This window comes from Gossypium hirsutum, chromosome A05 (genome assembly GCF_007990345.1).
Source record: "Gossypium hirsutum isolate 1008001.06 chromosome A05, Gossypium_hirsutum_v2.1, whole genome shotgun sequence".
NCBI lineage: Eukaryota > Viridiplantae > Streptophyta > Magnoliopsida > Malvales > Malvaceae > Gossypium > Gossypium hirsutum.
Window position 1 is genome coordinate 36,754,831 of NC_053428.1, and position 72,089 is coordinate 36,826,919.

General features: G+C 32.3%; 1 protein-coding gene and 2 long non-coding RNA genes across 7 annotated transcripts; 1 reads left to right on the forward strand and 2 right to left on the reverse strand.

Annotated features, from left to right (window-relative positions):
* Nucleotides 1–21,659: 21,659 nt before the first annotated feature.
* On the reverse strand, nucleotides 21,660–26,051 carry LOC107904332 (phytol kinase 1, chloroplastic). The gene is made up of 6 exons (XM_016830671.2): nucleotides 25,371–26,051; nucleotides 25,210–25,277; nucleotides 24,985–25,116; nucleotides 23,751–23,866; nucleotides 22,396–22,510; nucleotides 21,660–21,884 (listed from the first exon to the last, which is right to left on the reverse strand). Exons 1-6 carry the CDS (start codon nucleotides 25,755–25,757, stop codon nucleotides 21,698–21,700), a joined length of 1,005 nt encoding a protein of 334 aa, XP_016686160.1. The 5' UTR covers nucleotides 25,758–26,051; the 3' UTR covers nucleotides 21,660–21,697.
* A 3,638-nt stretch (nucleotides 26,052–29,689) lies between these two features.
* On the forward strand, nucleotides 29,690–31,667 carry LOC121229095 (uncharacterized). The gene is made up of 3 exons (XR_005926592.1): nucleotides 29,690–29,737; nucleotides 30,199–30,256; nucleotides 31,472–31,667. It is a non-coding gene; the product is annotated as an uncharacterized lncRNA (long non-coding RNA).
* Nucleotides 31,668–37,907: 6,240 nt separating this feature from the next.
* LOC107904331 (uncharacterized) lies at nucleotides 37,908–43,887 on the reverse strand. 5 transcript variants are annotated; one of them, XR_001686189.2, is made up of 5 exons: nucleotides 43,645–43,887; nucleotides 42,078–42,217; nucleotides 40,642–40,725; nucleotides 38,520–38,887; nucleotides 37,908–38,442 (listed from the first exon to the last, which is right to left on the reverse strand). It is a non-coding gene; the product is annotated as an uncharacterized lncRNA (long non-coding RNA). The 5 variants fall into 5 exon arrangements; XR_001686190.2 differs by having other exon boundaries at nucleotides 42,078–42,166; nucleotides 43,645–43,885; XR_001686188.2 differs by lacking the exon at nucleotides 42,078–42,217 and having other exon boundaries at nucleotides 43,645–43,885.
* Nucleotides 43,888–72,089: the final 28,202 nt, after the last annotated feature.

Below are 72,089 nucleotides of genomic sequence, written 5' to 3' on the forward strand. Positions count from 1 at the left end.
GTGCACTGAGTCGCTTTCATCCTCGTCGAAGATATCCACCTTCTACTCCCGAGCTTGAACTTGCAATCGTCAAAAAGAATGCAGAGGATAATGAATACTCTTATACAGGCCTAAATTCGCCCGGCCCACTAAGTCAAATAAAACCCAAAATAAAATAAAATTAAAAAGTCCAAATTACAACAAAACACTCAACCCAAGTGGCCCAAAATCTAAAAAAAATTTCAGCCAAAAAAAAGGAAGAAAAAACCCTAGCCCCCATGTGCGCCGCTCCTCCTCCGGTACACCACCCGCGCCTCGTCCCGAGGTCCATCTGCAAGCTTGCACCAAAACAGCAAAGAAACCCTTCAGGCCTCCATTGACCTCGCTAAACCTGCAAAGGAGGACCAAAGAATAGAGAAACGAAGCAGAGAAATAACAATAGCAAAATCAAGTCATGAACAGTAACAAAATCAAGTCAAGTGTAACATTTGGCTATAAGAGCCATGAAAAAATCTTGTAATGGGGATCTTTTTGAATGAAGAAATAATATACAAAAAAAAAAAGAGGAGATTGATTCGAATATTAGAAGGTTATCATCTTTTTTTCTTTTTTTTTTACTTTTCTTCTTCGAAACTACATATATATACCTATATTTTTTACAATTTTCCTTTTTAAAACTGTTATATATATATCAGTAATATAAAAAAAAAGAGTTTACCTGGGGCATCCAACCACCGCCCACGGCGAATATGAGGCGGCCAGCACGACAGCGCCACGATGGTCCCTTCACCGGATGCTAGGTTTCGGCCAGAGAAAAAATGAGAGGGAGAGAGCCTTTTTTTTTCAAAATCAAGGATAAATGATTTTTTTTGTCAAAAGGGTGGCTTATATACTATTGCAACACGGCGTCGTTTCAAGGTGTCTTGAAAAACCCCAAAACAACGTCGTTTTGGAGACAACCCACGCACGACCCAACCCGTTCCAAGGGATCCGCGTGTTTTTGATGTTTGGGCTATTTATGCAAGTAATCCTTCCGACTTTTAAGTGTTTTCCAATTAGATTTTTTTTATATTTTTAATTTCTATCTTATGTTTTCCTGTGATTATAGTTTAGTCCTTTTCTTAAACGACGCTGTTTTGGAGGAGGGAAAATATGTCATTTAGTCCCTCCTTGTTATTCGCGTGTTCAAATTAGCCCTTCCTTTTTATTTTATTCCCGATTTTTGCCCAAAATCCCATTTTGATTTCAATTTAGCTTTTCCTTATTAATATTATCATATTATTAAATTAAATAATGTAATGTTTAGCATTTATTTTTATTTTTTATTATTTTATTTTTCTTTCTTCTTTTCATTCCTTCACTTATTATTATTATTGCTTTCACCATTGTTTACTTTATTGTTTATTTAATTATTTCTTTATACATACATTTTATATGTTTCGAGGGTTAGATTATTACTATTACTATTATTTTTATTACTATTATTATTACTATTTCCGTTATTATTATTATATTAAATAATTTAATATTATTATTTTTAACACATATTTTTTTATTTTTTTATATATCATTATTCTTGTTATTTTTTTGTTTTATCATTTATTTTATTTATATCCTTTTAAACAATTTCAAACTTCAAATTATTTATTATTTGTATTTTATTAGTATTATGTTTAAAACTACTTTACCTAATATTTCTTTCTTTACTCATTAGAAATTACTATCAATTTTTTTAATTAAATTTTAGTTTTTATTTGTTCATTTACTTTTCTTTTTATTTTATTTTATATAATTGGTTGGTTTTATTATTTTATTTATTATTTACCTTTTTTAATTTTGCTCTTATATTGTTATTCATGTTATCGCATCCATTATTATTCTATTATGCAAATTAGTACCGTGATTACTATCATTTACATTTTATCAAACATTTTATGCCGTTATCTCTATAAATTCATGTCGCATTATTTTTTACCTGATACATAAAATTTTGTTTTTTCTAATAAGCAATCTTTCGTATTTTGGAATTCGAAAGGTCGTTCCCTAACTTACGGGGTTTTGAATTTCTCGATGAATCTAAATTAACGAATGTTTTTGAAGCACAAATTTTAAACATTCTCGGGTATTAAGAAAAGATCGTATTCGAACTTACAGAATACGATTTCTTTCTAAAACCGAGATAATCAAATATCTTTCAAAAAATAAATAATTTTCCGTGTCTATTCTCATTTCGGGGATTTTAAATATTATGTCCTAACTTAAGGGATATTTTTTTCCTCAATTAATGTGAAATACGCCCTTTTTCTCAAAAAAAATTCAATTAAGCAATGATTTAATGATGAATCGTATTTTTCTTTAAATTTCTCAATCTTCGACATTAAGACACCAAGTAATTGACTAAGGTACCAATTTTGGGCGTATCGAGGGTGCTAACCTTTCCTCGTGCGTAACCGACTCCAGAACCCGTTTTCTGGATTTTGTAGACCAAAAATCATTGTTTTAATAAATTTAATTTTTTGTTAAAACGATTGAATTATTGGTGATCCGATCATACCTAAATAAAAAGGATTGGTGGCGACTCTCACATTTTAGTTTTCAAAATAAAGTCGATCTATTTCTTTTTCAAAAAAAAAAGGTTTCGACAGCTTGGCGACTCCGTTGGGGATTAAAAAAATAGAGTCAAGCCACAAAATTGATTACTTTTTGTCTTTTTGTCGAAAACTGATAATTTTATTTAAATTTACGATCATTTTTGTTGCATTTCATTTTTGTGGTTCATTTTGATATGTCTGCTTTATTTGTTCGAGTTTTTAAATATTTTTTGCATATTGCATTGCATGACCGCTTGATCTTACCCTTTAAGTGGGAGAGAAAAACTAGCCCTTCCTGAGGTTTTCACCTCCGTATAGGGTAGTGGATCGCTTCTGGGGTACATCCATACCTATGTCTTCGTGAAATTTTCATTTCCGTTTAACCATAGAGAAATGTATTCCCCTGAATCGAACTCGGTCTATATGAACCTATAATGGGTGAAGATCAAGGAATCTGATGGTTCAGGTATCCTGTCTTTAGAACCAAACCACATGTAGTGACCTATAAAGGCCTACCCTAGGTAGAGCCACACCAAACCATTAACGGTCGTCCGAATAGGTGTTCTACTTGTTATTTCTTGCTTGCTTTAATTTTATATTAATTGTACTGACTTGTGTTGCTTTGATTGTGATTGCATAGCATTTCATCATAAAAAGGGTGTCGGTTCAAGTTCGATTACTAAATAGAGAACTTGTCATGGAGAACAGATTTCTTGATAAAGTGGAGGATAATGCGGCTGTCTGTAAATGGTCAGAGAAAAAGCAATTGGAAAAGGGAGATAGCTTGACAGCGGGGTATACGTAAGAGTTATAGGACTTCACTCGTATTAGCGTGACACAGAATGATTTTCAGGAATTGAAAGAAATGTGGGTCCAATGGGGTGATGAAGTCAAGCAGCTATTTTATGATAGTTACGATTATCTACCCTACTTACTCGACATCAAGATAGATAAGCATCTGTTTCGGGCTTTGGCCAAATTTTAAAATCTGACCTACAGTTGTTTCACCTTCGAGAACATAGATTTGGTGCCCACAGTGGAAGAATATACTGCCCTACTTCGATGCCCAAGGATTCAGGTTGACAAGGCCTATTTTAGAGCCACTAATGTTCCGACCTTTGTGAAGAAATTAATGAATATCACCGGAATGAGTGAGCAGTGGGTTACGGCTCGAATGAAACAGAAAGGAGAAAGGAAATGTATCCCCTAGAAAAGTTTGCGAGACTTGATTTTGGCACATGAAGAAGAGAGTGGATGTTTTTGTTTTAAGTATCTACAGGTTAGTGGTTTTCTTTAAGACACTAGGGCATGTAGACGAGGTAGGTTTTGATATGTTTGACCGACTGGATAAGAGAGTTACGCCAATTCCCTCGATTTTAGCCGAAACATTCTGGTCCTTGAATGTGTGTCGAAGAGCTGGTGAGGGTCGATTCATAGTATGTGCGCAACTGCTACTAGCTTGGTTCCATAGCCATTTCTAGAAGGTAGACAAGGTGTCATATTGGGTGTTCTCTGAGAATTACTCACCATTAAAGGAAATAGTGACTACACCAAGATGGGATGACATATCAGAGGAAAAGTGGATGGCAATCCTCCAAACTCTCCAAGAAGAGGATGTTGAGTGGAGAGCCCATTGGTTTGTTCCCGACGAGATTTTATACCGATTTGGGAATTTTGACTGGGTTCCCCTACTTGGGATTTGGGGAGCTATACGATATGTCCCTTTGCTCGTGTTGACGCAGTACCTATCGAGATAGTTCATACCAGTGATCCATAGGCTAGCACAGTACGAGTTTCTGTATAAGGGGGATAATTATAAAAAGAAGGTATAAGAGATGTCCAACACTTGGAATTAGACTCGTCGGGTGAACAGATTGGTAGTAGGTCCGATAAAGACCCCTGTGTATGATGGGTGGCAGAGTAAGAGAATAACGATAATATTCCCGAGCCAAATTAAGAGGGCGTGCAGTCGGTGGAAGAATATCTACAAGTAGTACCATCCAAGTTAGAAATTATAAAGCAGGACTTTGAGAGAAGGAACGCAGAACTCAGAAAAAAGATAGAGCAACTGGAAGAAGAAAAGATACATTTGAGACTAGATGCCGATGTTTAGAAATTGAAGACTGAGAAATGGAGAAAAGGAAAGAATAAAGCTGAGGAAGATTTGGATAGCTTAAAAATGGATTACAAGAAGTTACACCTATCGATGAGAATCGTAGGGTTAGGAAAAACATCTGAACAATGGCGACACAAGATCCAATAAGAGAATGCCAAAGCTGATCGGTGGGAGAGAAAATACCAAGACGTCCAGGGTCGAACAGAAGTATTAGAAAAGAGTCTGTTGGAAGCCCAAAATGAAAAGATCGGGTTAAAGGCCAGAATAGCCGAACTAGAAAAATTGTTTCATCAACATCGTAACTGCAACTCTATAATAGAGATGAAGGCGAGCTTGGATAAGATTGAAGAACTAAAAAGAAAGGTCGAAGAACTTAAGATTGCGTTCCAAAATAGTGAGCTCCGGGTTGAGCTCCTTGAAGCAAGTAATGAGCTGTGTAATGAGCAACTCCATCGATCTCAAGATCAGGTTAGGAGCAGAGATTACATTATGAGAGAAGCTGTGGCCTAGATTCAAGAGGTGGCCAACCATTTACAGATCTTGGCAGTTCAAGCGGATGTATGAAGTGTGAAATATGAATTAGAATCAGACCAGAGCCGGGAATTGGCTTGGTTGCTTAGGAAAGTTAAAACTTTAAGCATTAGGGTTAGGCCGTATCTGTAATCCATTTCTATGCAAAGAATTTTGTTTTCTAGTAAACTTGTTCTAAATGGAATTGAATCAGAGTCAACGTCTTTCTTTTTCTACATTCATGCATTTGCATTTGCATCACATCATATGTATTAATTTTCATAAAAGGACCCTAATTAATTAAAAATTATTTCAGCTAATCTGGAAACTGACAAAAATCAACCAACTAAACATCACTACAGTACTCGCACCAAAGCAAAGATTATGGATCAAAGACTAGAAAGGTTAGAATAGCTCCAAAGAGAAATGCAAGAACAGTTGCAAGCACAAATGCAAGAGCAATTGGCTAAAATTCAGCAAGATATGAGGGATTAAATGTTGGAATCCCAAAGGAAATGATGAACCAGCTAACACAATTACTAACCGGTGAATCAGAAAAAGGAAAGAATCCCGTGGTTAATACTGGGGCTGACAATGAAGATCCTCTCTACCCTCCGGGTTTTACCCCGACAAACGCTCAGACATAAGCTGAAGTGTATACACAAAGGCTATCCGTTACAATCAAGCCCTAAAAATTTCAGGCCGGTACTTAAATGCCAATTAACTATCAAGCAAGCTGAGGCTCTAATCCAGAGGATAACCTAACTAATCCTATTGTCCCTGATCTGGATAACATGGTAGAAGCAGAAAGAGCGAAGGTAGAGCTCCCGAAACAATTGGAAGACCGATGCAAGTGGTTCGAAGAAAAGTTCAAAGCGATAGAGAGTGCTGACTATCACTGTGGAATCGATGCTAAGGATTTGAGCTTGGTTCCAAACCTGGTGCTTCCCCCCAAGTTCAAAACTCCTGAGTTCGAGAAGTATAACAAGACTAGTTGCCCCAAGGCTCATATTACTATGTTTTGTAGACGAATGACTGGGTATTCAACAATGATCAGGTATTGATTCATTGCTTCCAAGATAGTCTTGTTGGGGCAGCATCCAAATAGTACAACCAATTGAGTCGTACCGAGATCAACTCATTTAAAGACCTTGCACAAGCTTTCATGAAACAGCATAGTCACGTGACGGATATGACTCCTGATAGGATCATCTTGCAGAACATGGAAAAGAAATCGAATGAGAGTTTCTAACAATACGCCCAAAGGTAGAGGGAAGTTGTCATACAAGTTCAGCCACCTCTCTTGGAAAAAGATACCACCATGCTATTCATCAATACCTTAAAGGCTCCATTCATCACTCATACGTTGGGGAGCATCACTAAAAGCTTCTCAGATATAGTGATGACCAGCGAAATGATTAGGAACGCAGTAAGAAGCGGTAAAATAGATGCAGGGGAAAGCACCAAGAGGTCAGCCTCAAAGAAAAGGGAGAACGAGGTGAACAACATAAGCACATACAATAAATGTCATTCCAAGTCGTTTACAATGAGCCAACCAAATACGGTAACTACCAACCATCAGAGCACCCTGAGACAAGAATCTAATACGAGGACGAACACAGAAAGACTACAGTTTACCCTTATACCCATGCCGTATAGGGAGCTGTACCAGAACCTATTCGATGCATACATAGTGTCTCCTTTCTACTTAAAGCCGATGCAACCCCCATATCCCAAATGGTATGACGCTAATGCTCAGTGTAAATACCACGCTAGAATCACTAGGCATTCAATCAAAAATTACACTGCGTTCAAAAAGTTAATTAAAATATTTATTAAAATGGGAATTGTGAAGTTTAACGACCCATCAGCGCCCAATGTAGCAGGAAACCTGCTACCAAATCATGTCGACCAATGGGTAAACAAGATAAATAAATGTGGGAGCAAAAAGGTCAAACATGAGGTTGCAGATGTCAAAACCCCCATTGAAATGGGTTTGAAAGGAGATGGTAAAGAGAGGACTGATGGTATTGGATTCGGAAGAAGGATTAGAAAAAAAGAGGAACTAATGTGAGTTCCATAACGAGGTGGGGCAAGAAATCCAAGAATACAGGAAGTTCAGGCCCTAATGCAAGACATGATGAACAATAAAGAAATGGAGTTCTATGAAGAATTCAAAAGCCTTGAGGAGGGAAATATATGTGTGTCAGAAGGAGAATCGACGATGAAAATCTAAAAAGTCAACTACCTAGTGGTCATCATTTCACGACCAAGAAATAATGAAGCTGAAACGCAAATGGAACCACGAGTCATAATCCAGAAACCCGTATCATTTCCCTACAAGAATAGTAAAAGGGTTCCTTAGAACTATAACTGTAATATGACAATCTCGGGAGAGGAGGACCCGGTTAACGCTTCAAAAGAGGGTCAAAATGTGGGTTTTTATACACATAGTGGGAAACACTACGATCTAGCGAATTCAAGAACAGAGCCCGTAAAAGGAAAAGCCTTGGCGATAGAGCAAGAAAAAGAAAAGATGGATAGAGTTGAATCATCTATTAACGAGCCGGTGACTGAAAGAGAGGCTAGAGAATTCTTGAAATTCTTAAAGTACAGTGAGCATAGCATTGTAGAACAACTACATAAGCAACCGACTCGCATTTCAGTGCTAGCCTTACTTTTAAGCTCGGAGACACATCGGAGTGCGTTAATGAAAGTGCTAAACGAAACTTATGTTGCGAATGATATCTCTATCAACAAGCTGGACCATCTTGTCAATAATATAAGCGCCGACAATTTCATATTTTTTAACGACGATCAAATACCGTCAGGGGGAATGGGATCTACAAAGGCTCTACACATCACCACCCGCTGTAAGGGATATACATTGCCGGGAGTATTGATTGACAATAGATCTACACTGAACGTCCTACCCCTAACCACACTGAATAGGCTGCCAATGGATAGTTTCCATATGAAGACATGCCAAAATATAGTGAGGGCATTTGACAATACTGAAGGAAAAGTAATGGGAAGGATTGAAATACCCCTTTTGATCAATCCAAGCACGTACAAGGTGGATTTCTTAGTGATGGACATCAAACATTCCTACAATTGCTTATTGGGGAGGCCATGGATTCACTCAACAAGGGCAGTGCCATCATTGCTGCATCAAAAGCTTAAATTGGTAACGGAGGGCCAACTGGTAACCATAAACGTGAAAGAGGACATCATCGCATCTGTAACCAGCGACGCGCCATATATGGGGACAGACGATGAAGCGATAGAATGTTCTTTTGATAGCTGGAATTTGTGAATGCGGCCTTCATTGTCGAAGGGAATAAGGATGGGCTTGCAACTCATGGTTGGAAAAGAAGCTTTGCCCGGGAGAGGCTTAGAAAATGCCTACAAAGAAGGGTCGAGGCACCCATGCTCATTGACAAACAAGACCGTTTTGGCTTAGGATATAAGTCAGATGCTAGGGAAAAGAAGAGAGAGCTAGAGAAAAAGCAAAAAAGAAGAAAACCAAGACTGAATAGAGGAAAGGTCAAGTGGGAACCGATGACCTTTCCTCATATATCCAAGACTTTCTTCTCAGGAGGAACTATTGACCCTGAAAGAAAGATGACAAGAAAGGAAACAACGGAAGAAATGTTAGGAAGTTTGAGCATTAATGCCATATCTGAAGAAGGAATGGGAGAAGAAAACCTATCAGGCATTCACCTTTATGTACCAGGGAGTGTTTTGAACAATTAGATTGCGGAGGAGATCCCTATAATCTTTATAATTAATTCAGAGTAATGTTCAAAACACGTAGATTGCACTAGGCCTAAGAGTAATAAGAACCCCTTTTGTGAAATAAGCTTATGCCCAATGATCTTTATTTTAATAAAATGCATCTTTTGTCCCACTTTGAGCAAATATTCTTTTATTTTTTCATTCATAATCATACCATACAAATATTTATTCTTAGATTCTTTTGTTCTTTGGATTTTTCCCTTGTTCTTATAACAGGTCTCTAGATATCAATCATATAAGTGACGCTGCTAACGACTCAGTATATCTTTTTTAGCAGGATATGTGTCTAGAGGAACCCCAGGATTTTGAAGATGGTCAAGAATGCTGTCTATCTCCTGATTTGTTAAGGATGGTTTAACAAGATGAAAAATAGATCCTACCCTACAAAGAATCAGTGGAAGTTGTAAGCTTAAGGGAAGATAAAGAGGTGAAGATCGGAGCTTGCATCACCGTAGACACAAAACGTGACCTCACTAAATTACTCCAAGAGTTTAAAGATGTTTTCGCATGGTCATATCAAGATATGCCCAAGCTAAACACTGATATCGTGGTACACCGGCTCCCAATAAAGGAAGAGTGCAAACCAGTCCAACAAAAGCTCCGAAGAATGAGGTCTGATATCTTGCTGAAAATAAAAGAAGAGGTCAAGAAACAATTTGATGCTGGTTTCTTGCAAGTGGTTAAATACTCAGAATGGGTAGCCAATATCGTTCCCATCCCTAAAGAAAATGGAAAAGTATGAATGTGCGTAGACTACAGGGACTTGAATAAGTCCAGCCCGAAAGACAATTTCCCATTACCACATATCGACACTCTAGTAGACAACACGGTGGGTTATTCACTGTTCTCATTCATGGATGGTTTCTCGAGATACAATCAGATAAAGGTGCATCCTAAAGACATGAAAAAGACCACATTCGTAACATGGTAGGGAACATTTTGTTATAAAGTAATGTCATTTGGACTAAAAAATGCAGAAACAACGTATCAAAGAGCCATGATAACCCTGTTCCATGATATGATGCACAAAAAAAAATTGAGGTTTATGTTGATGATATGACCGTAAAATCCTGAACGAAAAAAGAGCACATATAAGTTCTGAGGAAATTATTCTTGTGATTGAGAAAATTTTATTTGAAGCTCAATGCGGCAAAATGTACTTACGGGACTAAGTCGAGAAAAATGCTAGGATTTGCAGTTAGTGAAAAGGGGATCAAGGTCGACCCAGATAAAGTAAAGGCTATATAAGAATTGCCTCCGCCATGCACTCAAAAAGAAGTTCGAGGTTTCCTAGGAAGACTAAATTACATCGCACGGTTTATTTCACAACTAACTAAGAAATGCAACCCTATATTTCGTCTCCTTAAGAAACACAATCCAAGCATTTAGGATGAAGAGTGCCAGAAGACTTTTGACAAAGTCAAACATTATCTATCCAATGCCCCAGTACTGATGCCACCTAGCCTGGATAGGCCGCTAATATTATACTTGGCAGTATTCGGGAATTTCATAGGATGCGTATTTGGTTAACATGATGAGTCAGGAAGAAAAGAAAGAGTGATATACTACCTTAGTAAGAAATTCACTAAATGCGAGACAAGATATTCACCAATCGAGAAGTTATGTTGCGCCTTGATCTGGACGACTCGAAGACTGAGACAGTACATGCTGTACCACACAACTTGGCTCATTTTAAAACTCGATCCTCTAAAATACATAATGAGTCAACTGCTTTGAATGGAAGAATGGCCCGGTGGCAAATTCTATTGTCCGAGTTTGATATAATCTATATGAATCAGAAAGCTATAAAAGGAAACGCAATAGCGGATTTTCTGGCCAGTAGAGCCCTAGAAGATTATGAGCCTTTGAACTTTGATTTCCCGAATGAAGATCTAATGTATGTAGCAACCACTGAAGAAGACTCTCAAGAAGGTCATCATTGGAAGCTAAACTTCAACGGAGCCTCAAAGGCTATAGGTAACAGAATCGGGGCAGTCCTAATATCCCCAAATGAAGATCATTATCCATTTACTAGCAAATTGGATTTTAATTGCACGAATAATATGGCAGAATACGAAGCATGTATCATGGGCATCCGTGCAGCTATAGAGTGTAAAATCAAAGTGCTAGAGCTATATGGGGATTTTGCACTAGTGACCTATCAACTCAAAGGTGAATGAGAGACGAAGAACCCCAAGTTGATTTATTATCAAAGGCTGGTTCTAGAGCTAATCGGAGAGTTTGATGACATCACCTTCTGCTATCTTCCACGAGATGAAAATCAAATGGCTAACACTTTGGCTACCTTGGCTTCAATGGTTAAAGTGAACAAACAAGAGAATGTGAAACCTATCCAGATGAGTATTTATGAAAATCTGGCTCATTGTTACAACATCGAAGAAGAAGAACAAAAGGACGATCACCCTTGGTGCCACGATATACTGCGATACATAAAGAATCGTGAATACCCTGACCAGGCAACTGATAACGATAAAAAGACGCTGAGAAGACTGGCTAGCGACTATGTCTTAGATGGAGAGATCCTATATAAAAGAAGAAAGTATCAAGTGCTACTAAGATATGTAGACGCTGTTGAGGCTAAGCAAATCCTTGAAGAGGTCCATGAGGCTGTCTGCGGAACACACGCTAATAGTTTCACAATGGCCAAACAAATCATGAGATTCGAATATTACTGGTCCACTATGGAAGAGGATTGCATCAGCTATGCCAAGGGTGCCATATATGCCAAATTTATAGTGACAAAATTCATGTACCTCCTTCACCTTTGTATGTTATGACTTCTCCATGGCCTTTCTCTATGTGGGGCATAGATGTCATTGGGCCGATCTCACCAAAAGCTTCAAATGGGCATCGATTCATCTTTGTGGTCATTGACTACTTTACCAAATGGATAAAAACTGCTTTATACGCCAATGTTACAAAGTCAGCAATCAGCAAATTCCTAAAGAAGGAAATCATATACCGGTATGGAATGCCAGAAAAGATCATCTCTAACAATGCATTAAACTTGAACAACAGTACGATAGTGGAGGTCTGTTGTCAATTCAAAATCAAACACCACAACTTGTCACCATATCACCCAAAAATGAATGGCGCAGTGGAGGCAGCCAATAAGAATATTAAGAAGATCGTGGGGAAAATGACTAAGACTTATAAAAACTGGCATGAAAAGTTACCATTTTCCCTCTATGCTTATCAATTTCAACTGGGGCAACGTCTTTCTCTCTGGTTTATGAAATGGAGAAGGTTTTACCCATTGAAGTTGAGATTCCTTCTCTCAGAGTTTTGGCAGAATTGAAATTGGATGAAGTAGAATGGATCCAATCCCGATGCGATCAACTGAACTTTATTGAAGAGAAAATGTTGAAAGCCATCGTCATGGTCAGATATACCAAAAGCGAATGATGCGAGCTTACGACAAAAAGGTTCGTCCCATAGAATTCCATGAGAGGGACCTGGTATTGAAAAAGATCCTTCCTATACAAAAGGACTTCAGAGGAAAGTTGATGCCAAATTGGGAAAGACCTTATGTGGTAAAAAAAGCTTTTTCTAGAGGAGCGTTGATCTTGACTGAGATGGATGGAAAAAGCCTGCCTAATCCTGTGAATTCAGACTCGGTCAAGAAATAATTCACCTAAAAAAAAGGGGAGAGGCTAAGGCAAAAACCCATAAAGGGTGTCTTGAAACCAAAGGGGTTTTGAATTGAAAACCCCAAAAAGGGCAATTCAAGTTTTGATCAAAGGTGGGGCCCGTAATGGTCATGTTATGCCCGAATTAACAAAGAGGAGGGATGTTACATCTTGAGGCATCAGCAAAGCCTTCTAGGTCTTCTAGACACATAGTAAATTCAAATGGTCCTTGAGAAGTTTTGGACGAATAAGCTCATGCTGCGATATCTGGGGCACCTATTTTCATCTTATTCATTTTGTATTTTGGCAAAATGTGCTATCTTGATTAATTTATTCTCATGTTGTATTTTAGCAAAATTTGCTATCGTGATTAATTCATTCCGAGCTTTGTTCTCAATAAAATTGCGTCTTGTCCGTTATGATAATCTTTTTTAAACATTTTTATTGAAATAACGATTAATGGACTAGTAATATTCAAACAAAAGGATTTTTGAGTATTACTCTAAAAAGTTTTCTAAATAGTATAGGGACCTGAAGCGGGACCATTGGTCAAAATTATCCAAAGTTAAGGATTGAGATCATTTGAGAAAAGAATAGTCTAAATTGTGACTATTTCTTCTGGTTTTCTATCAAATATACCAACTGAACAAGAAGGCGTGGTAACACATCAGTGACAAAACCTTGATGAACAATGAACAATAATAGCCTAAGCGTTAAAAAAGGGATCATTCTCGAAAAACGACATTCTGCATTCATGCAAATATCATTCATACACGCCTAGTTAGAAGCATTTGATTCATTCTAATCATAACATCCTAATCATTTAGCATGAATAGAGACCTATGAATTAGATTTTACTGGTCATGTTACCCAGAGGTGTAATAGGTCATTGAAATCACAAATCCCATACCCCTGAAGTTGTAGTATGATGAATTGAAATTACCATGGCGAATCTTATCTCCCTGAAGTTGCAGTGTAGCAGATTGATGTCACAAACCTTATCTCTCTAAAGTTGTAGTGGAACAGGTTAAAAATAACAAATCTTATCACCCTGAAGTTGCAGTGGGGTAGATTGTAGTTACAGATCCTATCTCCCTGAAGTTGCAGTGGAGTAGGTCGAAGTTAGCAAACCTTATCCCCCTGAAGTTGCAATGGAGCAGGTTGAAGTTACAAATCTTATCTCCCTAGAGTTGCAGTGGAGCAGACTGAAAGTTACAAACTTTATCTCCCTGAAGTTGCAGTGGAGCAGGTTGAAGTTACAAATCTTATCTATCTGAAGTTGCAGTAGAGTAGATTAAAGCTATAAATCTTATCTATCTGAAGTTGCAATAGAGTAGATTAAAGCTATAAATCTTATCTATCTGAAGTTGCAGTAGAGTAGATTAAAGCTATAAACCTTATCTCCCTGAAGTTGCAGTGGGGTAGATTGAAGCCACTAGTCTTGTCTCCCTGAAGTTGCAGTAGAACAGATTAAAGCTATGAGTTAAAAATCTTATCTCCCTGAAGATACAGTGGAGCAGATCGAAGATGCAAATTGAATCTCCCTAAAGTTACAGTGGAGTAGATCGAAGCACTAATTACTATACCCCTGAAGATACAGTGGGATAGAATGAGGCTACTTGAAGAAGATAAACACCAAGAAGTCAAGATTCTGTAAGACCGGGCAAATTTGGCCTTTGTTAAAGTCTTTGTTTCATTCTCGTTACACGACAATGAGCAAAGAGGGGTAGCTATACATGCCCAAATTTACCCGGCCCACTAAGTCAAATAAAACCCAAAATAAAATAAAATTAAACAGTCTAAATTACAACAAAATCCTAAGCCCAAGTAGCCCAAAATCTAAAAAAAAAATTCATCCAAAAAAGAGGAAGAAGAAACCCTAGCTACCATGTGCGCTGCTCCTCCTCGGGCGCACCGCCCGCGCCTCGTCCTAAGGTCCATCTGCAAGCTTGCACCAAAACAGCAACGAAACCCTTCAAGCCTCCGTTAACCTAGCTGAACCTGCAAACAAGGACCAAAGAACAGAGAAACGAAGCAGAGAAATAACAGTAGCAAAGTCAAGTCATGAACAGTAACAAAATCAAGTCAAGTGTAACATTTGGCTATAAAAGTCACGAAAAAATCTTGTAATGGGGATATTTTTGAACAGAGAAATAATATACGAAAAAAAAATAGAGGAGACTGATTCGAATATTAGAAGGTTATCATCTTTTTTCTTTTTTCTTTTTTTACTTTTCTTCTTCGAAACTACATATATATACCTATATTTTTTATATTTTCCTTTTTAAAACTGTTATATATATATCAGTAATATTAAAAAAAAAAGAGTTTACCTGGGTCATCCGACCACCGCCCACGGTGGAGATGCGGCGGCCGGCATGATGGCGCCACGGTGGTCCCTTCGCTGGATGCTAGGCTTTGGCCAGAGAGAAAATGAGAGGGAGAGAGCCTTTTTTTTCTGAAACAAGGATAAATGATTTTTTTTTGTCAAAAGGGTGGCTTATATACCATTGCAAAACGACGTCGTTTCAAGGTGTCTTGAAAAACCCCAAAACGACGTCGTTTTGGAGACGACCCGCGCACGACCCAACCCGTTCCAAGGGATCCGCATGTTTTTGATTTTTGGGCTATTTATGTGAGTAGTCATTCCGCTTTTTAAGTGTTCTGTAATTAGATTTTTTTATATTTTTAATTTCTACCTTATGTTTTCCTGCGATTACAGTTTAGTCCTTTTCTTAAACAACGCCGTTTTGGAGGAGGAGGGAAAATATGTCATTTAGTCCCTCCTTGTTATTCACGTGTTCAGATTTGCCCTTCTTTTTTTTATTCCCAATTTCCGCCCAAAATCCCATTTTGATTTCAATTTAGCCTTTCCTTGTTAATATTATCATATTATTAAATTAATTAATGTAATGTTTAGCATTTATTTTTATTTTTTATTAGTTTATTTTTCTTTCTTCTTTTCATTCCTTCACTTATTATTATTTTTCTAATACGCTTTTATTATTATTATTGCTTTTACCTGTATTTACTTTATTGTTTATTTAATTATTTCTTTATACATACATTTTATATGTTTCGAGGGTTAGATTATTACTATTACTATTATTTTTATTACTATTATTATTACTATTTTCGTTATTATTATATTAAATAATTTAATTTTATTATTTTTAGCACATATTTTTTTTATTTTTTTATATATCATTATTCTTGTTATTATTGTTTTATCATTTATTTTATTTATATCCTTTTAAACAATTTTAAACTTCAAATTATTTATTATTTGTATTTGTTATAATTATTATTATTAGTATTATATTTAAAACTTTGTATTTGTTATAATTATTATTATAAGTATTATATTTAAAACTACTTTACTTAATATTTCTTTCTTTACCCATTAGAAATTACTATCAATTTTTTTAATTAAATTTTAATTTTTATTTGTTCATTTACTTTTCTTTTTATTTTATTTTATATAATTAGTTGGTTTTATTATTTTATTTATTATTTACCCTTTTTTATTTTTGCTCTTATATTGTTATTCATGTTATCGCATTCATTATTATTCTATTATGCAAATTAGTACCGTGATTACTATCATTTACATTTTATCAAACATTTTATGCTGTTATCTTTACAAATTCATGTTGCATTATTTTTTACCCGATGCATAAAATTTTGTTTTTTTTAATAAGTAATCTTTCGTATTTTGGAATTCGAGAGGTCGTTCCCTAACTTATGGGGTTTCGACTTTTTCGATGAATCCAAATAAACGAATGTTTTTAAAGCACGAATTTTAAACATTCTCGGGTATTAAGAAAAGATCGTATTCTAACTTACGGAATACGATTTCTTTCTAAAGCAGAGATAATCAAATATCTTTCAAAAAATAAATAATTTTTCGTGTCTATTCTCGTTTCGGGGATTTTAAATATTGTGCCCTAACTTACGGGACATAATTTTTTTCCTCGATTAACATGAAATACGTCCTTTTTCTCAGAAAATTTTTAATTAAGCAATGATTTAACGATAGGTCGTATTTTTCTTCAAAGTTCTCAATCTTCGACACTAAGACACCAAGTAATTGTCTAAGGTACCAATTTTGGGCCTATCGAGGGTGCTAACCCTTCCTCGTGCGTAACCGACTCCCAAACTCGTTTTCTCGATTTTGTAGACCAAAAATCATCGTTTTAATAAATTTAAATTTTTGTTAAAACGATTGAATTATCAAGTGATCCGATCATACCTAAATAAAAATGATTGATAGCGACTCTCATATTTTCGTTTTCAAAATAAAGTCAACCAATTACTTTTTCAAAAAAATAGTTTCGACAACTCTATTTAGACCCAAACACAATCGCAACCTGCATATGAGTTTCCGAGTACATCAATACCCCAAGCTAAATCTTACGATTTGAAGTTGGACAGTGACAATTTTGAGCCACAGTTTCAAGGCTGTTCCTATTGTCCGGAATGCCCCGTTCCAGTTCCCATTATTAGCAACCAGGGTCATCAATCATCGATGAATTGTTTAGCTTTGCACCCCAATACTCCACACTTCCTGGTCAAACTTTTGGGAGATAATTTTTCGACTTACCTTTTTACACCCCAAGGTTTGTCTTTGGATGATAAAAATGCAGGTTTGGGGGAAGAAAATATTGAGCTCCCAATAAATCGTCGCCAAAAATTTGAACGTCAACGAAGGGCATCGCAACGTTTCACCCCACAAACAATTTCATTCAAATATCAATTATAATTAATGTAAATTGAAATTTTTATTTGAATTTGTATTTTATTAAATTTTAGGTTAGTTGTTACTATTAATTTAGATTATATTTTATCATGGGTTGGGTTTATATTAGCATATTGTAACCTTTTTATAAATGTAATTAATGATGTAGGTCCAAGAAGAATCTTTGAATATAATGTATGTAATGATGTAGGTCCAACACTAGATATAAGCTTCAATTTTCCAACTTCAACTTCTATTTTCATTATATTAAACATGAAAATGTTTTTTTTTTCTTTATTTTAGAAAAAAATGTTTTAAATTAAAAAATTTGATACATGCATATCCAGTTGAGTACAGTACTAGCTTGCAACGGCACATGGCTTTTTTCCACTATTAGTGCACATGGATTTTCTTTTAATTTTGTTGGTTAATTTGAGGCTGAATTCAAAAGGTTAACATATTTTGTAGAATATAAAGTATTTAAGTTTCGTTTGTATTTTTAATTAATTTCAATATGATTTATGGATTACTTTATTAATTTATTTATAAAATTCAAAAGGTTAGCCTATTTTAGGTAAATAGTAACACATTTTTCGTAACTTGTCAACGTTAATAAAATACAACAGATAATATTTAAAATATATTCAAATTTCAGGTACATTGATTTATGTTTACATCGACCACGACGACTATCCAAGATAAAATTCTTGATGCAAGCACTTGTTTCGATTGTAACCAACTGTTCTGCATAGATCGTAACATTTTGGTTCACTCTTCTCCCTCAAATCCATGTGATTTTGAATCCTTTTTGCTTGCGACCAACCTTTGGACACTCTACATAGCCCTGGGTTATTATACAGACTAGAAGCACTGTGTGGGTTACTACCTGATGTCAATGTTACTCCATAATCACATGCTTCTACCCACCCATTTTTCATATCAAAGTCAAACTCATGTAGAGAAGATCGTTCACCCACAGACACTCTTAGAACCTCTATACACGGGTCATGAACTCCATATTGTTGATTTAATAGAGTGATAATTTGTAATGACTCAACATCCGCTAACTCAACGAACAACTCAATTGGTTCAACGTTACCATGTGAGTAATACAATGTGGTCATAGTCTCCACGTCATCATCCTTGTCACATCTCCTTATTTTGCATGGATTTGACTGAACTGGAAATTTGTAGAATAATCCGGACACCCTCCTCCCACAACGTTGAGTGATTTTTGCACCAATCTTTTGTTTGATTTCATCAAGTTTTACACTTTTGTTAAACTTCGTTCCTATTTGATGGCGCAATTCAAATATACTACCAACTTCTGTATAGCAAATTACCCCATCTAAATGGACATAAACAAAGAATTGATTATTCATCTCTTATACTAAACCTTTAATATATATTAAAAATAAAAAATATATATTAGTTGCTATTAAAACCATTCATACCATATTAAAGCAATAAAAAAATTGTATCCAACAAAATAATTTACATGTCATACTAGAAATTACTATCAATATATGGTGACATAATTATACATAATAGTAAAATAAAATGAAATTACATGAAAAAAAACTAACTAACATTACCGACTCAAACTTGATTTTTAAAATGAAAAACAAATATTCTCGATTTCAATCTTGATTTCTAATAGCTGTCGGGACCCAAGTTTGAGACTTTTTTCCACCACTTTAAACATAAAATTTCTCTCGTTTAACTTTAATAAGTCATTTTTTTCTCTCAGTTTGTTTCAGAACTAAAAAACAATAAGAGATTTGTATTTTTTTTTGGTAGGGAAGCAAGGTTTAAAATACTAAGTTGGTGTTGCCACCCTATTAAGCAGCACCACTACTGTTGATGTGACTGATCGATATACACCCTTACACATGCCAATCCGTGCCTTTAATGTGTCAGACGACACTAGTTAAAAAATAATATTTTTTTAGTATTTCTTCAGTATTTTAAGAAAATACTAATAATACGGTTTTTAATTTGCGGTCTCACCTAACAAAGTGGCGACATCACTTAATTTTTTTTCTCATCTGAAATGATTGGCTCATAATGAAGGTATTTTTTAAGTTGGTGTCGCTTGATACATTAACCACACCTAAGAATATTGTTTAAAATAAACTATTCTCATAAATAATTTGCAACTTACCTATTTTCGTAATTACATTTTATGTTATTAATGTAAAAAAACCTTTTTATTAGAAAAAAAAAGTTTTTTTTTTAAATTTTAAACCAATTGAATATTGACTTTAATAAATGATTGTTCCAACCGCTTTAGGACAATATTGGACTGACGGAAAAATGGGTCAAACGGGCGTAACTTGCAAAATGAAAGGTGAACTATGGGGCGCCAAAATGTGTGCTATGGATACTCTTCAATGCATAAGTTAATGATGGTTTGATGATTTTTTTTTTTTTGAAGGTAAGGAAGACAACGAGAGGGTAAAAATATGGGTCTTACCTTTAGTTGGAAATCCTTTCTCAGTAGCTGCGTTCTAAGTCTTAGACCAATGATTACATTTGAGCTTATCTTAATCCTTCATTAACACCATCTATTAGGTCCAGTGCCTGTTTTATGTTAGAGTCGAATTGCTTTATTTGTATTTGTTGAGGTTTTGGGCCATATGACCCATTTGGCTATCTTGGGTTTTTTCTTTTTGGTTAGCTAGTATATCAATATATTCTCTTTTAGGCCTAAGCCAAGTTATAAATTAACGTGGTGAGAACCTTCATATGAATCCAAGAAGTATAGTGTATTGGATCTGGATCTTCTAAACGTTAATTGTAACCACTAGCTATAAAGATCCCAAAAAGGATGATGGAGTGTGGTGAAAGGTTTGCTTATATTCTTTGAAGGATTAGATTATATCTCCGGAGGGATTGCGTTATATCCTCTGAACGATTGACTTATATTTGTGATATTGAGTTATATCCATTGAAGGAATGATATGTGTCCTCATGTTAGGGGATAAATTTCAAATATATAGTTTGGGTAATTTTTTCATGAACCTATTTGTTAACCTATCATCTTGACGTATAATTTATCAATAATTTTCAACAATTTCACTACAAAATCTTCTGATTACTACTACTCTCTATTTCTGCCAAGCATTTTATGAGGGTGAAAATTTTAATTTCTCTTATCTTTTATTTAGTTTTCCTACATTCTAATTCTCATGTTCCCATTGAACAACAAAAATTTTATTTTCCCACATAGATATTAATATTTTTATGCGTTGTTCTTAATAAAAAATATATATAATATACCTCTTTACTTAGTAGAGATATGAGTAACTATCTTAATGGTTCAAATAATACTTACACTCTTAATATGCAACGTTTTAATTAAACATAATTTATCCTAAGATATATACTACTTACTAAAAATCTAATTTTATTGTATAGTATCATACTGTTTAAATTTGAGAGAATATAAGATAAGGATATATAAATAAGAACCAAACTTAATGAAAAGGTCGAATAAATTGAATTGGTAAATAATATCATTCCCAAACCTCTTAATATAAGACCCAATCCCAAAAAAAATTAAAAGTTCAAACAAATCTATTATATGTAAAATAGGAGATAGATAAATCAAAATGATTTTCATGATCTTATTGACACAACTAGGAATTTTTTTTTTATGATATGTTTCTAATTGAATAAAATCTTAATCTATTAAGCTAGTTAATTTGGATATATTAGTATTTAACAGTTAGAATTGTTTACTACTTTTCAAAATACCATTTATTTAGGACAACAACTTATATTTAGATCTTATTATGGGTTGCACCATCCCTTTTAAAACTTTGTTCTTTTTTTGTATTTTCTCTTTTGCGTCTTACAAAGATCAGTTTTTATGACCGAAATAATATTACAATTATGTTTTTTTCGATTGCTTGTTTTTGCTTGTTTTTCTTTTTTGTGTTTCTTGCAAGGGCGGTGGAAGTCAACGGGACTGTTGCTGCCATCTTGGTGCAAGGGGGAAGGTTTCGAGCACCGCATCTGCTGACACGTCGAGGAGCGGCACGGCAAAGGGCTAGGGTAACTAGGGTTCTGCTGAAAGATTATGATTTCGGCCATTAGGCCTCTTTTTGTATTTGGGCTTGTAATAATTTTTAATTTTTTTGGTCCTCGAGCCTTGTAAATGGACTATTATTTTTTTTTTGTTTTATTATTGGACCCGAGTAAAACTGAGCTCTTACACTTAACATATCTAAACTTGAGTACGACAATCTTAGTTTGTGAAAAAGTAAAAGAAATAAAACGAATATAAAAGTATAGATTAGCCAGGAAGAAATTATTGACCAAAAGTTAAATAGGCAGCAAGCATGGAAGCGAGAGGAACAGAAATATTATCATCTATTAGCATGGTAATTGGAAGAGATTCAACCACAGTTGCCACTAGAGAAATTAAAGCAACCCTATGCATTGTATACCCCCAATCCAATTGTAAATAACCCAGAGCTGAGTAGTAGTACAGCATCCTACATTCATTCACCAACACAAACTTTTATTAGCATTAATATTTGGACAAAACTTTGGAATATATACCATATAATTTCTTATTCAATAAATAATATGATATAACAACTTGATTTAATGTAATTATATGCATTAAATTTTGATTTAATTTAGTTTTTACCTATAATTAACATATAAAATTATTTTATTCCCTAGTACCATAATCAAAACTGCAATTAACCTGACACTCATAGTCAATGCAACATTAGTTTAGAGATATAGTCTTTTAAATTCATGAAAAATTTGTAGTAAAATAAAATATACTTATATGTAACCAATTATTTTGTTTCGGAAATTGAGATAAAATTATAAAATTTTGTATTAAATGTTTTATCTTAAAAAGGTTGAAATTGAATTAATAAATTTAAAATAGCCATTATTTAACTAAGAGGCTAAAGGGCCTTAATTGAAATATTAATTTTTAAGAAAGAAGAAAATTGCAATATTAAATTGTAGGAAATTAATGGAACTCACCCAATAGAAATGATGAATCCTGAAACAAACATGGAAATGCTGCCAACCCAACTCTTACTTTGATTATAAGGAATCTTGGACGACCCATATTTTCTACCAATTATATCTGCAAAACCTGTCCACCACATTCCTTTCTATAAGTTTTTAATATTAAAATAAAATACCTTAATGGGTATCTTCTGTTCAATATTTATTTTTAATTTTTATAAATTATCTGAATCCAGAATATTAAATCTGTCAAATTCATATCGTACCCAAATAAATGCCTAAAGATGGCATTAATAATTTCACTCAATAACTGCAAATTGATGATGAAACTACTAATGCATCAAGGACAATGTTTTACCACACTCCTTTCTATAAGTTTTTCAATATTAAACTACTAATAATGAAATTACCTAGGGTTTTATATGGAAAACAGAAGTTTTTGCTAAAACAAATCATTTTATCTTTTCAATTTTTCTAACTAATTTTTAGTTTTTCTTTTACAAAATTACTTGATTTTTATAAAAAAAATATGTTTTTACAAGAAAAAACCATTTTATTTTTTCAATTTCCTTTATATATTTTCTCTTTTTAAAATCACTTTTTGTCTTAACAGAACAAACTTGAGTTGTATATGGAAAAATCATTTTATCTTTTTAATTTTCTTTACTTTTTAAAATTAATTTTAGTTTTTTTCAATAAAATGGAAAAGTCTCTACAATTGGATAACTTAATTACCTATAAAATTCAGTTTTTTTTTAAAAAGGGATAAATCTCAAAACTATATATGAACTATGGTTTAATGTGCAATTGTATACATGAACTTTAGTTTTGTGTAATTTTATATATGAAAATTTTGATTTAATCCAATTCTTATAAATTATTAACACAATTGTTCATATAACATCATTTTATGCTTATATATTGCATACATAAATAATTATATTTATCTAATATAAAAATAAATTGATGTATTTATTTCTTTAAATGTGTATGATTAAATCAAAATTAAAGTTTCAAGTATACATTTGAACCACAATCAGAGTTTCACATGTGTAATTGCACCAAATTAAAGTTCATTATGCAATTGCACATTAAATGAAAATTCAAAACCTACTAAAGTTGATTGACTAAAATGAATATAAATAACATAATTTAACTCCAAATTAATAGCCGATAACCAAAATAAAAACCGTTTTTAACGGTAGTGCTTAAAATACATTTTTTTTTTAAATTTTCAGTGCCCAAAATAAAAATTTATAAAAAATTAAACAATTTAGCCTTACTTTTTCTTTTATATCATATTATATTATATTTTATATTGTAGTATAATTATTGATTATATAATAAAGGAACAAGAGATTGGATACCATCACCGCCGCACATATTTGCCAAGCAGATGACACCGACAGGGGATTCACGCCAAAACGCAAGAGCACATAACATCAACATCGCAACATAATACAAAGGCCCCCTAAGCAATTCCCTGCAATTTAATTAAAAACACACTAACACATTTGAAGATTAAATTTGAATTTGCATAATCACAATCAATCAAACCAATATAAGTCGGATTTAACAGTAGAAATGTCTGCCCTAGCTGCTTTCCTTTTTTAAGTTAGGTACTTTGAATAAAATAAATATATATGTCATTGGAAGGGGTTTCATTTCATACTTAACAATTCTAGAAATACCAGTTATGTACATTGAATAAACTAAAATGTGTGAAAGAAAAGAAAATCCAATCCGGCACCACTCTGCCACGCCATTTAAAATTACTGCTTGAATGTCCTATGTATCTTTTGTGGTTTTCTAGTACGCCTATATTATATATTGAAATTATAATTATATATTTTTAGGATATGAAATTAAGAATTATTAGTAAATAAGTGCTGTAGAGTAATTCTATAGCAGTGTGGAATGATTGGTATAAAACTGAGCTATTTGTTTTCAACATTAATACAAAGGGTGGGACAAAAACAGATCATAAGACTATCTCTGCTGTCTCCCCGCACTTCAATCCATAGCTATTCTTAAATTTGGAAATTATTTATGTTAAAAATTATATATATTAAATAGAAAAGGATTAATTTATAACATTTTAATGATACAATTATTATAGTTCATGCTCTATTAATGTAAATCAATGCATCTTAAATTTGATATAAATTTAAAACTTTTAATTATTTATTTTATATAAAAAAATTCAACCGTTAATATATATTAATATATAGAGTATTTTTAAATTTACATGCATTACAAGTATAATTATATTAATAAATTCAACAATTAATTCATTAAAATATTAAAATATAAATAATTACCAACGTATTTAAAATTACTTTAATTTTTACCCTATACAAATGATTTCTCCCCTTTTAATTTAATTAGTTCACACTGTAGTAAGGTGCTGAAGGATCTCTACACTAATCTCTGCTTGATTTGAGGACTCGACTAAGCCTTTTTATTTATTAAAAATGAGTGCAAATTAATTTTTTTTAATACTAATTAAAAATAAAATAAATAAGCTAACATACTATTCGAATAAAAAATAAAACAATCAAATTGGAGTAAAAAATGATATTATGGTGATAGAAAAATTACTTGGGATTTCCTTCTCGAGTAACAGATTTGATCAAGCTTTGATCGTCACTCAAAGAGAGACCATGAATTACAAGCCTTAAGCAATTGATAAGTGGAACCAGAGATGCAAAGTAACGAGCTTCATCGGCGTTGCTATTTTTTAAAATTTAAAAAGTATATATATCAGCTATAATATTAATCAATTTAATTAATAAAATAATGCAACCCAGTTTTTTTTTTATTCACCTGAAAATTGGCCAGGAAATGGCAAAAAGTAATCCAGATAATATATGAACCAATTTTCTACTTAAATTCTGTTAAAATAATTCACAAAAAGAACCGATAAAATGAAATTAAAAAATTCTGATAAAGTGAAAGAGAGATTTTAAGAAAAAGAAAAAAAAAACCTGTTGAATGAGCTCCTTTTGAGTGAGAATATCGAAGGTGAAGACGAGAGCATAAGCGCCAGCAAAGACAGAGGCGGAAGCAGCGGTGTCTCGGAAAATAGAGGCGGTTGCAGCGGTGGCTGAGAGTGCGGTGGCGCGTTGGGGCGCGCGGTAGAGAATAGGGAAACGGGACGTGGTTGGGATGTGAGGAGAGAGGAAGAGAAAACGGGGAGGAGGAAATACGGCGGAATAGACGTGGCGGCTTAAGATGGGATGAGTGAAGGATAAGGAGAGGCTCATCCTAGCAGCGGAGAAACTGATGAAACAGAAGAGAGAATCTAGAGCGAGACCGCTGAGCTCTCTGCTTTTGATGTATATTTTGTTGAACCAAGTGATCTTACCTTCCATTTATGTAATGAATGGATAATTTTTATTGAATTGGGTAAAATTTGCAAACGGCAAAGATAAAGAAAAGAGTAAGTTAAAAGGAGGACCAATGAATGAAAGTGAGAGAAATCGACTAATTTTACTCAGATTGATGATGTCAGATTCCAAAAGAATTTACAAATGTAAAGGTAAAAAGTACCACTTTTGACCTTTTAAGTGGAAACCCTATAACTTACATGTGACCCAAATGAACTTTATTCAAGGGGTTGAATCCAAAATCAGTTTAAAATAATTCAAAAGAATAAATAGTCTATTGATTCAATTCTAAAAAGCTTTGCTTTTGAAGATAGTTGGGTATACTTGGATGAATACTTGTAAATTGAGCAAGTGTCTCCTTTGAAGAAGGCTGCTTTAATTAAGGTTGAAAGTTTAATTTAATTTGAAAAAAATTTTAAATTGATTGAGTTGATGAATTTTATTTTATCAATTTAATTTGATTTAATTTTTTCTCAAATTCAGTATAATTGTCCAAGTTAAATTAAAAAATTAAACATGTCAAATTAAAATATTATTCCAGTATAATTAATTTCATGTTGAAACATATAAATTTGAAACCATATATATTTAAAAAAATTTAAAGCAAAATAATAAAAATATATATATTTGAATCATTAATTAACTTCTTTAGGTTCCCCAAATTACTTATCTTAAATTTTTTTGTTATTTTTGTTGAGAGAGACCAATTTACTCATTTTCAAACTTGATAGAGACCAAAAGAGTATTTACACCAATCTATTATTCGAATCATTCGAATCATTCGAATTATAAAATTCAACTTGATTTAAACTCGAAACCCAAATAACTCAATTCAATTAACTCAAAATTTAAATTTTTTAATTTTTTCAAATCAAATCAAATCAAATTCTACTTACCTAACTTCAACACCTTTACTTCTTATCAATAAAAACAGAAATAAATCTATTTAAATGATTGTACTAGATATAATTTATTAAGTTCGGCCCATATATTTTAAGATATAAATGCCCCTTCGAGTTTGCTTTACTCATTTCCTTTTCCTATTTTAAAACTCACCGTTATTTAATAATTATTAAAAAGCATTTTTTAATTAATTAATGTATTGGTTCTAAGTTTAACTTATTTTATTAAGTTGTTTGTTTTTATATAAGTGATTTTAAATTTAAATTTTCTTGATAACATAACTTGTTTTTTAAGTTTTATTATCAGAAATACGTCACTTAAGATAAAAATGAGACCCCAAACAAGTTGAGCTTCATTGACTTCTTAATAATATAAGTTGATTTTATTTTAAATCATAATAATTTAAAAATTAAAAATTAAAAAAAATTGTTTGTTAAATGTACTAAAAGTTTCCATGTAAAATAATTAAAAAAAATCAATTGAACTCATATTTGAAAACTGCAATTGATTAAGCCCTTGTAATATAATTTTTTGTCGAAGCCCTTGTAATATGTGAATGTATGAATGTTCATGCTGTAGCCTTCGATAATGTGTAGATCGAACGGGCAAATCACGATACATGAACTTATGTGTAAGTCCATGAGGGAGAAACTCATGGCACCTTCTGTGAAAGTCTGTCGAGACATTAAACACGTGATTTTGTATGTTGCCATTGTGGCATACTCTGTTAAGTCTATTTGGTAAAATATGATTTTTTACTCTTATAGTAAGTTCTGGATAAATTTTGATTGCTTTGTACTGCTATGATAAGGTTAAGATACGTCTGGGGCTAAGGTAGTTGAATAACATATGTGATATAATTGAATAAATTTTGAGGGAATTTCTTGAAAATAAGTGTGTATCTGTATGTTCAGAAAGGGTATTCACCATAATATCCTGTTAGTTTGGAATTTGGGTTAGTTTGGAATTTGGGTGTGTTTGTAGTTATGAATGAGATAAGTATCCCTTAGTCTAAGTTTGTTTGTACCATGCAAGGTCAAATCAGAGTTATCTGGTATCTGCCATATCTGAACAATATCATGTATTTTTTTGAAATCTTATGGAATCTAAGTCATTGTATTTTTGAGTATCTAGGGTTCTGAAATCAAATTGTGTAAAATTCATTTGGATGATATATATAATTCATTATTAGTGTGATCTTGTATGGTATCAAACAAGAATATGATTTGACTAGTAAACTGATAGTATTTTAATCTGTGTGAGTATCCGTCAAATGTGTATGTATCCGCCAGTGAACAATATCTGTGATCAACCATTCTGAAATCAATGTATGTATAAAGAGATTGTCTGTATGTAGCGGCTTCTGAAGAGATATTCTTTGAAAAGTACTTGTATGGTTCTAAGAAACAAAAGAGATTAAGGTAATGCTTGGAAGGATCCTAAGTTAATTAGGTAGTTAAAAGAGAATAAGTACTATTAAGAGTATAGTAGTTAGTGTGTAAGTGTTAGCCTGAAACTGCGATAGCATCCGCCCAAACAGAAGTAAGTGGTTAAAAAGGGTAGTTGGCATACAAATGTTCTTAAAATATTATCTACCAAGGTATTTTGTATTAACTCTCACTAAGTTCTCTTGAGCTTACAATGCTTGTTATTGTTTCAAGTGATGTGGTAACAGAATGCGCTAAGAGGGACTATGCTAAGAGTTCGCCAAGGTAGCGATGAAGCGGGTTATCATGCATACAGTGGAAAAGTGGCATATTGTAGAGTTACGTCCTAAGAGTCTGTCTTTAGTAAATTTATGTGTTGTACTAAGTGTGATGTAATAATTCAATTCTAAATACTTACTTTTGTTTATTTGAAATTAAGTCTTTAAAAGAAGTGATAAGAATAAGGTTTGAAGTAAAGAGTGTTTGTCTACGGTTTTGAATTTCATTAAGTATATTGTGTAGTAACACATGATATTTGAACCCGATGAATCGGGTTAGGTTAAAGACGTTACATAAGTAAAATCCTGAGTTCAAATAGACAAGGAATTGAAAGCTAGTGCATTGGGTATACGAATTCTTAAGTATGTAGCATCGTTCACAACAGTGAAATTCATAGCCCGAGACATGGGTAAATGATATCCTCTCATTGGCATTACATGGTTGATGAAAAGTAAATGTGGCCACAGATCGTTCTTTTTGTGATGAATGGCTTGATTACTATTTGATAGTAACTGACTTTTGATGAAGGAAGATGTAATGATTATAATGATGTAATAATCCAAAATTTATGATTAACGAAAAGTGTATTTTCGGGTCTCCGTTTCTGAATAATGGATTTGTAAATATTTATTAGAAATATTTACAAAGTTGATTGTAATGTTAATTAGATTTTAGTTAAGTGAATTAGCTTGAATTAAGATTAAATTAAGTTTGAGGACTAGATTGAATATAGGGTAAAAGTTGAATTAAAGAATAGAGAAAAGTCAAAGGACTAAACTAGCAATTAAACCAAAACATGACAAGTGTATGGTGATGGTGGTGACATGTGGATTAATTAAATACATATATTAGTAATTATTATTTGCTTATAATATAAGTAAATATATTATATTATTATATTATTATTATAAACGTAAAATAAATAAATCAAATTAATACAATTGTATGGTAATAAAAATGTACAAGTGTAATAAATACATACATACAATTATAATATATATGTATTTACTTATTATTTAAGAAATAAAAATTATTATGTTATTATAATATTAAATTAATATAATAAACATAAAGTAAATACAAGTGTATGGTGTAGGCAATGACATGTGTAGTATTTATGTACATATACTTGTAAAAATATTATACATATGTAAATAATAATTAAGTAATACTTAATATTTAAGTAATATATATGATATTATATTATAATAATAAAGTAAATAAACAAAAGAATAAAAGAAATGAAAGAATAGAAAAGAAACAAAATGTGAAACGAAAACAGAGAAGAAAAGAAGGAAAGAAAGAAAAGAAAGAAAGAAAGGGAAATTAGGGATTTCAAGGTTTCAAGTTTAATTGGTAAGTCAATTTAATCCATTTTTCTTGTAATTTTTGAGTATTTAGAATCCTAGAACAAAGTACTACTTGATTTAAGTGGAAATTTTGAAAGTTATTAGATTTCTAGATATTGCTCATGTTGAACAAATGATTGAATTAGGGATTAAATTGATAGAATTCTTATTTAGAATTGATTAAAAGATTAAATTGTAAAGTAAGTTATAAGTTTTGTGTTTCAAGGACTAAATTGAAAGAAATTTGAAATTAGGGTTTTATAATCAACATTGGATATTTATGTTGAATATGCTAAGAAATTGAGTAGAAATAAAGTATGAATTGAGTTAGAAAAGTAACTGAATTTAGTTAGGAACAAATTGAAAATAAGGTAAAAATTGAATAGAAATTCAATTATTCAATATAAACTAGTATTGTATTAATGACTATAAAAATTATTTTAATTTTCGTAGCTAACGTTGTTTCAGAAAACCTTGGCTAAGGAAGGAAAAGGCAAAATCAATGAGGGTTAGCTTGGAAATTACTGTTTGTATTTCTATAATCCGAACTTAATATTTAATTGTTGAAATTATTATTTAATATGTATGATAAGTGCATCGAGATGATTATTTGAATTGGAGTGAATATTGGTTGAAATTGAAAAGTGAATTTAATTATTAATTGTTGTATTTTGATTAAATATTATGGTAAGTAATATAGGTGAGAATTATTTGTATTGTGTTTTACAATTGAAATGGATTGATTTGGTATGTGATAAATTTATTGAATTTATATGGATATATGTGATTGATATGAAAATTGAATATTGAATGTATGTTATATTGAAAATTAAATTGATTGGGAATGTGATGAAATAAATATGAATATGTGATTGATGTGGAATTTGGAATTTGGAATATTTGTTACTGAAAAGTGAATTGAATTGTATTGAATTATGAATTTATGTGATTAATTAAAATGTGTATTGTTTCGAAAAATTGAAAGTGAATTGAATACCCTATTAACTGTATCGGGCTAGTCGGATATAGTTGGCATGCCATAGGATTGGAAGTGTTCAGGGATACTTCAACCTTGAGTCGATGAGGCACTATAAGTTTCGTACTGTTACTTCGACTTCGAGTCAATGAGGCACCATGTGTGTCATACTGCTACTATTACATTAGTTTAATCCGATAAGGTACTGAGTACCGTACTGTTACTGTTTTCTTCAGCAAAGCCGATGAGGCACTGAGTGCCGTACTGGTGTGTTGGTTGGATTTGTGTATCCGTCAATGTCTGAGTCATGTTAATAGGGGTAAATAAAAATACTAAATGACTGATTTCTTTAATGATTGATTGTTACTGAATAATAAAGATCAATTGATCGTTACCGAAAAATACTGACTGTTATTGAAATAGATAATTACAAAATACTGATTGAGAAGTGAATAGTTGAATATTATTTACTGATATTGAACAGTGAACTGAAGTATGAGTGAGACATATGAATCATGTATCTCTGAACTTATTTATGAATGGAAAACATTATCGTTCAAATGATTTTTGAATTTATTTTGGAAAGCTAATAAGGTTAGTAGATGAGAAAAATTGAGTGAATTATAAAGGATTTATCTTTTTAGTGAACAAATATATATTTGTGATTGTCATATGATTTTTAAGTGTATGTTATATTATTAAGTGTTCAGATTATAGAAATACCACTGAGTTCATACTCAGTGTACGGTTTGTTTCCATGCGCAGGATAGGTTAAAGTCAGATCGTTGTATCAACATCCCAGGTCGATCCCGAACTCAACGTGGTGAAGTATATTAATTATTGGTAATGGCATGTATCTAAAATGTCTATGTATGTCATTTTGGATTGTCAAGGTAAGGATGAAATAAGTAAATTTGGATTTGGTAATAGTATATGGTAGGAATTGGCTTATTTGGTAAGAAATTTGAACTATTTGATAATGTATGTGAAATAATTAAAATGTTTCATCATATAAGCATGTAAAATGTCTAATTTGTCATGTTTTGAGTAGATTTGAATGTGATTTAAAGTGATTGAACTATATTGACTGGTAATGCTTTGTAATCCTGTTCCAAGGACGGATAAGGAGTAGGGGGTGTTGCAAATGAGATAAAATAGGATCGTATTAGGAGAACAGATATTATCCCAAAGAGATTAAATATATCCGATGAGGGAACACACTTATGACTAGCTCATTGGACGAGCACTGATCGGGTTGCTTTCATAATGGCATGTTGTTAGGGAGAGCTTAGTCACAATACTATAGTGGAATGACTTTGTGGCTAAATGAGTTTATAATTAATAGGCAAAAAGTTAATACTTAATTATAAATCAGTTGAGCCCTAACCGCATATGTCCAACTGATCCCTTTGTTAGCTCGTTGGACCCAGAAAGGAATTGTATGTTGAATCAAATGAACAAAAATGGATAGAAATGGTGAAAATGAAAATAGAGAAATGAAATTATTTGGAAATGATTATTTGGAAATGAATATAGTTTTCTCCAAAATGGAAATAAAAAATGAAAATGACCTAGAAATGAATTTATTTTTTCGGATTAAATGAAATTCAAAAATGAAAATAAATAATTTGGTCATAGTAAACCCGTTGAATGTAGAAATATTAAATATATTTTCTTATATATTCTTTTACAGTAAAGTCGTCATGATTTTAATGGAATTAGAATTGGGTTGAGAAGATTATTTAATTAAAAATAAATTGATATGTTTATTTTGGGAAATAGAAAAACAAATATCAGGTTTTATCGAATTATAAAGTGTTGGGTTAAAAGTCCATGAAGTACTTGTTATTGGACTCGATATGGAGGGGCTTAAAAGCCCTTCAGGTTAAAAGGAGAGACGGGAGAGACGGTAAACCCTAGTGTTATTAGTTAGGGTTGTCGCCCCCTATACTTCTACTTAGACTAGGAGTTTGTTTTTCTAGTTGAAATAACCTTCTACAATTCAACAAGGGTTTTACTTCTTCTTCCTATAAATAGATGGCATCAGTAGGGCAAAATACAGAACTTTAAGATATTTTTACTCTACCTGAAAATAGATAGAATTTTATTCTCTAAGTATTAAACCTATTTTTCTGAATGACAATTCTATCATTTTTTTATTGAGAGGAGATATTTCATTTTCACATTGAAAAAAAAAGAAAACTATTTCTTATTTTGTGTTTGATTCGAATCGTTCGAGCACACACTCGAAGCTGTTCGTGGTACGAAGATAGCGGAGAAGGTCATTCAATTGAAATCCAAGAACGACAAGGATCCGTCTAGCTGAAAACACAAGTGCGATTTTGATAGGGAGTTTATCGCTATGAATATTAAAAACCGATTTTGATTTTCAAAAAAAATAATTTTTTGTTGTGTAAGAAAATCGTTTCCAAATCGAATTTTTTCCAACATCACAGAAACACACAAACAATTAAAGTTCCTAACAAATTCAATGTAGTGTTTGGTCCTAATGACTATGATTTTTACTAGAGCTACTTTTTAGATTCATATTTGAGATTCCATTGGGTTGGATGAGTAAGGAGGTAGCAGTAAATTAGGAGAGGCATTGGATGAAATTTGTCTATTAATTGGCGGCAATAGTTCCAAGGGGATGAAGTGAGTATATTCAGCTTAGGGTGGTGATTGACATCTTGAAGCCTTTGAGGAAGGTTATTTTGAAGGGCATGAACCATGATGGCTCTGATTGAGGGGCGATTATAAAATATAAGAGACCTCTTTTTTTCTGCTACAAATGTGGAATTATTGACCAAGTTGTTGAGAGTTGTAGTATGACAAGTATTAGAAATACAGTGTAGGAACCAACCCTTAATATGGAATTGGGTGTCTGTTGTTGATTATGAGATCATCGAGAGGGGTGAAATCAAGTGGTAGAGGCAATATCAAGTTCCTTCATGCCAAGGCTTAAGGGTGAACATTCTGTCAGTTTGGTCAATTCAATTTTGTTATACCAAAAATTGAATAAACTAAATTATCCATGTAAATTGAATAAATTGAACCGACTTTGGGAGCATAAACGAATAAACTGAACCGAAAAATTTCGATTCAATTTGGTTTTGTTTGTCGGTTTTTAGATTTTTTTTAGTTGGAAAAAAAATTCTAATTGAGGTACTTATAACTTTATTTCCTTTAAAATGTTCTCACGTAATTGTCTTATTTCTTCAATTTATTATATCATATTACTTTTAATTTTATTTCTATTTGAAATTCATTATAAAAATATTAAAAATAATGGTATAAAAAGCCCTCGAACTTAAAAAAAACCAATTAGGCCTCTACGACATTTTTGCACCCAATTGAGCCCTTGAACTAACAAAACTGGCCAAATAAGCCATTCGACTAACATTGATTGTTACGGTGCTATATGATCGCTAACGACACTGATGTAGTGCTCCATGTCAACAATAGTTGTTGATGTGGTAGTGCCACATCAACTATCATGTCAACAAAAAATCAAATTTTTTTTAAAAAATAAAAAAAAATCAAAAGGAATATTTAATTTTTCTACTAGAATTGTTCAGATTCATTCATTTCAAAGCTTAATTTTTTAAAAAAAATAAAAAATATATTTTATAAAAGATAATAAATTTGTAGAACATTATTAAAATTCATTAAAATATTAAATAAAGTTCAAAAAAGTAAAAATTAATTTAAATGTTAAGTCCAGAATAAATCTAGACAAATTGTTGTCCATATACATTCAAGACGATTTTTCTAAACTATATAAAGTTTAAAAAATATTAAAAATTAATTTTATTTAAAAAACTTAATATGCATATTGATTTTTTAATACTATTGGTACCTTTTAGGATGAATACAAAATAAAAAATATTTTATAAAATAAATACAAATAATTTTATTTTATTAATCATATGTATAATTTTATTAATCGTATGTATAAAGCTTTTTTTAAATGTACAAATATATCCAATTAAAAAGGTGTTTCAAATATTTTATAGCCTAAAAAATTTAAATAGTTGGATATATCCATACATTTAAAAAAGGCACCTTTACACATACTATTAATAGAATTAAAATTATTTATAATTGTTTTATTTTTTATAAATCCTAAAAGGTAGTTATAGTATAGAATTAAAACATCGATACACGTATTAATTTTTTAAAAAAAATTATTTTTAATAAATTTTTTAACATTATATAATGTATAAAAATCGCCTTAAGGACATATGGATGATGGGAGACGATGGGAAGCCAAATCGAATGTACTACTGAAATTGGAAAATTAAGGCAAAAATATGATAAATAACACTTGGGAGGCTAGGTTCTACTATGCACCAGCTGAATAGAAATCCAAGATGTTTGAACAAATAAAATTTTAAAAGAAAATAGAATAAGAAATTACAAGCTTTGCGTGGCAAGTGAAGATAAAGAAAAAACTTAAACAAAAATTTGGAAAGAATATATATATATATATATAAAACCATGTCCATGAGTTTTGTTTTTCACTTGGTTGTTTCTGCTTTGACAAAAGCAATGCCAATGAATGATATATGTGAGCTCCAAAGGAACCAGTTACTATCTTAAAGTCTTTGGACGGCTGAGTAAGAGATGAACTTGAATGGTTGACGACTTTTCAAAGGAGAGTTGGATGCGAGTGTTTTCAACTTGATCACAACATGTATTTAGATGCTGAGAAATATGGTGGAGTTTTATCGAATTAGATGTTAGAGTATTAAATTCGGTAATTGTTCTTATATTTAGATTTGGACTTGATAATTTTTTTTACATTAGACTCCAACTTTTTTTTGTCTAAATTAGACCTTGAACTTGACAATTATTCTCACATTGAGGCTTAGACTTGGTAATTGTTTCTATATTAGGGTTTAAACTTTAGAGTTTTCAATGACTAATTTGGATAAAGAAAAAGTTTAAGTTTCAATGTGCGAATATTTTCCAAGTTTAAGGCCTAACTTGGACAAAAAAATTCAGGCCCTAATACTGGAACAATTGACATGTTTAGAGCCTAACTTGGACAAAAAAATCCAAACCCTAATGTAAGAAGAGTTGTAAATTATATAAATTCAAACCCTAAAATGTGATTTAACCATTTTATAAATTATAAAATTAAGTTTTGAATTCAAATTATAAAATATGTTTGGAGTATAGATTATAAATATATAATTGATAAATTTAATTTTTATAATTTTGAAGATAAAATATTTAAAGGATAATATTACAAGAAATAAAATAAAATAAAAATAATTGAAAAATTCTTATCTACTTATCATTTTCCGCATTTTTTTATTAAAAAATCTATCAATTGTTTATTATTATTATTATTATTATTATTATTATTATTATCGATTACCAAATTGTTTAAATAAATAAATTAATTATTGAATATATTAAATTTTAATTAATTTAATTTTTTAATGGGTTATCAAATAAGTTTTTAGGTTTTTTTAGATTAAAAATTTATAGTATGTTTGGTTTGTTAGACTGGAATAAAGAAAAAATGTTTGATTGATTGAATATAATAGAAAAAATGATAAGAATGATATTATACAATAATTTAGTAATAAGTGCAAAATAATTTTTTAACCCTTGTAACTAAACAATTAACAATAATTTATACAATTTTTTACAATTAATAAAATATTTTTAAAATAACTATATATATTATTTATTTTTTAAAACAATGAAATAATATATCTACAATTTTTAAAAATAAATCATATTAAAATTATTTAATTTCTATAAAATAATGTTTTTAATTTATTATTGTATAAATGAATATGAAAATTTAAATGATTACCAAAGTTATTAATATTTAAATATGAAAAAAGAATTATATTATTGTATGGGTATAAGCACCCATTTATAACTTTTTTTGAATTCTTTCATTTTCACTCCCTCACTCTCACGTCTCCTCTTCAAAGAAAAAATATCTCTTTCTCTATAACCTGAAAATTACAATCCTTTTTGTTTTAAGTTTTAGGCCGTCGACCACCATCCGTCGCCGGTCAACTACCCAGAATTTAATCAAACTTTATCTAAAGTTTTATCTCCAACTCCTCTTTCCATTTCTTTGATTAGTTTTTCCTAAAAGCCCCACCAAAATTCATAGATTTACACATGCAATTGACCACCATTTCCTTACCTTTCTTTCTCTCCACAAAAATTAAAGCCCCAAATGATACTGAATCACTCCCACCAAAAAGCAAAGTCTGAAACAGCAAACAACAAAAATCACCAATGGGCAAGGATGGAAAAGGTCACCACACTTGAAAAGAAGATAGGATGATGAATTTCGGCTTTCGCAAGGGCGTTGAGTAGGTTGTTAGATTCACAAAATACTACCATTATCTCGTTAAAGTAGTTGGGGGAGGGGGAGGGGGAGGGGGAGGGGAATACGCATTATTTGATGATAATGTTGAATGGATAAGGGAGACATTTACATCACATTTGGTTGGGTGAAGAAATAGTTATCTAATAATGGAATAGAGTTGTAATTAGTTTCGATTGTTTGGTTTAATGAAATAGAATAGAGTTGTAATAGTAGGTTTAAATGATCAAAGTACTATTAATAGAATTTTTTTTAGGTAGATGATTATTATTTTTGTTATTAAATTTTAATTAAATTATTATTAAATATATTTTAATAAAAATAATAATAAATAATTTAATCATATTTTAACACGATTATTATTAAATACAATTTAATAATATTTTTAATATAAATATTATTAAAATATGAATTAATAAAAATCATAATATATAATATTATAAAAATAATATATAACCTACTTTATTATTTTTAAACTACAATATATATAATGTACTAAAATATCATTATCGAAACTAATAGTTTAATTATTTTCTAAACTAAAAAGCAAAAGATTAGAAGTAATAAATAGCTTGAGAATTATATTTTACATCCAAACATAATGTTCATACGTTAACAAAAAGTTACATGATGTCATTAGCTTATATGACATAATCTATTTGTTAAATTTTACAACATAAAAAAGTTACAACAGTCTATAGCATTCTATCATGTTATTATACAATCCAAATATTATATGTACAAAATAGTTGCCAAAACATCACCAATACAACCATGATTTTTAATGGTTAGAAAGAAATATTCTCACCCATTTCAATTGCACAGAAGAAGGTAGACTAAAGAAAATGAACATTTGTGTTAGATGGTTTGAAATTTTGCTCAACACATGATACCGCTCATCATTAGCTAAGCCTTTTACTTTACATAAGACTGGATATAATTTTTGAGCATTTTCTTAAAGCACTTTCTCGGAGGCAATGCTCCTACTTAATTTAAAGTCAACAGTCCGTATGTTTTCCCCCCAATAACATGGCAGCATCAGTAATTGAAGTAGAAATTTGTTCACTTCCATAAAAAATCTTTTTTTTTTCTTTTTTGAAAATGTGGAACCATTTTGGTTTGACTTTGACGGTTACTATTGTGTAGCCCAGACATTCACTTCATCCAAAGAAACATCATCTTCGCATCCATGGTAATTGTTTCCTTCTTCAAGATTATTTGCAGTAGCTACATCCTCAGCATCTATTTCTTCAACAATATTTACAGCTGTTTGAGCATCTTTCCTAATGGCTCAATCTTTTGCATATATGTAAGTAAGTTGGTCATAATAAGGGAAACTGCGATGTCTGAATTGACCGGCTGCTTTATGACTCTATAAAAAAAGAATGAATCCACATTAGATATAAGTTTGGTCAAAAAAAGATAATAAAGACAGGAAATAATTCTTACACTTATATATGAATTCCATACAACATCTTTAGCAACAACCATCTGTCTATGCTTGTCCCAACCAAATTCGCTATTGTCTTTTCCACTGAGCATGTCGTAAATGATAGCCTAATCTCTTTTCAATGTCCTAATCCTTGATTCAAGATTAAGTTTAGCCTTCAAAGTAGCATGAGGTAAAACTTTTTCTAACATTCTTTCCAGCTCATTTAAATAACCAGCCTTGAATCTCATATTTGCGTTATAGGTTCCAACATTGTACAAGTCAACCATACGGGCAATCAATGCAACATTTTCTTTTGGAACCCATTTCCTTTTGGTTCCTCAAGAATTTTGGGAAGAAGCACTTGATTATAAAAAGCCTGACATAACTATCTTAAGAAAAAATGTAAATTAAAATTAGGTACGATATTATGAATCAGAAGGTTGACACTTTATAAAATTATAACACACGACGAATCAAAAGAAAATAAATTGAAGTTGTAATTCAACAGGTCCAGTATAATACATAAAGACAATTCAAACAATACCAAATTTTCGTAAACTAGATACATGAAACAACATAAACAAATTAACCTTCTACTATATTATTTTAATAAACCTAAATAATTTCTAGATGCTTGCCATTTATAGATCATTTGATTTGCTAGTTTCATCCTCCAAGTAGCCTATGTATTCGATGGATGAATATTTATGATATTCGGTTCATTGTCATCTATCACATTACTAGGTAATCCTTCTCCTAACTCCGCTTCAATAGAACTAAGACTCATATAGGTTCAAATAAAATTATGGAGCAAACAACTTGAAATAATGATTTTATTGTGCACCCTCATAGGATAGAATGATGGACTACTAAGTATTCCCCATCTAAGTTTTAATAACTCAAATCATCTTTCACTAACGTTGTATGCTGAATCATGTTTCATATTGAAATATTCTTCTGGAGCATTTGGTTGGTAACCCTAACACCACTCATTCAAATGATATATTTTTCCTCTAAAAGGCGCAAGAAGTCTCTTACAGTTTGTGTAATCAACATCAACCAAATAATAACAACCTATAAAAAAGAAAAAAAAAACTATTTATCAAGGTTAATTTTCCTAAAAAAGTATGATCTTAAAAATTAATTCAAATTCCTCTAGTTCTACACTTTAACATGATGAACTTTTAGCCCATGTCTCCTACTAATGGCATCTCGAAGAACCCGTCCATTAGTAATAGAATCTTTTCAACCAGGAAGGACATAAACAAATGTATATCAAGTGTACAAACAGCTAACATATTTGTTGCTATGTCACCTTTTCACATTCGATATCTAGGTTTATCAGTTTTTGGAACCCTAATCTTGATGTGGGTTCTATCTAAAGCAGCTAAGCAATTCTACATCACATGTATAAAACCTCGGGTTAGGATACTATATTTAAATCTAAATAAACTAAATTATGTACGAGCTATATATAGAACTCATTCCAATACCTTGAACCATTTCCACCTTGTGTCTGTAGAATTAGCTATAATTGACTCTATTTTTTTAAATAGCACATCTTGTAAGCGTATAACATCATTTAAAACATTGTGAAATGATTTCTTAACGGTTTCCCCGAACTTATTAAAGTGATGCTTGATAACTCAGTTTTTAAGGTGGTGAAAAATGATATGTAAAAACATTGACACTTGTTCATCAACAAGCATGTTCCTTGACGACTTCAATCCTCCTAAAATTTGTAACATCTCACATAGTTTAAAAAAATAATTTTATTCATCCTAACTTGTTTAATACAGGTCTTCTCACTAGCATATGCAAATCTTTTCAATAATATCATTTTACATAAAAATCTAAACTATATTATCTAATCCTTGGTCTATAAGTATGTAGGCTATGGGCAACACCTAATGTAACTAAGAACCAACTCGTAATTGTACACATTTGCAACCATACTGTCAATGCAAGACTAATTCTTTTACGCATCTGACTTTGTACTATTAAACGCAGACGAGACATTACTGCAAGATATGAAAGTGTCACATATCTTCAAATCATAGTAAAAGAGTCACATTTCTTCAATACAAATCTCAATAATAGTAAAACAAAATCAAAGAATTTAATTGCAAAAGAACTTACAACGATTCAGTGAATATAAGAGGCTCAGCTGAGGGTGGAAGAAGTAATCAAGCAAGCCAAAGAAGAAGAGGAAGCAATAGCACACTACCAAAGAAAAATGAACAATACATATTAAGAATCTTTACAATACATATTAAGAATCTTTGCAAAGCACAAAATAAAAATTACAAATATCTTTGCAAGTAAAAAACCTAAAATTCATTTCTTTATCAAATTTTATTCAACAAAACTGGCTCTTTATTTAGCAAATAATAATGTCTTGAAAAAAATTATAGCTGTATTAAAAATGATATTTAAAGATAACTAAATTACTTTAAAATATTTAAAGATAATGTAAATAAATAAAATTAAAATAACCAAAAATTATAAACTCCAACGTTCCAATAGCCCATGAAGTTGATTGGGTTACGTTTATTACCAGTGCCGGGAATGGTCTTCGGTCTTAGGGCTAATTAAAAGATTCAATTTTTACTTAAGATTTAAAACTTAGCAACTAAGATACATATTACTATATAAAAAGAAGAAAAAAGACAAGCTAAATGTAAGTTAATATTTCTTTCACAAAATATATACCCAGGGAATTACCATATAATTATTAACAAATTAATCCCACTAGTTGTAAAATGAATTACCAATGGTAAAATATTATACAAGTCATTGTCTTATATATTGAATTGCATTTCAATCCCTCTATTTGAAAAATAAAAAAAATGGTCCTTGTACATTACAAAAAATGAGCAAAATGACCCATTAGAATAACAAAACTAGATAAAGTTGGCATAGCATAAATACCCCAAAGTGCATAGCATCGACTCTGGAAAGAAAAATGTCAAAAAATAGTTATTGATTTTCAACTAATAACTAGTGTATGTTTGTATAAACTAGATTAAGATGGCCCATTTTCACCTTTTTACTTCTATGACTACAAATAAATAAAATGTATTGACTGCAATATGTCTTAATCTCTAAGTTCAAAATTTATTACATTTCAACCAAAGAGAAAAATGAGTGCTCTGTAAAAAGATTTCAACCAAGGATAGAGAGAGGAGAAAATTGGTAAGAGTAATGCCTTTAATAAGACGAAGTTCTTAGATAAATTAGAATAGTTATAAGCAATGTGGACTTGTAAACATGACATCTTTAACAAAGAAATAAGAAAAAGCTTCAATAGATTCGGTTAAGACTAGTGACCCTCATCTAGTTTAAAGTTCCAAATAGAAGAAAGTAGGACTCAAAATATTAATGATGAACATCTAAACAATTGTAGGTAAAGTTTTTGTTTCTAGAATTTACATTAAGCAATAAGTATAGGGTTTCATTGACTCAGTAGCTTGAAGTATGCAATCCAAAAATGAGCCAAAAATAGTTTAAGGAAAAACATAGAACCAACCAAAGATCTTATATAAGAGGGATGATGTTTAGGTTTATTCTCATACCCCTAGGTAGAACCCAACTCCCATTCCCATTTTAATAGGAATGGGACTCCTACTTTTTCCGACGGCAGCAAAAAATCTTCGTCGTATACCTGATAACCTCATTCACAAATGTTTGCCAAAGGAAGATATGATATATGTATCTAAACATAAGACAACTATTTCAGCTAGGCAATTAAGATAAAACAATAAATTCATCCATAAATGTTAATAAAAGAGGTAGATCAAAACATTAGTAGTACATGAACTTTTTTATATGTTTTGCTTAAAAAAATTAGCCTTGAAACTTTATGCAAATCACTTTGGCTTCAGAAAAAGAGCAGAAAACTTATTTGAGCTAAGATTTGACAATAGTTGATAGTATAAGAAACATTAAACATGGTGTAAGCTTTAAACATTAAACATAAATCCATGTTAAAAAGAACATGCACTGGAAGATAACGTTAATTGTTTGGTCATTTTAGTCTTCGATCCAACAAACATCTAAAGATCACAAAGGACTCGTTTAGTCTTAGACGAGACAAACATACTTACGATTACAGAACTCATACATAATAACTTAATCTTGCAGCAAACTGAGAAGCCTTATGAAAGAAAGAAACAGAAAACTAGTATGTTATAAAAACTTGAAAACTAACTAAAACCAGTAAATTTGCACTTAATGCCAAATTCCAAGATAAATATATATATGCCAACCATTAGCTTGAATAAAAAAAAATCCATTCAATGATATCTTTAGCACATTGATGCAAAACATTATGAAGCATGAATTAAAAATTTATTTTGCGCAATGTGCATGTCATGGTAATATGGCATGTTTGGCTGGAAATAACATCGCCATATGCCAAAATTCTATTATAGGATAAAGCTAAGTTAAACAACTCAAATTCTACAAGAGAACATTAAAAAGATCAATAACAAGGAAATTTCTAATTAATCGCCCATAATGAAAGAACTAAGCAAAACCTAGATCATAAATTGAAGGAAAGGCTCAACTAATGTTGATTTCAACATTTTCAAGCTTTTTTTCCTTTTCAAAAAAGGCTATTTTGTCACCAAAGAAATAAACTGAAAAGCCTAAATTAGAAGGAAAAAAAAGTAAACCCTTATTTTTTTTACTAAAAATAGATTAAAAAGGAAAAAAAAACTATGCAAACAATTAGATACTTTCAAGCTTAAAACAATGAAATTGGATATTAAAAATGGCTAATTTGTCACCAAATAACCAAATAGAAAACAGTAAATTCCTATTTTTGTTTTACTAAAACTGAAGTACCAAAAAAAGAAAAGAAGAAAAGATCTACATAAACAAGTAGATATTTTCAAGCTTAAATAGTCACTCAAAAATTACATGTTTTTCCTCAAAACAAATTCAAATGCAATAAAAATGGCTAAAAAGACAATACCCAGAAACAAAAGAAAGTGAAAATCAAACATTAAATCACAAAATACAAGATACCCATATCTTTATTTTGAAAGAAAAAGGTAAAGATCAAAGATCTTATAGGAAAAAATAAAGAAGAAAAAGAAAAGATACAAAAAGGGAAAAAAGAAAAAGAAGAGAAAATACCTAAAATTGAACAGGAATGAGAAGACAGGGTTGGGGGTATGGTGACTTGAGGTGCCTGGTGAAGGAAAGTGGTAAAAGGCAATAATGGCAGGTTATGATTTTTTTCTTTATTCCTCAGTGCGTGTAATTATAATTCAATGGTGGGAGTAACGAATGACATTCGATGTTTTTGGGAAATAAAAAGCTAAATAGACATATTACAATGAACCAAACATGTGCATTGTAGTGGACCAATAGACTCAGGCCTAAATGAATTGCTCATTCCATTCAACTAAATAGGCTGTTAAAGAATAAGGTAGTAATAGTTATTCTACCGTTTAACTCATTTAATGAAGCAAACGTGATATTAAATTTTCAAGTATTGGGATTTGGGTTTGAGTTTGAGTTTTTAAGTTAATGGACTTCTGGCATGTTTGATTCATTGGAATGTAATATGATTATAATAAAATAGTCATTCCATAAGAATAAAATAGGACTGTAACGGAATTGAATAGATATAACAGTGGTTTGATTGGATAGGATAGAATGAATATTGTAACAGTATTCATGCGTTTTGTTGAGAGAAAATAGCTATGTAATAGCAAAAAAAAAATTGCTTAAATGATGAATATGCCATTTAATAAATTAAATTGTGTTTTTATTTTTGTAAAAATATTAAAAAACCAAAAACATTAAATGTTGAAATGACAAATATACCCTTTAATTAAATTTAGTGATCATTTTATAATTTTTTGATATTGAATAATCAAAATGTAAATTTACTATTAGTTTAATGAATTTGGGTGTAGTTTACCCATAAAAACCCACCAAATACCCAAGTCCACTCTCACACCAAAACCCCAAAACCCACCAGCCATCATCACTTTCTTCCCCATTTTCCGTTCACGATAATTCTTTTCCTTTCACCCAAATTTCTCATCAACAATTGTTCTTAAAATTGCTTCATTCCAATATTTTTATTTTATCTAAAATGATAAAATATTTACCTTTCAATTCTTATCTACTTGTTATGCTTGGAAATTTTGCTTGGAAATTTTGGATTCCAAAATAATTCACAGAGAGCAACTAACCATGGTTTTCTTTTTTGCCTTAAAAGACCAAACAATAACAAAGATGAATAAAGATGCAAGGTACTTGAAAATTTAAGCAGGTTTAGTTCCTTTAGGTATTCCTATAGATGGATTCTTGTTTCTTTTCTTTCTATTTTGTTTGAGTGTTTGAGATTGAGATAATTGAGTCTCGTTTTTTAAAGATAAATGTTATAAAATTTTGTTATTTTTTTCTACCATGGTTTACTTGCTGCAATGTTCAGATTAAAACGTTGTTTTGTTGGATGATCACTTGGGATATGTTAATTGATTTTCTTCGTTTTATTTTGAAGTTTTAGATGATTTTATGCATGGATAAATTGGGTAAAAAAATCTATTCTAGGAATCACTTAATAACCCATTCAGAGGTGGTTGTGTTGAATAGTGATTACGAGACTTTGCTGCTTAGTCCGAATTAGGCTATTTGGTTGAATGTCCATTCAATCAACTAAACACTTGCTTATTGTGGCGGGTTGAATACACTTGGAATGACTTATTTATAATAGAGTTAGTTTTTATTTATAATTCTTTAACTATATTGATATATTTAAAAATTCATATTTTATCTTAGGGGTGAGCGTTCAATCGAATGAAGTGAAAAACTTTTGAGTTAATTGAGCTGACAAGTCCTATTTTATCATCCTAACTCAATTTGATTTTTTTTGTCAAATTAAAATTTTGTTACAGTATAATTAATTCCATGTTAGAGTACATAAATTTGAAACCATATATATTTTAAAACTTTTTCAAAGCAAAATAAAATAAAATAAAATAAAATACTTAGTATGATAAACTTAAATCATTAATTAACTTATTTAGGTCCCAAAATTAGTATTTTAAAAAAAATTAAAATTTTTAACTTTCTTAATATTCTTTAGAAATTTTTTAAAAATTTTAATAATTTTTAAAAATAAATTTTGGAATTTTTATAAATATTTTGAATTTTAAAAATTATTATTTTTATTCTTTTATAATTTTTGTTAAAATAGAAACCGATTTGCTCATTTTCAAAATTGACAATGACCAAAGGGGTATTTACACAAATCTGTTATTCGAATTATTCGAATTGTAAAATTCAACTCAACTCGAAATCAAAACTCAAATTACTTATTCAAATTGACTCGAAAAAATCAAATAACTTAAATAATTCGATTCAATTAACTCAAAATTAAAAAAAATTGATTTTTTCGAATCGAATCGAGTGTTGTTCATCGCTATTTTGCCTATTAAAAAAATTACAATTGAATTTAAGATGAAACCAAATGTTATTTTTAATTATTTTATTATACGTTAAAAACAAATGACTTCATATTTGTGTAACTCTTTTACTACACTGATAATCAATATATATAACCAAGTTGGAATGGACCTAGATTGGAATTATTTTATTCAAAGCTCGCCCGAAAAAAAATGTTACAATATCTTACGTAAACCTAATGTTTGCATCTCATATTTTTATCTAAATTCTTATATATTTCAAACTGAGAAATAACTAACCTTTAAAAAGCTCTAGGATTACACAATTTTTTTAAAACTCAAAATATAAAACCAACATTTTATTGTTGTGTAAAAAGTTATATAAATATAAAATCTCTCAACTCTTGGTTATAATCAGCTCTGTTCTTAATATTTTTAGGCCTTAGGCAAAATAATAAAATGGGTTTTAGGTTTATTAAAAGTTGGAGAAAATTTTTTTTATATCCTTTAAAAGTTAGTAAAAAAAGTTTTTGGGCGCTTAAAAATTAAAAAAAAAAATTTGTGCCCTTTAAAAATTGAAAAATAATATTTTGAACCGATTTCAACCTTAGATTCTGGGTGTAGACGACCCATGCTGGGCCTGATTATAACACCAAGAATACATGAACGTGAATTGTCAAATTTATTATTTTATGTGGGAAGAAATTTGAAAGAGTAAAATATAGAGAGAAAGGTAAGCAAGTCAACGTTTTTCTCAACACCGCCTATTCCAGTAGGACTAGCCCATTCCGATTGGTCTTGGATAAAGTGATTTTCATTTTGTATGGGTCTGCCTTGAATTAAAATTTTAATACTAAAATTAATATCTTTATTAAAATTTAATTATAATATTTTTCAATATTTTAGTTTTGATAATAAAATTGACTGACTCAAATATAATAATAATAATAATAATAATAATAATAATAATAACCACATGATACTACCATAAGCACCTCTACTTTAAATCTTACCAACAAAATTTATTAATAAAAATAATTAAAATAGAGTACAGTTTGAAAAAGAAAAGTGATTAATAAAAACGAAGGAAAAAAAACTAAAAATATATGATTTAAGTATACGCATTACAAAATTATGTATAAGTTTTTTTCTTATAGTTAACTTATAATGGGGTATTTGGAATGTATGTCTAACATAATATAACCACCCAATCCATGGAGCCCAACGAAGCCAATGGACCCAGTTAAGGGGGAAGCTGTGTCTTTATCTTTTCTTTTCAATATTTCTTTTAATTTTATAAAATTTGAGTTGTTTATAGACATATACTTATATTTTCATTAATATGATAATAATTTTATATAATTAAAAAATAATTGTTTAAATAATTAAAACAGCATATTTCACTAATATGCTAATTGATTTTACAACAATTATTATATAAAAATATAAATATTTTATTATTACACAAATTAAATTATTTTCAATTTCGACTTAAGGGATAAATTTAAACCTAAAACCATAAGTGAGGATAGGGGTGTTCAAATTTCCGTTAAAATTAAATTAATCATTCGAACCGGTCTAATTTGGTTAATCGGTTGGTTAGTCGATTTAGTTCGGTCGAAGGTCAGTTAAAGATTTTTTGAAATTTTGGATAATGGTTAATTCAATTTGAAATTGGGTAATTAACTGAATTTAATAAATAATATTATATATTATATATATTAGACTATTACTAATTCAATTAATTCGGTCAAATGAACATTATCAATTTCTTTATTTTTTTGATATGTTTTTTACTTTTTTTAACAAAAAAAAACATATAAGTTTTGATTAATCCTGTTAATTGAAATATTTTGGTTCAGTTAATTTTTTTTGAAAAAATTTCGATTCAGTTCATAGTTAAAAGATTAAAAAGTCTGATTAATTCAGTTAATACTAGTCGGTTTGGTTAACCAATTGGTTAATTGTTTGAACACACTAAGTAAGGGTGGTGCCAGGAGAGGGGGAGATTGGTAGGGGCTCGAACACCCTAAAAAGAAAATTTTCAGTTTTGTCTTTTTAAAATTTATAAGATTTTAATTTAGTAAATGGTATAATTACACTTTGGCCTCTCAAAATGATAAAATTTTGATTTAGTCCTTTTAAAATTATAAATATATAAGATAAATTGATGAAGATGAATGGAATGATAAGTGTCTGATTAAAGCTTTTGAGAAAAAATTTTCAATAAACTCAATAAATGACTCTAATCAACCCCCCAAGAATGAATCCTTGGCAACCCAAGCTTGAAGAACTTTCCCCAAAAATTTGAACAAGATTAAGTAAAAAGAATCTTTTGAATAAAAATAATAATTGAATACTGCAAAATATAATACTCCAAAGAGTGCTTTTATTAATCTAATAATCAAAAACAATATATGTTTGGCTATAGGAAACATAATGTCATATATGTAGACCTAAATTACTTGGAAAACAAGGAAACGACCATTCTTTTGTCTCCAAGCAATTGATTTAGTCATAATCTTACTCTTTAATCTAAATTATTTAAAAATACTTAAACATTCGTAATAAATAAATCCCTAAAATATAAAAATTCATAAATACATTATTGGACTTATATATAATAAAAATTAAGGATTAAAACTGAACGCATGATTTAAACACGAATCAAAGCCCGAAACTTGTAATTCTCATAATAATCTCATCCAAACATTTTTGCTTGCGCAATTTTTACTAAAACGGACATAACTTAAGCTTTCAAACTCGAAATAAGGTGATCCAAAGTGTGTTTCAAAGCTAAGAGGTATATCTCTATAGTGATATCCATAGTGATAAATTAGGTCAAATTAAATACATGGGTTTCTCAACTTAGGGAATGATCAAATGTGCAATTTGAAGGGTTGAATTTATTGAACGCTCCAATTGTAGCTTGAATCTTTGAAGCTTTCAACTGAATAACCTTCTCTAATATTATCAAACTCTATGATGCTTAGAGAGTGAGCTCCAAGTCAAAGAATCGGACATAGACAAAAACTGATACTTCCCAAGAGGTGGAAACTGATACTTCCTAAGGGATGAAAGTTGACTTTCTCAAGGGAGAAATCTAAAAACGAAATTTAATTTTCTAAATTTGAATTATAATTTCCAATAAGAATGAAACTATAATCTTAAAAATTTAGAATAAGGGAAACTCAATAAAATTATAATTGATTTGAGTTCAAGAAAAATAACTCAAATAAAAATTTCCCCACACATATATCTTAATTTGTACACCCCCTATGTACATATATATAGAGAAAAAAGTAGGCTTAATGCAAACTTTAGTCCATGAAGTGTATCACTTTTCCCACTTTGGTCCAAAATTTTTTTTTTGGCCCACTTCAGTCCCTACATTTATCAGACATTCCAGTTAGGGGTGTTCAAACGATTGGTTTGGTTATTAATCAAATCGAATTATTTTTAACCAAAATTAAAAAGCTTTAATAGTTAATCGAATCTGTAACGCCCCAAAATATTTGTATATGTTTCTGCATTAATTTGACACAAGTGTGTATCTGCTTCAGTGGTTAAGTGTTTTGGGTGTGTGTGAGGTCCCAAGTTCAAGTTACAACTTGGGTAAATTTTTGGTATTTCTATGATTAAAGCTTAACTCTTGTTCAGTAGGCTTAAGTTTAATTAATTGTATGAATGTGTCAGAATAGGTCTATTGGTCTAGTGGGTAAGTGGAGTGTTATGTTGCCTGAGATCCTGTATTTGAAACCCCATGTAGGGATAAGGGGAAGCATTTTTGCTACCTATTCGGCAAGAGTTGGTTTTGGCCAGGTTTCTGAGTGGTAGTGGTGGGGTGGGGGAGTGTTGGAGCGATTCTAGGAGGAAATTAAGCAATTAGAGGTATCCCAATTGTTGGTGTAGAGAATTCCGGCCTCTCCCTTTCCACTATCTATTTTTCTGACCGCTTTTCCTTTTCTTTTTCTATCTGGTAGCCACCATTTTTTTCCTCTTTCCATTACCCCTTTTTGCTGCCGATTTGGGTACTAAAATTTTAGTCGTTCCCTACTCTTTTTTTTTCCTTAGTCCATATTTTCCTCTAATTCTGTTACGTTGTCGCAAATCGCGCATTCGGTAAGTGTGTAAGTAACATTTTGGTTCTGGGACTGTAGAATCGTTATTTAATGAGTTTAATTCGTGTTTAGGATTAGGCTGTGAGGCTGGAAGTCACGCTTCTTCAACTTGAATCGGGATTAAGTTCGGTTGTTATCGGTAAGCCGTTTATGCGTCTTTAGGATTCTCCATTTCAATTCGATTTGTTTTGCGTATAAAGTGTTAACCTGGTATTTATCGGTCAATAATAGGTTCTAGAGTGCTCGGGGTTGTCTTAGCTTCGATTCGATACTAGGTGTGTACCTGAAAACACAGAAAACGAGAATCGGTGAAAGTCAAAAAACGAAACTGTCGACGCCACATGGGCGTGTGGTCGCCCGTGTGGCAGTACTTGGGCGTATAATCGACAAGCCAGGCCGTGTGTGCAAGACACTGTGCATAACACGACCGTGTGATGGCCGGTGAGGTTGTGTGCGACATAAGGGCTTGACCAATTGGGCCGTGTGGGCTACACGGGCATGTGGGCACATAAGGGTGAACTACATAGGTGCATGGGTTTGGGCATGGCCAAGGCCAATTTGAGGCGTGTGGGCCTACACGGGCAAGCCATATAGGCGCGTGAGCCCATTTTTCTGAAATATTCTAAAAGGTTGCTCGGGCCGCCCAAGTCGATTGGGACCTACTGTAGGGTCGGTAAGAGTTATTTTACCCCTAATTACGTGATCTGACTATGTGTTATATGCGCCTTAGCATGTATACCGATTTGTATGTATGATCTGTTAATTACATATTTGTATGTCATGTATTGTATGCTGCATTGCATCTGGTTTGGGTTAATGTATATGGAGGAAGTATTCTGAAAGGCTCCTAAGCCTGATATCTGGCAGCACAGCTGCAATTATCTGATTATGTGCTGTATTCCGGTATAGCATGGCGTGTAGGGATAGGTGGGTCGATTTTATCCCCACATGGTGTGTGGGGTTGGACAGAGTTGGTGTGTAGAGGCTGGTGGGTAGGGCTCTATTATTCTGCTCTGTTATGCATGATATAACTGAGATGGGCTAAGACCCAGTTCGTATCTGATTCTGTATCTGAGTGAACTAAGGTTCACATTTGTTCTGTAAAGGGTTCAGGCTCGAATTATCTGATATTTGGATATATGACTGACTTTTGCTATTGTGTATATTTTCTGTGGGGATTACACACTGAGTTGCGAAAACTCACCTTTTTCTATTTAATCTGTGTAGGTAATCCCCAGACTTGACGGGTTAGTGCAGCGAAGGACTTGAGGGTGGCCACACATATTTAGACTATTTAAAACCAAGTTTCAGTATTTAATTCTTAATTAGTTTTTGGGTTGTTTTTTATGTAATTTGGGACTTTATGGACTTTATTTGGATTTTTAAACTGTTATGAGATTTTTGTCTAAACTCGATTTTTCTAAAATCTAAGGTTTTCGTAAATAAAATGGTTTCCAAAAATTAATTGGGTTTCAAAAGCTTCCGCATAGAAGAAATGTTTTAAGTCAAATCAATTAGAACATGTTTTCCGAACTAAGTAAAAGTTAATAATTAGAAAGATTTTAAGGCCAATGCATTTTCAAAAACACCATCATGTGACATCACAGATCCGGCCATAACGTCCAGGCCGGATTCTGAGTGTTACAGAATCAAAATTTTTTTCAAATACATTAACTGAACCAAAATATTATCTGTTAATTCAGTTGATTAATCGAATTAACCAAAATTTAAGCTCATTATACTCTCTACATTCCCTTGTTAAAACCAAGAAAAATGATATATGGCAGCATATGACTAGCTGGATATCACATTCGTTAGTTTTTAACATCCAAAGGATTGAATTGAGAATGTTCGGTAACGTTAGGACTAAAGTACACAAAAAAAAACTTTAAGACCAAAGTGGGAAAATTAATATACTTGAGGGACTAATGTGTACATTGAGCCAAAAAAATACAAGAGTTATACTTGTTGAGGGTTTGGCTCCTTTTGAAGAAGCCTTCGAATTGTCATCCGTCGGGTACTCGACTGGCCCTCAATAATGGTTGGGTATTGTCCCTATGCCTGGATTTTATCTCCCTCCACCGAGAGCATCAGATGGTTTACGGAGTGGGAGCCCCTCACCCACTAAGGAAATATGAGCATTTTCTCTTGGTGGAGTTGATATGTCGTAATTTGAAATGTCAAATTAGGCTTCCTGTTACACTTAATGAGCTTATTCTTGTACAATTTAGGTGTCTTTTATATGTTTTTGTCGATTTTTAATTCTGTCATTAATAAATTGTTTTTGTTAGTTTTATGTCACTTTGAGACCCAAATTGTTTAAACTCGTCATAGGTGTAACGCCCGTAACCCTTATCCGTCACCGGAATAGGGTTACAAAACGTTACCAGGCTTTACAGATTAAATATGAACATTTCACAATTCTTGATATACATATCAAAAACAAATCATAAAACACTTATATTGTCCCTTATATGGGCTCTCGTGGCCCAAAACACGCATTAGAAATAAATCGGGACCAAATCGAAAACTTAGAGAATTTTTCCCAAAATTTCAAAATTTTTCTTAGGTGCAGGGGACACACAGTCGTGCCTTAGGCCATGTGGACATTCGAAGTGAGGCACATGGTCGTGTCCCAATCCGTGTCTATACCTGTGTAACTCTCTGATTTGTGCCACATGCACGTATGCCAGGCCGTGTGTAAGGTGCAGGGGTCACACGGCTAAGCCACATGTCCTTATGCCAGGCCGTGTACAAAAACATGGGCATTCTGTTTCTCAATTTTAAGATGTAGAGGACACACGACCAGACCACAAGCCTATGTGCTTGGTCGTGTTTCACACACAGCTGAGACACACGCCAGTGTCTCTGTCCGTGTGGACGAAAATAGGCCATTTTAAGGCCACTTTCCTCACCTATTTTGACATCAATCTATACACAACATTTCAATACTTCAATATATATCCCAACCAAGCAATCAACACAAGCCAAAATCATGTTTTAAACATGACATAACATTACAAATACTCAATTACTGAAACCTACCTATTTAACCCCTTTCATTGATTTATCAAAATCTACTACTAATTACATACATAGAAACATTTATCATTTACCACCATAATTTAAATTATTTCATTGCCAACCCAATACTATACATGCCATATAAACCAAAATTTACATTGCAAAAACTACTGAATTAAGTTGGATAGTTGGCTTGATGTGTTGATCCGATCTTATGACCTCACGATAATCTACAAGAGCATAACAACACAAGTAAGCTTAATGAAGCTTAGTTAGTTCGAAAAGTTAAACATAAGTCTTACCGAACTTAATATAACAATTTATTAAGTAAATTATCCATGCACTATTCCTGTCAATTCCAACATAAAGTTGATGAATACACTTCTGTCACATCAATATCAATGATAAATAATACATTTCAACTTCAATTACATAAGTCATTTACTAAATCTTACCAAGTCAAAGGATGGCTTACGGATATGAATACTTCATTTTTGGAAACCTGAAGGCTAAACAAAAGTACATAAGTGCTAAACAAAAACCCATAAGGGTTGAATGGTAGCTCATAAGAGCTAAACGGAAACCCATAAAGGTTAAACTGAAGCTCAAAAGAGCTGAACTGAAACCCCTTAGGGTTAAACTGAAACTCATATGAGTTAACTGAAGCTCATGAGAGCTAAACGGAAAGTAAAAACGAAAGTTTGCAACAAATGTTGAACCTTGGTTTACTTGGGTAATTTGCCGTCAATTCATCCTTTGCACTGAACGACTGTACTCAATCCCGGGTTTCATTCGTTTTGAATATTCAATTCAATTTCATAATTTTAACAATAATTTCATTTTCAAAAATTGATATGAATAAATACATAATATTATTCATCAATGTAACATATAACATTAAAGTTTAACTATACAAACTTACCTAGGTTAAATTGTAAGATTTGTAGAAATTTAGGGACTATTCTGCTAATTTTCCTTTATCATGAGTATCTACGGCCTTTTGATCGAAAATATGAAATTACTTGTTCATTAGCATATATCTCAGTTCCAATTCACTCTAGAATTAATATCCCTCAATTTTTGAAATTACACAATTACCCCAATTTTGATAGTTTTTGCAATTTAGTCCCTTACTAATTAGTCTATCAAATGAGCTAATTTTTCTCAATTTACAATTTATCTCAATATTCTAGGCTATTATACAGCTCTTGATATTCAGAATTTCAACACCAAACCCTAATATTTAACCTTTTCATAATTTGGTCCTAAAATCAATATTTATCAAAATCACTTGATAAAATTATCATATAACAAAATTAAAGTTCTAGTCCATGTTATTTCATAAAAAAAATCCAGCATTCATCAATAGTAACTTCAAAAATTACCCATAAAATCAAAAACTAATGACATAAATAGTTGGACCTAATTGTAAAAGTCTTAAAAACACAAATTTCAAGAAAAGAGTAAGAATTGAACTCACTTGTAGAAAAATATGAAAATCAAATTCTTAAGGGTTCTTCAATGGTGCTTTTAGGCTGAAGATTGATGAAGAATAGCCTAGAAACTATTAAATCCCATTTTTAACTATTTTAATTTTTATTTCATTTCCAATTTTACCCCTTATTTCACCTAATTCATGATTTTCCTCTACTTATGCCGCCTCAGCCATCTCTTGTGTGGAAATTTTCCCTTTTAGTCCTCCCTTATTTATCACTTGAGCTATTTAATCACATTTTCTTTAATTAGCAAGTTTTGCACATTTTTCAATTTAGTTCTTTTGTAATTAATTAACTATCAAAATGTTAAAATTTTCAAAAGAACCTTTAATATTAACTTAATGACACTCCGTAAATATTTATAAAAATATTTATGACTCAGTTTACAAAATCAAGGTCTCGATACCTCATTTTCTAAGCCATTTAACCTAAAAAATCCTTATAAATCACAAATTACTAATTCAAAAATTTTCCTAAAATCACATTTGACTCGTAATTACTAAATAATAAAATTTATGAGCTTAGTTGTTGGATTTGGTGGTCTCGAACCACTGTTTCTGAAACGACTGAAAATATGGCTGTTACAATAGGGGACCTAACAATATGATTAAGTGGTGTAGGGAGTCGATAATGACCCGAACTTAAAGAAATCATCATTCAAAAGAGGGTATCACAATATTGAGGCATGAAAGTCATGATACCCCTTCCAATGTTGAAGTGAAGGAAATTGAAGGCAACTCTAGTGATATTGAGATACCAAGGATGGGTATCACGATACCGAAGCTTGGGTATTGCGATATCGCAGCTTGAAGGGTGAAAAAATGCAAGGACAATTTTGTGTCCAAACAATCTTAAGTCTTTTTTTTATTTAAGGGCATAATGGTCAATGTTTGGTTAAATGTTAGTATACTATTGTAACAGCCCATTTTTAGTGAAATCGAAACAGTGGTTTCGGGACCACAAATTCAAAATTATAAAATTTAGTTTAATGTTATTTTATGGTCTACAGTATGATAGAAATATCATATAAAAATTTCGTTAAGAAATTTTACCGTTTACATGCCTAATTGATAAAAAGGGCTAAATTGAATAAAGTGCAAAAGTTGTGTTCTAATAGCTAAAGGTATTAAGTAGCTATAGAATTTCAAATTGGAGGTCCTTATATAGTAAATAGGCCGTTAAAGTGCTTAGTGGTTAAGCATGAGCAGTCATTATTGGAAATTGAATAAATTGTTAAGGGTAATTTTGGAAATTAGTGATTAAAGTTATAATAAATAAAATAAAATAATCTATTCTCATCATCATGCACCAAAAATAAAAAATAAAAAAGAAGAAAACCTAGCCATGGAAGCTTGAATTTGGGCAAGCTTATTTTGCTTAATTAGGTATGTATTTTTATCCCTTTTTTTTATTTCTATATTTTCAAGATCGTAGTAGCTTAATCTAGCTAGCTCGGGGATTAATTTGAAAAAATATTAATGTATTAGGATTTTTTCATTTATGAATATGCTTGAATTTTGAAGTTTGATGATAGAAAATGAATGGTTGTTGTTAGATAAACAACTTTTTTAAAGAGAATTTTGATGAAATTATCAATTAGGGATTAAATTAAAAAAGATAATAAATTTATGGTAAAATTTGTGAATTTTGAAAAATATATAGGCTGCTATTAATATGTAAAAAATCGGCTAGGCTTGAGTAAGGATTAAATTGTATGAATTTCATTTTTCGAGCTTAGGGACTAAATTTCAAAGGAATTAAAAGTGCAGGGAAAAATGGGAATTTTGCCAAAATTTCATGTTAGATTAAAATGATTGAAAATTATATTGAAATGAGTTAAATTCATTCATATAGATCTTGTCAGACCTCGTACAAAGTTAGATCGAGGCAAAGAGAAAATATCGAATTAGACACTTTCTTGTTTACGTACATTTGTTGAGGTAAGTTCGTATAATTAAATTGAGTATTTATATGTTTTAATTGAATCATATGTTTGCGATTTGTATAATTTCCATGTATAAATACCGATCACATATTCGACTCTTACCGAGTCCCTTTTGAACCTTAAAAATTCGTAGGATACAAATGACATGTCATTAGGGTTATCGATTTGGTTTGGGTCCTGCATGTGTTGCAGACACACCACAGCTTATATGAGCTTCCTGATTTACAGGTCGTATGAGCTTCCTAATTTACAGCTCATATGAGCTTCCTAATTTGCAGCTCTTATGAGCTTCCCGATTCACAGCTCGTGAGAGCAAATTGATTCATAGCTCGTATGAGCATACATGAATATGAATTGACGAATTACAGTTTAGTACACCTTGTGTGTACTATCCGTGTATCCAACGATATTTTAAATGGTTCAACGGGCACAGTTCTGTTGTGAGATTATACGAGTTCGATATGAACTATTATTAGTATTTACATGAAATAAGATTATTTGATGAATTCAACCATGTATATTGGATTTTATATGTGATTTTCATGGCCAATATATTGGTGATCATGTGTTTAGGCTTTTGGCCAAATTGGTTGAGATATACTTTGTTTACTTACCTATTTTATGGATATATGGTAAGTTAAATTTTGTGTTATATAAACTTACTAAGCTTAAATGCTTGCTCTGTGTTATTTTCCATATTTTATAGTAATTCAGAAGCTCGTACAGGTTGGAAGCTGGTTGGAGCTATTCCACACTATCCATCGGTCCTTTTTGGTACTTTTAGTAAATTAATTCCAGTTGTAATGACATGTATATGTTATTTTGGCCGATGATGGCATATAAATGTTTTGTTGAGATTAACCATGTATATGGCTTATTTTTGGTATATTTTGATGTGTATATAAGTGACCTTATCATGTTTGATGTGTAATTGATATGGTAGAATGAAAGAAAGTAAAATGTGGCTTGAATATGCATATATGAATTTGGTCATCTAAGTAAGTTGAGATACTTGGTTGACATGCCTTTAAGTTGTCATTTGAGGTGCCTAAGGGCATATTGGTTGTATGTGATGATATTTCATGTTTAAGACTTGATTTTGGCTTGTTTTGAATGCCTTGTTATGGCTTGTTGATGTGCAAAAATGTAGGTTGATGTCAAATTGGGTGAGAAATGTGGCTTGGAAATTGGCCTATTTTCATCCATACGGGAGAGACACGGGTGTGTGTCTCAGCCATGTGTGACACACGGCCTTGTTTCCTCTTTATCTTTTAAATTGTGAAGTCAGTATGCTCACACGGCCTAGTATACGGGTGTGTGGCTTGGTCATGCTAGGCTGTGTGGCCCAAGTTAGAGAGTTACACAGGTACGGACACAGGCTGGGACACGGCCTTGTGTCCCTATTTTGAATGTCCACACTGTCTAAGAAACGGGCGTGTCTCTTGGCCGTGTGAGTCACACGGCCTGACCACACGGCCGTGTGACCCCTGCAGCTCTGAAAAATTATTTGAGGACCTGATTTAGTCCCGACTTGTTTTAAATGCATATTTTGAACCTTGAGTGCTCGCATAAGGGACAATATGTTTGATTTCGATTGGTTTTTGACATGAATGTTATACGATATGAAATATCTATTTATTTGATCTGTAAAATCTGATAATGCTCTGTAACCCTATTTTGGCGATGGATACGGGTTAGGGGTGTTACAACTAAAAATACTACATTATAAGTTTTTTTATTTTAAATTTTGTTGGTTGAACATTTCTCCTTACTTTTTCATAGTTTTTAGGTTAGGTTTTCTTTTCATTTTATTTTTTAGATTAGGTTTAGAATTTTTTTTGTTTTATATTTCTTCTTTTATTGTTGAAGACTATGCAAAAGAAAGATGATCGAACTCTTGGGCTTTATTGAATTTCCATCAATTGAATGAGCATTTTCTTAGAATGAGCATTTTCTTAAGCCTTTTACCTTTATTTTATGCTTATTGTAACACCCTAGACTCGACCTAGACATTATAGTTGGATTGTGGAGGTTACAACGTTTATTCTAAAACAACAACGTTCAACAATTCAACGAGTTTATAACAAATTAAAACGTTCAAATTTATCAGCAAAAATGTCAAAGCTTAGTAGTGTTCCAGAAATTGAGTATAAAATTTACGTATCACATTGTCGTACCAAAACCCATTTTCATGAAATCTCTCAAATTTGTTTTGTAGCAGGAAAACCTTATGTTTTCATTGTTTGAAAAACTAGAATTTATTTTATTTATCTTGATTTAGGTGTCGTTACCTGCTAAAGCCTTAGTCTGATAAAAACTTATATATATAGTTCTAATAATCTATCAAGCATAAATTGCCCAAAATTAACAACCCTGCGACACCCCAAACCTGACCGAGATGGACTGGCCCGAATTCGAAGCGACACAATAGCCACTGAAGTGACTCTCCAACTCAAGACTAGCCAAAACACACCCCAACCTTATAACACCTCAATTCTAGCTAATTAACTATCTAACATTAATGCGGAAGCGATTTTGTGAACCAATTTTAAACTATTTCTAATTATTTAACCCTAAGGGTATTTTGGTTATTTTACCATCTAAAGTTAAACAGTCCTGTTTTTAGTTCTAAATGATTACCAACCTTCTTTTGGTCAATTTATGCAAATCCTAAAAATTTTAGTTTCAATCGAGTTAATTTACTAAGTCTAATTATTATTTTATTAATAGGAACTAAAGCGTAAATTTTATAAACTTTTAATGCATTACCTAAAATATTATCTAAGAGTATTTCTACCAAATTCTAACACTCACCAGTCTAATTCTAAAATATTATCGAGTTTCCCTATCGTTAAAAGGCTTCAATTAATCTAATCAAGTTTTAGGATTAAATTATAATTTAAACAAACTAGGACACTAAATTACAAAATCTAAAAAAAAATCAGACACAAAAGAACCACATGGCCATGTCTAGTGCCCGTGTGTCCTTACATGCCCGTGTTTGAATCGCAAAAAACTTTCAGGATGTTTGCACATGCCCGTGTGTGACCACTACTAGCCTCCACACGCCCGTGTCCCATTTCAACATGCCCATGTTCAACCACCAACACACCAGTGTCTAATGGCGCACGCCCGTGTGCAGACCGCTGTAATTTTTTTTGGTCAAAAATTCATTTTAATTACCCAAATCATACTTAACAACCATCAATTATATCACACAAGGTACATACCTTAGCCACAAGTATTCCACTCCTTGGCAAGCTACAATTAAACTATGTTAATGAAAAATACATGTTTTAAACACCATGCTTTCAATCACCATGTGAACTCTCATCAACATACTATAAACAACACAACAATTAAGCATAAAAATCAAGCATTATAGTAATTATAACATCACCAAAATAAATGTCCAATGTCCATTACAATTGAATTAAAACTAGCCCAATAAGTGCCACAATGCCCTCTATTGTTTCTAAAGAAGAATCCTGAAGCTACTACCGAGCCTTAATCTTTGATTGACCTTGCGCTCGCTCCTCAACTCCTCGAGTCGAAAAATTCTTTGCATAAAGGTGTGAGGGTGTGAGCCTAAAAAGCTCAGTAAATGATGGTAAAAACAATAAGTAAATCGCACCCAATTCATGCATGAATCCAGACAAATTAAGCATTAAAATTTCAGTCACAATATCACATATTATAATTATAATAAAATATGCTATTCCATGAATAAAATTCCAATTTAATATGGCATATGAAATCATAATTTAACTTATAAACATTCACTTATATTAGCATAATACATCCATAGCAATATTTAAACGTGTGATCATACATTAGATAAAAGAATATCTAAACTCCTACATATCAAAAACAGTCCCGGGTTGAACGGGCCGAAGCCACACGCTCCCTTATATAGCCTCACAATGCCGTTGAGTGGAGACACAAGCTCAACACTCCCTTATCTACTCCAAAAATCAGAAGTTCTTGAGCCATATGCTCACAAATAACACATATAATGCTGAGTACTCACAAATCCTATGGCATGCCAGCTATATCCAATGGATCCACCATGCAATGTTGCCAATATAATCATACATACAAGGCATAAAATCTGAAGTTTAAGCATAAAAATGCCATTAAAAGCATGTAGTTTGAAAATTTCAACATCAATATAATTAAGCACACCAAATGCCCTTGTCCATGAGTCTTAAACCAATCATAACACCAACATCAAGTACTCAAAAATTGAGTAACTTATGCCCCAATTAACAATCCATTCAATCCAAATTAATCATGCCAAAAACTTAACACACAATTTTCCAAAAGCCAATTACAATAATGCTCTTGTAAAATAAAATTAATTTTTGAAAATCCAACCAAATAAGATGCGATTAAGTCATTAAAAACACAATTCAAAACTTCAATTTAACACATAACCAGGCAAATTCACCAATATCATTTAAAATCATTCACCTCCACACTTTGTTTTTCAAACAAAAGTGTGTTCAAGTAGGTAAGTTTGAGCCTCAAATCCGATTAGCATCATCTTCATCTCGATGTGAAGCGAAATTGCACAATTAAGCTGAAACATAAAATTCATCAACTAAACGACCTTCTCAGCACCACAAACCACTTTTAAACTTCATTCCTTCAATTGATCTCAAATCATCAATTTAAAATATTGAATCAAGATATTTAAAGAAATTTCGAATGACTGTTGCCCAATTTTGGAAAAATTTTATGGAGATTTTGGAGAGAATTTTGAGAGAGTAAAAGTTTAGATCTATTCTCTGATATGTGGTCTGTAACGCCGTGATTTATTAAATTCTATTTTTATGATTTCTTTCACAATTAAGTGTTTGTATTAGTAGTTAAGTGCCTTAATTCTGTGTCTGAGGTCTTGGGTTCAAGTTGCACTTCTTTTGGAATTCAATTATTTTTTGGTTTCTAGCCTTATCCTTAATTGTTGGCTTATATTATATTTTTAGTCAACTTATATCAGAAAAAGCCTGCAAGTTCATGGGGTAAGTGTTAGCTTGCCTTAAGGTTTTGTGTTCGAATCCCCGTGAGAGTTAATGGGAATAATTTTTGCTTCTGTGTACATGCCAGTTGTGTAGTAGAGGTTTGGTGGAATTAAAATTCTGAGGTAGTTGGATGAGGACTCAGGTGTTAGTTTTGGTGGGATTTGGTTGTTAGTGGGGTATTGGGGAGTTTACATTATTTCTTAATTTTAATTTTATTATTTTCCCAAAATTTCAAAATTTTTCACGTTTTGTTCTTCCTTCTTGTTCTTTTTCCCCTTTTTATTTTATTTTTGGTACCTTATTTTTCCTGCAATTTGTCGTGGTTCTTGCTTCGTTTTGCTCTCAAACATCCTTTTCTCTTTTGGCGGTCTGTTTATTCGGGTAATCATAAGTAAGATTTATTTAGATTCTTGTAATGGTGAATTTGTTCTTTGGATGTGATTCATGTGAACTGTCGTGCTAGGTGTTAATCAATGGGGTCAGAACTCGTCTTCTGTCGTGTAGAGTGTTTGGACTGATGTATCTATCTCGGTAAGTGATTGAGCATTTGAAAGGTTAATTTCGATTTGTTAAGGTTAATATTTTTAATTATGTCATTTGGGGTTTTGGTAAATTGGCAATTCGATACTAAGACATGAATGTTTGAATGGTATTTCTAGGCTTCATGGTGGTATTAACGTCGAAAATAAACCAAGTGTGTAACGAGAAACTCAAAAAATAGCGAACGAAGAAAGTCGAAATTGGGGCCTGTCAACACTACATGGTCGTGTGCCTGGCAAAGTGTGAGGCTGTGTGTTACACACGGTTTAGCCATTTTGGTCCATGTGGGCCACTCAGGTGTGTAGAGCTAAATTTCTAAATTTTTTCCTAGGGTCGTACATGTCGTCTCAATTGACTGTGGGATTTTTGTGTGGTCGATATGTGTTGTATAAACCTTAAAGCATGAAATCTGTTATTTTGTTAATATGTGTAACACCCCAAAATTTGTTAATTTTGGCTTTTGTAAATTTGACATAAATATCTATCTGCTTCAGTGGTTATGTGTTCTGGGTGTGTGTAGGAGGTCCTAAGTTCAAGCCATAACTTTGGCTAAATTTTGGTATTTTTCTAAATCAAGCCCTATCTCTAGTCAGTAGGCTTTTAATTAATTGTTTGTAAGTATATAATAGAATGAGCCTGCTGGTTTGGTAGTTAAGTTGAGTGTTGGGATGTTGGAGGACTTGTGTTCGAATCTCTGCATGAGCAAAGGGGTTGATTTTTGCTCGATGGACTGTAGGAGTTTTAGTTTAGCCAAAATACTGAGGTGATTGTGAGAGTGAAAGTAGGAGAGAATTTAGGGATTTGTGATCAGAATGTTAGTTTTCTGATAATCTTTCTTTCTTTTTCAAAATTTCGGTGACTTTTGGGGAAAAGTCCTGACGTTTTCTTCCTTTCCTCCCTTCTTCCATATTCGGCTTTTGCTCTTCTTTCTTCCATTTTCTCTTTGATTTCGTTTCTTTTTGTTGACTTTCACCGTCTCCTTCGCTAGTTCGATTTTCATCACACGTTCAGTATGTGGGTTCTCTTGGTTTGTAAGTTGTGAATATTAAGTTTTTGATTGGGGTTATTGTCCCTTTGGCAGCAGCATATTGCAAGGATCAAGGTTCTCCTCGTGTTATTTTGTGATAGACTGATTCGAGGTGGTTGGGGTAAGTTTCGTTGCTTTAAGGATAAGTATATCGATTTGGGTTCAATTTTATTTCAATTTTTAAGTGTTAAATTCAGTGCTTTATTGGTCGATTATAGGTTTTGGGGTGCTCGGAAGTGTTTCTACATCGAAATCGTACCAGGTGTGTACCTAAAAATACAGAAAACGAGGTTTCAGTGAAAGCCAAAAACCTTATTGTCGATACCGCACGAGTGTGTGGTCGCCCGTGTGGTAAGTCGTGTGCCATAACACGGATGTGATTGACGAGGCCAGGCCGTGCGCACAAGACACAGACGTGTAATGGCCAGGTAGGCTATGTGTGACACACAGGCTAGACTGATTTAGGCCGCGTGGGCCATATAGGTGTGTAGGCCCACACAAGCGTGTAGGAATTTGGACCAGGTCGTGTAATCCACACAGGCCAAGGCCAATCTGGGTGTGTGAGCCCATTTATCTGAAATGATTCCTAGGGTTACACGGTCGCCCAAGTCGACTGTGAACCTTCTGTAGGGTCGATAAGCGTTATCTAGACCCCTGAATGTATAATTTGAGTATATGTGATGCATGATAAATTTTGCATGATTACTGGTATATATATATGTTTACGAATGACTGATGGTTGCATAACAGTATGATATATTGTATGTTGCATTGCATTGGGTTGGGATGATGATATATTGGAGGAAGTGTACTGAAAGGCTTAAAGCCTATTATCTGGCAGCTCAACTGCAATATATTGATTATGTGCCTCATACGGTACTACTTGGAGTGTAGGGATAGGTGGGTGTTTTCAACCCCACATGGAGTGTAGGGATAGACGGAGATGGTGTGTAGAGGCTGGTTGGGTAGGACTATATATTTGATACTGTGACTGTGATGGGCTTAGGCCCTAATGCATATCTGATACTAAAACTGAAATGGGCTAAGGCCCGAACTGTTACTGAAACTGTAATGGGCTTAGGCCCCAAACTGCATTTGACTGTTTACTTTTAATTAACTGTATGCATTTTTCTATGGGGACTACACACTGAGTTTACATAAACTCACTCCTTCTGTTTAATGTGTACAGGTAATCCCCAGACTTAGACGGATCGGTGGGGCAGAGGACTCAACGGTGATACATGGGTTACTTTGAAATTGCTTTACATTCCTTTATGGTTTATTTTCTATTTCTGTTGAGGTATTTGGTTGTAAATTTGAGACTTTCGGACTATTTGCTTTTATTTCGGATTTATACTATTTTCATAGGCTTTTAAACTACCAAACTCAACATAAACTCAGTTTTATTAAAAATAATGATTTTACTAAACACAAATAGTTTTCCTCAAATGTCACGGTTTTAAAAGCTTCTGTTACAGAAAATATTTTTAAACGATTCAGTAACAAGGAAATAAATTTGAAATGGACAAGATAATTAGTAGCTAATCAACGGATATGTTTTAACTTGATAAATGCGATTTCAAGTTCTATTCCATGTGACATCGCCAGATCGGGCCATAACGTCTAGGCCAGGTTTAGGGTTTTACAGTATGAATTTGACGTAAATAAAACCTAAATGCATATATGTAATGCGATATGTGTGACCTGTTATGTATAAGAATGTTCAACATCTATTATTCAAGCATGCTTGATATTTATATATATATTCTGGTATCTATTAATCTGTTATATCTGGTATTCCGTTTGTATCTGGTTACGAGGCGGGTTATGTATTATGTTGAGGAAGTGTTCTATGTGAGGCGTTAACTCGCCATTATACTGGCAGTACTGCTGCGATTTTTCTAAAAAGTATCGTAAGGACACTAAGTGGTGTGCAGGTCTGGGTAGGTGTTTTATACCCCATATAGTGTGTTGGGATGGTCGGAGATGGTTTATAATGGATGGGGGTAGGATTGTAATTTGCATGTGGCATTGGTTCTGCATGAGACATTCGTCAGTAACTATTATGTTATGCATTCAGTTTGTGGTTATGTTTCTGTTAGTTATACACTAAGTTATAAAACTCACTATCTGTTTGTCTATCACATTTAGGTAACCCTCAGACTTAGGCGAGTCGGTGCGACGGGATCTCGGTTACGTCCATTCTTCCGTAAACTACTTTATTAAACTTAATTAAAATTCTGGGTTAAGAGTTTTGTAAATTTTGGACTCTCTGGACTTTGGGGTTTTGTTTTGGATTTTGATTTGATTTGGGATTTCTAGTATGACATTTGATAAAACGACTTTACAAAAACAATTTTTTTATGCAATCAACTATTTTCGAGAAAACAAACTGTAACATCTCAAATTCGGCCTAGACGTTATAGCCGACTCTGGCATGTCACATTGAAGTGTTTTTCAAAACCCATGTTTCCATTGAAAACCCTTCCTACTATTTAAAACCACTGTCCATCTTAAAACTTGTGAAAATCTCAGTTTACGTTGGTTTATTTTGCAAATCATGATTCACTGGAAAATTACTCCTATTTAAAATGGTTTTTGTTGTGGAAGCTTAATTTAAAAAAGTCAATTTACGAAATCAAGATGTTTAAAAGTTAAGTTACGAAAATGTAGTATTTTGAAAACAGTTGTTTTGAAAAACCGCGATCTACTTCTAACAATTATAAATCATAGTATATAAAATCCTAAAGTTTAAAATAAAAACCAAAATTAAGAGAGGCCTTATTACAACCCAAGTAAAAAAAATATGCAACAGTAATTAAACAAATCTGAAAACATAAGCAGTGTGAGGCCATCTCCGAGTCCCTCGCAGCACCGATCCACCTATCATTGGGGATTACCTGCACAGTTAAAAAAACGGGGTGAGTTTACGAAAACTCAGTGTGTAATCCCCTCGCATCCAAACAGTCAGTCAAAAATAGTGTTTAGAACCAATCTAGGCTTGATCTCTATTCAGTAACAAAATAGTCCAATTCAGAATATATGTGGGCCAAAGCCTGATTCATTAACATTTGCGTCTCAACACATCACAGTATCAATTGGGCCTAGCCCATTTCAGAATCAATATCAGTTGGGCCTAGCCCTTATCAGAACCATTATTAATTGGGCCTGGCCCATTTCAATATCCAACCCATATAAATAATGCATGATAACCCATCCAACCTTGTACTTGCCTCCGTCCAACCCTACATTACTTGTGGGGAATAAATCACCCACGCCATCCCTACACTTACAATATTAGCACTAGTTGCAGTACTGACTAGAGTCGCAACAAAGCTGCTAATATCAGAATATGTGGCACAACTACCAATACGATTTCTTCCTCCATAACAACATCCCAATCCCAAGAAGTATGTCATGTATGCAGAATGTCATGCACAAAATCAGTCATAAAAATCACAGACAAATCAGTCATCTACCCTCGAGGGGCAAAACAGTCATTTACCCTTTAGGGGTATTTTGGTTTTTTTACTAATTTTGGGGCCCCAGTACAGATTACGACCTCATAGTTGGTCCACCATCACCTCGAGCGACTCAGGTAACCTAGATGGTCAAAACAGTGCAAGTGAGCCTAAGGCCCATTACTCGGCCCAAGTAGGCCTACACGCTCGTATGGCCCATTTAGCCCAATTTCAGTCACGGTTATGCAAACACCATAGCCTAGTTCATTATTTGTCACTTGCTACAGATTTCATCCGTGTGGGGCCTACGAGCCCATTGGGCCCACACGACTCATTTCGGCCAATCGAAGCCCAAAACAACCCAAGTACACGAGAATTCTCGTGGTAGCTTCTACAGTCAAACGCCCATGTTCGAAGGCTCGGTTTACCACACGAGCGATCACATGCTCATAAGGCCTCAAATGCTGAAGTTTCAGCTTTCGGCTTTTGCCGATTTCCAACAAAGAGGGGTGTGAATACACACCTTTTTCGGCTTTTGATAGTAATGGTTTACGGTGTACAGTTGCACACTTGTTTGCAGAATCACGCGGTAAAAATCTCCAAGTCCCAACCTTGATTAGCGAATGACTTAATCTTTTAAGACCTCTGATCAGGATTGATCATACACGCGAATGTCGAATATCTTATACGATTAATGAGCTGCAAAGTTTGATAACTTGCATAACCTTTGCCCTTTTCCACTCCTCAGGACTTTTTACCCCAACGCACCCCACCGATTGTTAAATCTTCAGCAAAACTGAACCACCATACCACAATGCACCGAACGATCAACCAAACACTGAATAGAGGACAAGAAACCGAAAACAAATAAGAGGGGAATGAGGGACAGTTGGCTCAGAAAAGATCGAAAGAAAGAATGAAATGTTAGGGAGAAAGGGAAACCATATTCGGTTATTTCCTTAAGAAAAGGAAAGAGAATCAGAAACAGAGATGATCCAAGAGAGACTATTCGGCCACTGTTGAGGAAAGGTGAGAGAGGTAATATAAAAGACACCACAATCCTGGCAGAAAAGGGAATATGAAAGATAAGAAGAGTCAAGAAGAGGCTTGGCACATAACACTTTCGGCAAAAGAAGATAGCAAAGCAAAAGGAACCCGAATGGTAAAGACACATTCGGTTAACACCAAAACGTAACAGAGAATGATCCCTAAAATGTAGTATCCGGCCAAGTCAACACAAGAAAAACGAATGCAGAAGAAACAACTATCAAAACCCCCAAAGTCCCTGACCAATTCGGCACTAAGTTAATGACCGAATAGGCATCCATAGACTCCCAAATTCGGCCAACTCCTTCCCCCACTCAAACTCCACGATTTTCTACACATAATCCTCCCATTATCTCTCCATGATCCACTCCCAAGTCCCCAATTCTCTCCTCAACAACCTCCTCCATCAGAATTCCACTACAACTCAACCATTGGCCGAACCCAATTACAAAATAAATACCTCATTTGTGCTGTGCCACATTCAAACCTTAGACCTTAAGGTTCCCTTACACGCCACCTTGCCACCACACCACAGGCTCCTCTTATGTCACAATTTATCTTCAATTAACTATAAGACATACGTGCTAGCATCCAGATTCACTTAAGATAAAAACTTAAAATAAATTGCAAGAGCCAAGACTTGAACCTTAGAGCCCATGTACACTCTACACACCATTTACCAATAGACCACTAAGCTTTTTGTGTCATTTATTTAACACAATAATTTAAAAGGCCTTCATCCCTGCATCCAAGGTTTTATTCACTTAAAACCAAAAATTTTGCTAAAACCCAGATTTGAACCCAGAACTTCTCCAACACTCCCAAATATGCCCAAATACTTAGCCACTAAAGCCAACATGTGATTTGTGTCACTTTCCTGCTCAACTAAAATATTTATAAGCCACCTACTAACAGATCACACGCTCAAGGCCCAATACTTCTAGGCCTAGAATTCGGGACGTTACACAAACTCTGTTTTCTAAAATATAACGTCTTAAGAACTTCCGTTGCAAATTATTCACTTTATTTTGGAAATGTAAACAATTGACGGCTTTAATTAATAAGTAAACAAAACGTTTTAAAATAAAGTGAACTCTTTTAGTAGCAAAGGTATACGATAGTTTTATAGTGAAAAAGTCAGATTTGTAACTTCTCTTCTTAACATTTCCAAATTTGACCACAACATCTAGGCCAGGTTTGGGGTGTTATATGGTCTATGAAAATAAGAAAAAAAAACGAGAGAGAAGACTCTTAATTCAGGTTAAAATAGTGTGCAAAGTGAAGTAGTTGCATTGTTTTTAAAACTAAAAACCCCCACCTGATTTTCAAAAATTGAAGAAATTGCCATCAGGCTACTCTCACTCCCTTATTTTACAAAATATTCTTTTCCCTCCAAAATTCCAAAAATAAGGATAATTTGCTATAAAACCACACTTCCATTTCCCTTGTTTGGCAAAATGGTCCTATTTAGTTAATATTTTAAATTCTCTCAATTAAACCCCCATTTTAATTTATTTTTCAATTCTAATTAGACCTAAAATATTTATTTTACCCAAAAGTTATTTAAAACCATAAAATTAATTTTTCTATTTTTTTTTACTTTTTGGAATATTATTTACCGATTTTTACATGAAATTAAGCTAACTAAATTTAAAAAAATCATTAATAAACCCGATTAACTCTTACTTTCACTCGGAACAAGGGAAACTTACCCGAAACTACTAAACCTATTTTCAGGGCCTTAAAACCCAATTAAAATGTATGAAAAGTCCAAATCAAATAAATAAATCAACCCAAAAATTATTAGTTTTTAAAAAAACGTGAAATTTCGAGCTCCAAGCCACCGTTCAATCTTAGTTCGAAGGGTTACATGAGACAAGACAAAAAAATAATACTGTAAGCTTAAAGCCTAGTGTGCGATCTGACCCACATTCATAGTAATAAAAGAATACTTTAAACAGAATATCACGTAACTTATTTTTCACATATTTCATATCATAATAGAAATCATACGATTTATAGCTTATCATACCATAGCACATCATGCTGATTATATCAACATATCATATCAAATTATAACTTGCATAACATATCCTACCTCCATCCGCTACACACCAACTCCATCCAGCCAATCAAACCATATTGGACTACATAAGTTCATCCATCCAATCACACCAATATGTGATGATGTGCCACTTATATTTGCAGCTGAGCCGCCATTCATTTAGTTTTGCGGTCTAGTTGACATATTTACAGTAAATACTTCCATATACACTTCATCCATTATAACATATCCCACCTCAAACATATGCATATCAGATTCATATATTTTGCATATCATAATCATAAACATATGACATACATATAGCATACGTTACATGACATGCTTACTCACATAATTCATTTTACGCATAACATAACTTATAATTTAGTTTTGGCTTATCATATTTTTCAAGCTTTTAATGTTGCTCGTATGAAATTAAGTATTAGACTTACAGTTTTCTAGCCCTTAAGACGTCTTCGGACCCAAATATCAAGTCCGCAAAACAACCTTTAATTGGACCTTAAAGTTGACCAAAAAGGCGCACACGGCTCAAAAGCCTAACCCGTGTGGTCTATACGAGCCACTTATAAGGTCTAAACATTTTCACATGGTTGTGTGCCTCATACGGTCCGACCACATGGGTTGTTTAATCTCACATGGCTGTGTGTCACACATGGTCATACCACATGATCTGCAAAACCCCCACACGACTGCGTGCTACACACGGCCTACCACATGGCTATGTGTCAGGCTGTATGGAAACTGGGCAGTTTTGCAATAGCCTCTATTTCGTGATTTCAGTCAAATTTCTAAAGGATTTTTGAGTTGTTTTCACACACCTAATTGATGTTCTAACTAGCCTCATAACCAAAAACTCTGGAATCCTAAAAATATCCATTCAATTAAATCAATTAATCATCAAATTCCCCAATAAAAACTCTTTTTCCTTATAGCAAAAATTAAAACCTTATAGCGAAATATTTGAGTACATAGCACTCAAAATTAGCATTTACAACATAATTTACTCTACTGGTGGGGCATGATTTTCAACTCATTCCCTAACCACGAACCATGAAATGTTTAATCACAACAAAATCCACAACTGTTGGGAAATTTGTCCATATTGTAGTAATGTAACACCCGAATTTTGGGGTTAGAAGTTTTTGGGTTTTGTGGTTAGGGTCAGAGAAAGAGTTGCGCTATTGTGTTTAGTGGCACGTTTAAGTGACAGAATTGGCCTACTGGTCTGGTGGTAGATTGTGTGTTAGTGTGCCTTTGAATTCTGGATTCGAGTCCCTGTGTGTGCGAGTTGAGTAATATATTTTTGTTTTATGTTTAAAAAATAATAAGTATTAGTCTTTTTTTATTTACTTATTTTATTAATTTTATTTTTGTTTTAGAGTGACGTTCTCCTTCTTCCCTTTCCTCTGGGTATTTTTTTCTTTTTTTTTCTTTTTGAAAATGGTGGCGGGTGGTTTCCGAAGAGCTATTGATTTCCTGTTCATCGGGTCGAGTTTTGGACGTCTCTGATTGCAAAACAGGTGTGGGTTTCGTACTTTCTTTTGTTTATTTGTGAATTTTATTTCGACTTTACGAAAAGCCGACAATGACTGTGTGAGTGATTGCAAATCTATTAATTCCGACGTTGCATCGCGGTCTTGTGTATAGAATTTGCACGGTTTGATATATTTTTCTGATTTACAGTTTGACCTAAAAGTTTTAAGAAATTAAAAAATTACCTCACTAGTCATTTTTGTGAAAAATTTGCTAATTCAAAGCGATACCACATTCGGTAGATTGTTTGAGGATAGCGAAGAAGACTACTCGATTAAAGAACTTATCCTAGACAAATTGAGAAGATATAATTTTGATTAACTGTTTATTATTTTAGATACAGAACTATGATTTTATTTTTTAAAAAAAAGTTTAAAACTTTAATTTTTTCCTAAATTTATTTTCTGCTGCGCTTTTCAAATCCGTTTTTCCAACAACAACACCACCCAAACAACAACTATCTTAACCCAAAACGAAATAAAAATCAGTAGCAAGGAAACACAACAATGCATTTACTCTTGATTGAAACTAACAATGCCACCGTCAGACCAATGCACAAAACCCCGATTGTTTAGATCCAGCCTATTAAATAACAAATAAAGAAAAGGAGTAGAACCCAAAGAAAAAAAACAAAAAGAAGAAAAGGAACAGAACGTGAATAGGTATGGAAGATAAAACAAAAGAATAAAGAACCAAAGAAGATACAAGAAACGTGGGAGAAAAAGCAAAACGGTTTAGGAAGTAGGAGTAGATTTTGGGAGATTAATTCATTTGCTTGTTTTTCTCTCTCTCTCTTTTTAAAAAAAATTCAAAACAAATAATAATAATAGGATAATTAGTTGAAACAAACAAAATATTATTTGTTATGTGCTAAATT

Bases quoted from the DNA above. Each gene is read 5' to 3' on its own strand.
- LOC107904332 (XM_016830671.2), bottom strand. From the start codon at position 25,757: ATGGAAGGTAAGATCACTTGGTTCAACAAAATATACATCAAAAGCAGA. The intron at 25,278-25,370 runs GTTTTTTTTTTC...TTATTTTAACAG, and splicing joins AAAAGGAGCTCATTCAACAG to AATTTAAGTAGAAAATTGGT. The intron at 22,511-23,750 runs GTATCCAATCTC...TGTGGTGGACAG, and splicing joins AAATATGTGCGGCGGTGATG to GTTTTGCAGATATAATTGGT.